Source organism: Euphorbia lathyris, chromosome 5 (genome assembly GCF_963576675.1).
Source record: "Euphorbia lathyris chromosome 5, ddEupLath1.1, whole genome shotgun sequence".
Taxonomy (NCBI): Eukaryota; Viridiplantae; Streptophyta; class Magnoliopsida; order Malpighiales; family Euphorbiaceae; genus Euphorbia; species Euphorbia lathyris.
Genome location: NC_088914.1, coordinates 70,187,419 through 70,259,507, shown reverse-complemented (window position 1 = coordinate 70,259,507; position 72,089 = coordinate 70,187,419). Strand labels below are relative to the sequence as shown.

Sequence of the window (72,089 nt, the reverse complement as noted above, 5' to 3'; positions counted from 1 at the left end):
CCTTTCGATCATTTGATCAATGAAAGGTAGAGGAAAATGATCTTTCCTGGCTGCTTTGTTTAGGTTCCTATAGTCTATACAAACCCTCCAACCGGTGGTGGTTCGTGTAGGTATAAGTTCACCTTCATCATTTCTTACAACAGTTATGCCTCCCTTTTTAGGTACACAATGGATTGGACTAACCCATTCACTATCCGAGATCGGATAAATGATTCCATTGTCTAAAAGTTTAGTAATCTCATTTTTGACTACTTCCTTCATGTTCAGATTTAAGCGTCTTTGCCTATCCGCTTTAGGTGGCTTGTCCTCTTCTAAGTGAATTCTATGCATTACTATACTAGGATTAATTCCTTTTAAGTCTGAAATTTGCCATCCCATACTTCTTATCCTATTTCTAACAACATCTTTCAATTTTTCTTCTTGATCGCTTGTTAATTTGTTAGAAATAATTATAGGTAGAGAATCGCCTTCGCCTAAGAAAGCGTACCTCAAATGACTGGGTAACTCTTTAAGTTCTAATTTAGGGGGTGTTACAATTGAAGGCGGAACTGGTCCATCTTCTCGAATCAAAGGCTCTGGGTCCTTATCGTCTAGTTCCTCGTCTATTATAGGTTCAATTATTTCTTCACTTTGAATTACATCATTGACACATTCCTCGACTAAATCAAGTTTCATACAAGCGAATTCCTCCATAGGGTATTTCATCGCTTTGTTCATGTTAAACTCGACCTTATCTTCTCCTATCCTTAAAACTACCTTCCCTTCCGACACATCTACTAGAGCGCGTCCCGTGTTCATAAACGGTCTGCCAAAAATTAAAGGGCAATTTACATCATATGCAAAGTCTAAGATAACAAAATCGGTAGGAAAAATAAATTTATCGACTTTGACTAAAACATCTTCAATTATACCATACGACCTTTTAGTGGTTTGATCCGCTAATTGCAAAACCATATTGGTACGTTTGATATCTTCTTCTAAACCTAACTTGTTAAAAATAGACAATGGCATTAAGTTTATACTTGCTCCTAAATCACAAAGACAACTTGGAAATTCAATATCTCCCAACTTACACGGAATAGTAAAACATCCGGGATCCTTGTTTAGTTGGCAAATTACTTGATACTATTGAACTACAGTCTTCAGTTAACGAAATGGATGAAATTCCTTCCCAACTGATTTTCTTTGAAATCAAATCTTTTAAAAACTTACCGTAGTTAGGAATTTGTGTGATTGCATCCATAAACGTCAAATTGATATGCAAATTTTTGAGTTTATCCAAAAACGTTAGAAGTTGTTTATCATAGTCCTTATTTCGGACTTTGTGTGGAAAAGGTGGTTTGGGTACAAAAGTTTTAGTACATGTGTCAAATGGTGAAATATTTGTGTTTAAGATATCTTCTTTGGACTTCGGTAAATCATTTCCTGATAATGTTGCATCTTTGGGCATTTCAGGCCCTTGATAATTTTTCCCTGAACGAAGAGTAATAGCCTTCACCTGCTCTTTCGGATTTTCTTCCGTATGGCTGGGAAGACTTCCCTCTTTTCGGGATGGAATTGATTTAGCAAGTTGACCAATTTGGATCTCCAAATTATGGATGCTAGATGAGTGGTTTTTAATAAGCTGATCGAATTTATTTTCGATCCGTTTAAAACCATCGTCGTGATTACTTATTTTTCCACTGATAGCATCTATAAACTTGTCGATTTTAGAAGATAAAGTGCTAATCGTATCTCTTGACTGATTTTGATAATTAGTGGTACGATTTTGATTAGCACTAATATTATTGTTACTGTTATCTTTCCAATTAAAGTTAGGATGATTCCTCCATCCAGAATTATAAGTATTAGAGTAAGGATTATTAGTTTGGTTTTGCCCTTGGACAAAATTTACCTGTTCGATCTCACTCATATTTTCGTAATCCACATCCGTTTGGATTGGATTACCATTGGTATCGCGTGGTGCCATAAATTTGTCAATTTTGTGCGATAAAGCAGAAAATTGGGCTTGTAGCATCACGACTGGATCAAGTTCAACTACACCTTTAAATGACGATGAGGTTGAGGATGATGGTTTTGCCACCGGCATATGTCCACGTTCCGCGGGCCACATACTGCTGTTGATTGCCATTTCCTCCAAAAGTTCTCTCGCTTGGGCTGATGTTTTCTTCATAAATAGCCCTCCCGACATAGCATCTAATGAACCCCTAGTTGTAGGATTCAGTCCATTGTAAAATGTTTGCATTAAAAGTTCAACGGGTAATTGGTGGTGTGGGCATAAACGTTGAAGTTCTTTAAAACGTTCCCAAGTTTCATAAAGGGTCTCATTATCATTTTGAGAAAAAGATGTTAACTCCTTTATGACTCTTGCGGTTTTTGCTAAAGGAAAATATTTAGATAAAAACGCTTGGGCTAATTGTTCCCAAGTGGCAAAAGTTGCGGCTGGTATAGAAGTTAACCATTCTTTGGCTCTATCCTTCAAAGTGAAAGGAAAGAGGTGAAGTTTGATTGCTTCTGCAGTCACATCTGGAATTTTAAATGTGTCACAAATTTCTAGGAAATTTGTTAAATGGGTGTTAGGATTTTCATTAGGTAACCCGTAAAATGTTACATTATTTTGCAACATATTAAGCAAAGCTGGCTTAATTTCAAATTGATTTGCGGTGATTCTAGGTCTAACGATACTATTGGTTACACCGGCCACACCTGGCCTAGCGTATTCCATAAGTGTTGGTGGGTCTGCCATTTTTTCTGGCTCGGTATGTGTTTTTACTGGGGGTCTTATTTTTGTTTTTCTTATTTTTCTTGTTCTTCCTAATGGTTTTCTCAATTTCTAGGTCTATAGGGTCTGGTGCAATGCCTGAATTTCGAGAACTGCGCATGAACCTGAAATCTTGCACGAACCGAAACTACCTACAAAATAGAATTTGATAAATAAATAAATTAGTATAGGAAAACTTTTAAATTATAAAAGTTAGAATAAATATGTTTAAACCTAGATTCGAAATAAAACACGAAAAATTTAAAATTTTGTCAAAAATTTTGGCGTTCCCCGGCAACGGCGCCAAAAACTTGTTGAGCGATTTCTGCAAGTGCACGGTATACGCTTGTAGTAATAAAAGATATCGAACCCACATGGAACGCTTTTTAACTAAAACTTTATTTAATTCGGTTTAATCACGTGTTTAGGTTTAATAAAAGAAATACGTTTAGTTGATGGAATAGGTTTTGGTAAATTAGGATTAGATAGAAAGATTATATCGAGTTTAGAGAACAATTCCGTTTGACATCCGGCATTCTGGGACCTCATCCAACAAACGATTGGGCTCATGTCACTGTGTCGCCTCCATCACCTGTTCCGACAGACATAGTCGAAGCTATGCACACCATGTCTCTCACACCACCGACAGAACAATGGCACATGGACACTGGAGCGACATCTCATATGACCGCTAATGGAGGTACGCTCACTTCTTATTTTAATACGAGCCACAATCAAAATATTATTATCGGTAATGGTCAATGTGTCCCTGTTCATGGTTATGGTAATGCCTATATACCTTCTAACCACCAACCTTTAAAACTCAATAATGTCTTGCATGCTCCTAAATTGATTAAAAACCTTATTTCTGTGCATAAATTTACAATTGATAATCACGTGTCTGTTGAATTTGATCCTTTTGGTTTCTCTGTGAAGGATTTACAGACGGGGAGACCTATCATGAGATGTAATAGCACAAGCGACCTATATCCTATCCAGTCAAATTCATCTACCTTTTCTAATTCTACTTTTACTGCTTTCTCTCCTGATATATGGCATGGTCGATTAGGACACCCAGGGGCTCCTGTTTTGCACGCCCTTCAAAATAAAAATTTGATTTCATGTAATAGGAATAAGACTTTTTCTTTTTGTTCATCTTGTGTTTATGAGAAACAAGTTAAATAACCTTTTCATGCTTCTAGTAATTATGCTTCAATGCCTTTTGATTTAATACACAATGATGTTTGGACGACTCCTATATTAAGCTCTAGTGGTCACCGTTATTATGTGTTGTTTCTTGACAATTACACCAATTTTTTATGGACTTTTCCCTTAGCTAGCAAATCTCAAGTTTATTCCGTTTTTCTATCATTCCGTTCCTTCGTTCGTACCCAATTTGAATGCGAAATTAAAACTTGTCAATGTGACAATGGTAGTGAATTTAATAATGCCTCATTTCGTGAATTTTGTCAAACTCACAGTATGCAATTCCTTTTTCCTGTCCTTACACATCTTCCCAAAATGGAAAATCTGAACGTACAATTCGTACCATCAATAATGTAATTCAAACTATACTCAACCATGCGTCAATTCCTTTTTCTTTTTGGCATCATGCTCTTAGTGTTGCTACATATTCCCTTAACATTTATCCTCACAAAATTCTAAGTTATCAATCTCCCACAAAAATTATTTACCAACGTGATCCGTGTTACTCTCAGTTACGAGTTTTTGGTTGTTTATGTTTCCCTCTCATCCCGTCTCCCTCTCGTCATAAATTACAGGCACGTTCCTCTCCCTATGTCTTCTTACACTACCCGTCCAACCATAGAGGTTACAAGTGCTACGACCCATCCACAAATAAAATTATCATCTCGCATCATGTCGTGTTTGACGAATCTCGATTTTCGTTTTCACAAACACCAGCCGCTTGCACCCTTGCCCCCTCTATCTCTGATCCCGGTTTATTTCCCACATCGGTACCTCCTTCCTCCCCTCCTACATGCACATCACCTGCACAAAATCCCTTACCAACACCGCCTACTCCACCCGCAAATGCCCAACCTACATCGCCCTATTGGTCCCATGTAATGTAATAGAATTAGTTCCAAGGGGGGGGGGGGGTTAGGAACTAATGTAACTTTTTCGCTTAATTGCTGACTTAATTTAATTCTTTAAACAACTTCACTTAGTTTAGGTCAGCAAGGCTGAGCACGATGCAAGACAGCTTTAGTCAGAGGCTGACTAGAACTGTTTTACTTGTGAGTTGGGAATTAACACTTAAGGCCAGCTTCCAACTCAGCACTCTGATTACTCAGCATCGGCTTATACAGATTATATACCGAGTAATTTAAACAAGCATCACATACATATATATATCAAGAGAAGGGTTAGAAATCACTCAGCAGTCTTATCCTGGTTCGGCCTCACCGCCTACGTCCAGTCCCCAAAATCCTTCCGGGCTTTTTAAATCCACTACTGAGATCTTTAAAGGTAGAGCACAAACCTTTTACAAGCAATTGAGTATGCAAGAGTACCGTCCTCTATTCGTCTACTCAACCCTACTGAGCGCTATAACCAGACACTCAGATTTTCTCTACCACCGAGTACTAAAACCGAGTACTCAGCACCACTCTCTCAATCTTTCCAATTGATACAATTTTGTTCTTTGTAGATGAAGAACACTTTAGATGAACACAAATTCAATCTAGACTTTTACACAGAGATAGGATTTGGGTGTAAGAAATTTGCTTTTCTGTTTGTATGTGCTTTGTATGTATGCTTTTCTTTTTGTACTTCGGCAAAGGATCCAAGAGATGAACTTGTCCTTTTATAGTGAAATCTGATGCTTCAATCATTTAAATTCGGATGTATCTGTTGGATTCAAATGGTCTTCTTGCGTCATTCATTGGTCAGCATACAGATTTACAGGCCAATTCTGTCGTCTGAAATTAGCAGGCGTCAGGCTTGTCTTCTTCCGCCAGGTTCGTCTTCTAGCGCCAGTTTCGTCATTTAGCCAAATGCCAGCTGACCCATGCATCTCGAAAAGGTCTCTTTGCGTAATTCCAAAGCTTCTGAATTGGTGCAGATCTCTATCGGATTTTGTCTTCTAGTTAACGGATCATTGGTGCTGTCTTGATGAACACTCAGCTTGACTTTATAGACGTTGCCTTAGATCTTTATCTTTAACGATGATGCGTTGCCTTCTACTCAGCTTCCTTGGTCAGCTTCGTTTGCAAACATTAGTTCTGAAGAAGACTTTTCTTCTATGATGCTGAGTCGTGTTCTACTCAGCTTCTTTGGCTCATGCTGACTTCATCCTGTCTTACTTTTTATTTTCGTTCTCATTTATCAATATACTCAACATTGAACAAACACATTAGTACAATTAAATCAAAGCACATAAATTTAATTGTCTTAATCATGGGATTAACTTAAATAATTTTGTCAAATCAAAATCATGTGGAAAGGTGTTTCAACAAACTCCCCCATTTTGATGTTGGTAAAAGTATTTAATTGTTGAACTCAGCATTGAGATTTCCCATGATTGTTTTCCTTTTATACTTCTGAAGTTACTCCCCCGTTAGGGTTGCATCTATTGACTCAATTTAACTCTAAACCTTCTAAGATTTAATCGAGTGAAATTAAAACATGCTTTTACTGACTTAGTTCAGTTCTAGACCTTCCAAGATCTAATTCAGATGAGCCTAGGTCAGCTTTCAGAAGTTGGTCAATTGATGGAACATAGTTATTACTCATTGTCAATTATAGATATCAGAGTTGTGTGCTGAGTAAATTTTACTTGTATATTTCTTATGTTCACAAGCTTTAATTTGTTGTTCAATGGATAGTTAAGTATGACAGATCAGCATATAAGCATAACAAGTAAGCATCGCATATAGATAAGTCAGTTTGGATAAAAAGATGCTTATATAGATAGTCAGCATAACAAAATAGAACATGCCACATATAAAGTTACAAGTCATAGGCTAAGACTATTTCTAATCTATCTCTTTATATTGACTTGAACTTGGTTGGATTTGCCCTTGCCCTTGGCAGTTCTTTGTTGCTGACTGGGTTTGGACGGGTCAGCAGAAGTTGAACCGGGCTTCTGCTGAGATGGCTCCCCCTGTTGGAGTTTAGTGTCCTAAAGACAATTGTTTTAGGATATTAATATTAATGAATAAATTGTTTATTTGATCATTTGATTAATCAGATATATAGCATTAAAATGAAACTATATATAAAGGCAAGAATCTTTCATAAAGGAAGTAACCCTAAGTTTATTTAAGTAGTTATAAAGTGTTCATACAAGCATGAAGTGAGACTGTACTTTATAATAGACCAATAGACTTAAAGTAAACCCAAGTCAAGTGATATGTTATAGGGGTTGGCATATTGCTGTTGAGACTTGCATGTAACAGTGTTTTCTGTCGAGATAGAAAGCTGATCTCACAAGCTTTAGATATTCGGATATCTAGACAGTTACATGGATCCAGTGAAGGAGTTCATTAGGATTGGGACCCGACTTGAGATAACAGAATGGATTGATTTATCTAATGTGTCAAATGTTCATCTCATTGGTATTAGTAGGTATAACTAATCCTCAGACTCAAACATTCGTTAATTAGTGATTCTGGATTATGGAGTCTGATACTTTGATTCTGTGCGAGCACGATCCAATAGGTGAGAGCCTAGGGTGTGTGAGAGCAGGGTTGGGTATCACACAAAGTAATTGCAGAATAGTTAATGTCAGATTGAGCATTCGTCACTCTCGGTAAGTGGGAGATATATCCAAATGGCCACTTGTGGTTAATTGACTGAAATCCTTACAAGGTGATACAGTTAAGAGTAGAAATGAACATTTCACTTAACTTATCTTTTCAGAGTGAATTCAACCTGTACAAGTAAAACCAGACTCTTCGTTATATGTAACCTTGACACATTCCATGGTTATAAGGAATTGACCGACATGATATAGTTGATGAAGGATCGTATTATACTGTACCTAATACATAAAGGTTAACGTCAGTTATCAACCTGACTTCTTAATTGCTCTGGGGGGAATATCATAGGTTCTGCTAGTAACAGCTCACGACGGTATTCCGTTATATATATGTTGGAATTAATCGTGATGAATAATTTCAAAGGATATATACGGCTAGTGGAAATAAAGAACCTAATGGGTCGCATATGGGACTTGGAATCGGAGGACGAAAACGTAATTAGCGGGACACAGACACATGGGCCGAAATTTACATATTAGTTAGGGATATTAATTTAGTTTAATAATTATAATTAGATTATGATTATGAATTAAACTAAAGAATTATCTGATAATATTAATTGGATGTTTTATGCAATTAAAACTCTAATTAATTATCCCTAACATTAATTAATTATTAATTTGATTAATAATAATTATCTAAACATAATTAGTTATTGTTTAGATAATATTAAAGTGTTTATTTAATTATCTAATTAGGAATCCTATTCAGAATAAGATTCCAATTAATTAAATTCCTAACACAACTGGGATTAGGGTTTCGGAAGTCTATAAATAGACCCCCTAACCTTAGTATTTTGGCCAACATAGAAACAAGAGGAGGAGGAATTGTTCTGTCATCGTCTCGGCTAATTTACTTTATTTCTTACTCCCTCTTTGATCTCGTATCGATTTCTGTTAGAGGCAATCATTGCAATTGCTATTTATTAAAGGTTGATTACTGATTAGTTTTGTTTTTGTGTTGAATCAAACGTTCGTGGTTCACGAGTTGATAATAACAAGTTGTGGGCACTTCGTTTGCAACGGTAGATAGTTCTTCGATAAAGGTATTACTTTTTATCCCTCTTTATATGAAATAACAATTAACAGATCTTGGAAAAGGGAAATAGATAAAATAAATAAAATTTTATAATTCCGCTATGCCTAGGTTTGTCTATTTTCCTACACCCCCGTGTTCTGCTGAGTTCCAGCAGCTTGCCTTTGTTCTTTCTCCCCCGTTTTGCCAGCATCATGAGATGGAGGAGAAGGAGCATAGAAGATTCCCTGTTGAACGGCACGAGTCAGTTTTGATGAGTACAGTTGGAGTTGACTCGTACTCTCTCGTAAACCTTTGAAAACCTCCATACCATTGGCCATACTTGCAGGTGGGATCTTAATGTTGGCACTGAGCATACTTAGCAGATACTATTGAGACTTCCCGATCCAAGTGATTGATTCTGTCATCCGGGTATAGGATTGATGATACATCCTGAGTAGGGCAGTGTCGTATGCTTGACGTTGAGTATTCGTATGCCGGACTTGTGCAAGGGTAGACTGAGTGCACTGTAGAATTTCATTTGTCTTTACTAGGTCAGTGTCCATTTCTTCTTTATTCAGGTTGAGTAGTCGAATGGCTTCGCCAATCTGTTCGATGGAACACTGGGAGGAGGAGGAGATCAGTTCACGAGCTCCGGTCAACTGGGAGAAATATTGATTGACCTCAACAGAGGATGCATATGTTGAGTTCACAGCTGATAAGGCATTGAGTTGACCTTGGGTGGCGTTCATATGGTTCACCATCATCAGCTGGAGTTCAGCCAGCTTCACTATTGACTCTTGCTTGGGCTTTTGAGATGCAAAAGATGTCATGACACTCATTAAGTCTTTGAGACCCTTGATTTCAGTCAAAAGCTGAGTGACAGAGGAGATTCGCGTTGGCTCAACAGGAACAGACCCAGCAGCATCGGCTTGAGTTTGATGAATATCCTGAAGGAGAGCTTGAGTTGAGTCAATAATCTTCCTTCCAGACTCAGAAGCATGCAAGTAAGCATAGGTTTCATTAATGTGTTGCTCAGTGGCTGGAATGTGAGTAGCACCAGATGGAGGAGGTGTTTGGTACTGTCCAGAGACAGAGGTGCCAGCGTGGTCGGCAGCTGGACTTTTAGTCAGGTCAGCGGAAGGTGCTGACTGATTTTCTTTCTGCTTTGACGGAGTAGGAAGAATTTGATCAGCAGAAGTATTGACCTGCTCAGCGTCAGTCTGAAGTTGAGTAGACTTTGGAGGTTGAGGCGACTCAGAGCTGACTTGAGCAGGATTTTCCTTTGCTAGCTCGTTGTTTTGAGCAGCATGGACTTCGAGCACTTGCTCAGTGGAAGGTTGAGCAGAGGTGTCGGCAGAAATTGGACCCTTAGGAGTTTTGGGGTCGGTTTGTTCCTCAGCTCGAGAAACATAGGCTTGTTTTTCCTTGAGTTGTTCCGGAGTAGGCTCAGTGATAGTGGAGAAGAATTGAAACTGAAGCTTGGTGAGGTCGGTGATTGGATCCCTCAGCGGAGACTCATCCAATAGGTCGATGAATTTTGGTTTCAGAGCCTTACGTTTGAGCCGCTTGCCTATGCTGTCCAGGTTTGTTTGAGGAGAGGGATCAGCAGCAATAGATTCAAGGGACTCAGAGGCAGATTTAGGTCTAAGGTCAGCATCCAGGCCTTCCACAACCTTGTCCTTCATTGGTGGCTCAACTAGGTTCTCAGTTTGCTCAACAGTAACTTTCACACTCGGCTCAGCAGATCCTATCTTATCAGCTTGGAACTGACCTCCGATATCACCCAGTTCTTCCTCCTGGTCAGTAGGAGTCTTCTCAAGGTCAATTTCTTGACTCCGCACAAAGTGTGATTCAGGAGTAACCACGAAGTCAAGTGGATTAGTTTTGATCGGTGTCAACCCAGAGGTCTTCTTCCTTTTCAGAGGCATTTCAGGGGTTTCCTCACTTTCTTCTTCAGGCTCAACTTGCCTTTTCGGTTTCTCCGCTGACTTAGGTTCCCCTTGAGCTTGCTCAGCAGCAGCTTTCTTCGCACTAGAGATTATTCTCAGCTTCCTCGGAGCTGTGTTTATATCTTTTGCGGATTGGTCAGCTTTCCGCTTTTTGTCCTGTCTAGTTCGGTCAGCGGGTTCCTTTTCAACCATTACCTTCTTCCCTTTCTTGATCGGCACATCCTGTGCTTCTTCAACCATATTATCCCCTTCTTCATTTTCAGTTGGTTCCTCTTCAACCGCTGCCCCCCTTTCCTTTCTTAGGCTTAATGGGTTGGTTATAGGCTAAGCCGAACAGTAGTGCTGCTGTGATTTCCGTACCCCAAATCTCAATTTCTTCGACTAAGCTCACCTGGTGGTCCTGAAGAATTTTTGTGATGAGGGAGCCCATCTTGAGTTTCCCAGTACTTCGTTGGAATACGCCGATAAGGAAGACGGGCATGTTGAGCGGTTTAAAGTTCAACATGTGCCAGATGAAGCACTGCTCAAAATTGGAAGCTGAGGAGGAGGCGTTGATCTTAGGGAATAAGAAGTTGGTCAGGATGTAATGAGCCATTTTCTGAGGCTGACCCATGCACGTACTGGCTATTTCTCCTTTATGGTCCTTGGGTTTACAGAACTCAATAGGGTAATCGATTCGTGAGTAGTCGTTCGTGGTTCTGAGTTCTGAACCTTTGGTTGTCAGCTTTAATAGTTTAGCAAGATAGGACGGTGTGATCGTGATGTCCTTGCCCTTGACTTTGGTGACTAAGTGGTCAACATCATCTTCGGCAACTCTGAGATTCGTATAGAATTCTCTCACTAACTGTGGATAGGTATTGCCGGGGAGAGAGAAGAGCTCGGTCCATCCGTTTTTGGAAATCCACTCACAAAAAGGTTTCTCAACCGTTACAAATCCTGGGGAGAACCAACGGCAACGGACGACCTCACATTTCTGTAGGTTTTGTATACGGGGAGGAATACCTTCTCCGTAGGTTGCTTGTTCTTCTTCTTTTTCTTTTTCTTTGAAGGAGTTGCTTGGTCAGCTTGAGGGTTTTTGCTAGAGGTGCTGACTTTAGTTTGGTCATGCTGACCTTGCTCTTGAGACTCAGTGGAAGTCTCTTCATAGTCATGCTCAGCAGGAGACGGAGGATTTTCATCGGAGCGATTTTCATTGTAATCGGCACCAGAGATGTTCTGAGAATCGTTAGACATGATTCTTTAAGAGAGTTTAAGAGGATTTGGGATTTAAGAGAGAGAGAGAGAAATTGAATGCCAAAGATTTCAAATGTAAAGAGGGATTAGTGGGAATTCGTCCACTATTTATAGAAGTGCCGAGTTGATCTGATAGGCCGGAATGGCGGTTTGACCTCGAGATGATCAATCGACAGTTATCTCTGGAATTTATTACACATTCGGTATATGTGTTTTCTAATTATTATGCTTACGTCATCCTAGGTGGCTACTTAATGCGCGTGCTAGCATTTATTATCCAACTGGCTTCACTCAGTATCTAGAATACTAAATGTTTTTGACTTTCTGAGTGCTCAGTTTTACGTAGAAGAAATATTTGTATGTTTAGTAACTCAGCTTATGATAACCACTCAGTATGTATGTCTACTCAACATAAGGTGATTTTATGTAATTCATATTAGCTCAGCATGCAATAGTTACTATTCACTCAGCATGTAAAAATCACTCAACATTCATTTAAGTGTAGAAAACTATTGAAGAGGATTAGACATACCGATAGCTTCCCTTAGTATGTTAAATTGCTCATGAGCCAAAGGCTTCGTAAAGATATCCGCAAGCTGTTCATCTATTGGAACGTAGGTCAGCTTGATCTCACCTTTGAGTACATGATCTCTAATGAAGTGATGCCGAATGCTGACATGCTTCATCCTGCTGTGTTGGATTGGATTTTTGGATAAGTCAATAGCACTCTTGTTGTCGCATTTGACTTCGATTGTTTCAATTTGTACTCCATAATCCTCCAGTTGTTGCTTAATCCATAGGACCTGTGCCATACAGCTTCCAGCAGTAATGTACTTAGCTTCAGTTGTTGACAGGGCCACTGACGATTGCTTCTTGCTGAACCAAGACACTAGACAACTTCCAAGGAAGTGACACCCTCCTGAATACTCTTACGCTCTAGCTTATCTTGTCCATAGTCAGCGTCAGTGTATCCAATGAGTGTGAAGTCGTTTGTATTTGGATACCATAAACCTGTATTAACTGAGCTCTGCAAATATCTAAAAATTCTTTTGACAGCTATATAGTGAGATTCCATGGGGTCAGCTTGATATCTTGCGCAATAACATACTGAGTACTGAATGTCAGGCCTACTAGCAGTTAGATAAAGTAGAGAGCCAATCATACCTTGATATAATTTGCTGTCTACTGACTTACCTTTCTCATCAGCACAAAGCACAGTGTCAGTACCCATTGGGGTATATATGGGCTTGCATTCTTCTATATCGAATTTGTTTAATATTTCTTTGGCATACTTGGTCTGACTAATGAAGATGCCATTCTTCCCTTGCTTAATTTGAAGTCCGAGGAAGAAGTTGAGTTCGCCCATCATTGACATTTCGAACTCAGTTTGCATCTGTTTGCTAAATTCTTTGCACATAGATTCATTAGTAGCACCAAAGATAATATCATCTACGTAAATTTGTGCCAGTAGGGTATCTTTACCCTTTTTCTTAATGAATAAGGTTGTGTTAGCTTTACCTCTGACATAGTTCCTGGTCAACAGGAAACTGGTCAACCTTTCGTACCAAGCACGTGGTGCTTATTTTAGGCTGTATAGGGCCTTCTTGAGTTTATAAACGTGGTTTGGAAATTTTGGATCTTCAAACCCAGGAGGCTGACTAACATATACCTCTTCATTTATAAAACCATTAAGAAAAGCACTATTGACATCCATTTGAAATAGATTGAAGTTCATGAAACTAGCATATGCACATAATATACGTATAGCCTCTAACCTAGCAACGGGAGCAAAGGTCTCACCGTAGTCAATGCCTTCTTGCTGACTATAGCCTTGAGCTACAAGTCGGGCTTTGTTCCTAACTACATTGCCTTGCTCATCTAGTTTATTTCGGAAGACCCACTTAGTTCCTATGGTCTTTTGATTCCTAGGTTTTGGTACTAAATCTCATACCTCATTTCTCTTGAACTGACCAAGCTCTTCTTGCATAGCGTTGATCCAGAACTCGTCGTGCTCAGCTTCGGTGAAGTTCTTTGGTTCATGGACTGAGACAAACGCAACATTCCTGAGATATCTCCTAAGTTGATTTCTTGTCATCATGTTGTTCTTAGCAGCATCAAGAATGGACTTCTTCGAGTGTCCTCTTGGAATTTTGATTTCTTTGGGTAGTGTTGAGTTGTCAGGAGAAGGTGTTTCAACAATCTCTGCAGTTTTAGATTGGTCAGCAAAAGTAATTTCAGGTTCGTTTTTACCTTTGGTCAGCTCGTGCTGTAATGACTCAGCGGCTCCATTTTGGTCAGCGGAAGCTGAGCATGGGTCATCTTCGGCAGACTGACTTGACTTTCCTGCAGGGTCAGTTTCATCGAACTCGATATGGACAGACTCTTCTATGACTTGAGTTTGTTTATTGAACACCCTATATGCTTTACTGTTAGTTGAGTACCCTAGAAAGATCGCTTCGTCAGCTTTAGAATCAAATTTGGCAAGATTGTCTTTCGTATTGAGTATAAAACATTTACAGCCAAAGGCACGAAAATATCCAATGTTGGGTTTTCGTCCTTTCCAAAGTTCGTAGGGGTTTTTCTTAAGTATAGGTCTAACTAAAGACCTATTAAGTATATAGCATGCTGTGTTGACAGCTTCACCCCAGAAATACTTTGGAAGCCTATTCTCACTCAGCATTGTTCTAGCTATTTCAACTAATGTTCTGTTCTTCCTCTCAACTACCCCATTTTGTTGAGGAGTTCTAGGAACTGAAAAATTGTGGTCAATGCCGCTTGTTGAAACACCTTTCCACATGATTTTGATTTGACAAAATTATTTATGTGAATGATAAAAATATTCTAACACATTAAATTTAAATGCTTTGATTTTTTTCACACTAATGTGTTTGTTCAATGTTGAGTTAATTGATTTATAAGATATTGAGATAAAAAGCCTAAAGGCCCATAAGAGGAAGTCAAGCCCAAGTCAACAGATCAAGACCTCACGGCTCAGAAAGACAAAATGCAGTCGTATCAAGCAAAGCGCTAACTCGGCGTGAAGAAGGATCGAGAAGCCTTCTATCAATTGCTTCAAGATGAAGCTGCTGAGTTGAATGACAAGAAGTACAAGTCAGCGGGAGAACAGAACCAACTTGTAGACAAAGTATTTCTACTTTGGGTAAAGCTCAGAAGATGCAGTAAGCTGTCTGGAGGACTTTACTATAAATGGCGAAACATTCTGTTCATCTGACGAAAAGCTGCTGAGCATTGCCATAGACAGAAGATACAAGAATCTCATTGGCCAACGACGCTGAGCACGTCTAGAATGATAGCGACAGGAAGCCGTTAGCCTCCAACGGTTATTTCGAAATTCGAAATCACCGGTGCTTGAAGTGTCACTATAAATAGGCCTTTCAAATGCTTCATTCGAGGCAGATCTTCAATCAAGTCAAAACGCTGACCAAATTCATACTTGAAGTTCTGTGAGAAAAGCAAAGCAAACCTTACACCAATTCCAATCATTGTGTAAAAGTCTAGAGTGAATTCATTCATCTAGAGTGTCTTAGCAATTGTTGTTTAGGACAAACATTTATCATTTCTAGAAGAATAGAAAGGAGAAGCTGAGTACTCGGTTATAGTACTCAGCGGTAGGTATAGGAGTGAGTAGAGGTATAGAGGAAGGTACTCTTGTATACTCAACTTCTATTATAAAAGGTTTCGTGCTCTACCTTTAAAGAGCTCAGTAGAGGATTCAAAAAGCTCGGAACGAGTTCCGGGGACTGGACGTAGGCGGAGAGGCCGAACCAGGATATGTCTGCTGAGTAACATATTTCTAACCTTTAAACTCCTTTATATATTGCTTGCTATAAAACTGACTAAGTAACGAACTCACGCTGAGTTGAGTGCACTAAGAAGCTGAGTTCGGGAATAGACTTAAGTGCTATCTCCTGACTCAAGGAAAGAAGCAGACTTAGTCACCAGTTGACTAAGCTTGTGTCTTAAATCTACTTAGCGCCGCTGTGTAAACCTTTTCTCAAAGAAAAGAAGTCAGCCTTAACGGACAAAATTTTAAATAGTTCCTATCCTCCCCCCATTTGGAACTAACCTTGTCACGTTATACGGGACCAACAAGTGGTATCAGAGCTTAAAAGCTCACTGAGCAAGATATAACTATCTTGAGCTGATCCCCACAATGGCTGAGAACAGCACTCGTTTCCTCCCAGGAAATCAGACAACTCAGATTCTTCCTGAGAGACTGTCCATTACTCGGCCTCCTTTGTTCTTCGGGTCTAACTATACCTTTTGGAAGAACAGAATGAAAAATTTCATTCAGGCAACAAATATGAGTGCATGGCTTTCTATAGTCCAAGGCCTATTTGTTCGTGTTGAAACTATTGACGGCCAAACAATTGTTAAAGCTGAGACTAAGTGGACAGAAGATGATCTCAAGAAGCTACAAAATCATGCTTCGGCTATAAACATGTTTCACTGTGTGTTAGATGCTGCAGAGTACAACAAGATTTCAGGTTGTGAGTCAGCGCAGGAGATCTGGAAGAAACTGGAGGTCACCTACCAAGGAACCAACAAAGTTAAGGAGTCCAAAGTGAACCAGCACAGGAGGCTGTACGAGTTGTTTGAAATGAATGATGATGAAGGAATCTCTAAAATGAACTCAAGATTCACAAACATTATCAACGAGCTCAAAAGACTTGGCAAGATCTTTACTGAGGAAGAGCAAGTCAAGAAGATACTGAGGAGTCTTCCCAAAAGCTGGCAAGCCAAGAAAACTACTGTTGAGGAAGCTCAAGACTTGACCACCTACAAGTATGATGAACTCATTGGATCTCTGCTGACCCATGAGATCTCAATGAAGAACTTTGAGGTGAAGGAGAAGTCTGAGGACAAGAAGCAAAAGTCTCTTGTCATGAAAGCTGACTCCACTGACGGGAGCTCAACAGACGATGAAGAGATGGCCATGTTCACTAGAAAAATGAAAAGGCTGTTTAGAAAGAATGATAAGTATTCAAAGAAGCCTTACAAGAAGTTTGACAAGTACAAAGCTGAGTCCAACGACAGCAAGTACAAGAAGGACAGCTCAAATCCAATCACATGCTTTGAATGTCATCAAACTGGCCATATCAAATCAAGCTGTCCTACCTTAAGGAAGGAAAAGAAGAACAATAAGAAGGAAATGGTGGCAACCTGGAGTGATAGTGATGAGTCATCATCATCAGGAGCCGATGCCACTGAGTCAGCAAAGATCTGCTTCATGGAAGATGAGCTTGCTGAGCCTTGTGTTTCTGAGCATGCTGACCCCTCCGTTGCATCTGACGATGAGGCACACTCAACTGAGGTAATATCACTACCCTTGCTCAGAAATGAAATGATAAATGCCCTGAGTGACCTCTATACACTTATCAAAAAGTGTAACAAGAAGGTTAGAGCACTCAGCAAGCGATGTGACGAGATTGAAGAGGTCAAACTGAGTGACCTTCGATATCTTCTCCAAGACAACTCAACTTTGCATAGCAACGTAGAAACTATGCATAAGGTTGTCTCTGAGGTCCAATCAGATTCTAAGAAACTGAGAAAGGATGCCACATCTATTCAGAATCAATTCAAGGTTCTGAATAAAATAAATATTCCTCTAAACACTCAGTACCGAAGTACTAGTCAGCAGAGATGGAATCCTCAGCGGAATGTCCAGTGTGACTTCTGTGGGAAGAAGGGACACACCACAAAGGTGTGCTGGCATACTCAGCACTGGGGTGCTGACTAGTCAGTGAGATATCCCAAACGGAAGGTCAGCTATGACTTCTGTGGGAAAAATGGACACACTGTCCAAGTATGTCGTCATAAGATTAAATATGATGCTTTACATGCTGAGCCTAACAAACAAGGACCCAAAAAGACTTGGGTACCTAAAGATAACTAGTTATATTGTAGGTAAGCCTGAGGTGTGCTGAGAATTAAAAAATGTGGTACATTGACATTGCATGCTCGAGGCATATGACGGGTGATGAAACTCAGTTCATCACACTTGTGCGTAAACGAGGTGGAAGCGTAAGTTTCGGAGACAACAAAAAGGGTAAGATAGTAGGGTCAGGAACCATTGGTGGTAATCCTACTATTGAGTCAGTCTCCCTAGTCAGCAGACTCAAATATAACTTACTCAGCGTAGCTCAGCTATGTGATAATGGGAGAAAAGTTATATTTGATGCTGGATGTAAAATACTCGAGGGAAAAACAAATGAATTGATTTTAACTGCCCCTCGTATTGACAATGTCTTTATGCTGAATTTGGAAAAGAAATTTTCAAAAAATGTATGCTTAGTGTCAAAGGAAGAAAATTCCTGGCTATGGCACAGGAGACTTGGTCATGTAAGCATGGACCTCCTGGCCAAATTAGCAAGAAATCAACTAGTTGAGGGACTGCCAGAACTTAAGTTCGAAAAGGATCAATTGTGCTATGCTTGTCAGGCTGGAAAACAAACTAAAACGTCTTTTCATAGTAAAAACATTGTCTCAACCAAGCGTCCACTAGAGTTGCTACACTTGGATCTCTTTGGTCCAGTCCATCCGTTGAGCTTGGGTGGTAGAGGATTTTCCTTGGTCATTGTAGATGACTTTTCTCGGTACACTTGGATCATCTTGCTGAGTAGCAAGGATGAAACCTTTGAGACGTTTTCAACTTTAGTAAGAAAACTTGAAAATGATAAAGACCTTAAGTTAGCTCACATCCGAAGTGATAATGGTGGAGAATTAAAAAACCAACAGTTTGTTGAATTCTGTGAAACCAATGGCATTGACCATAATTTCTCTGCTCCTAAAACGCCTCAACAGAATGGGGTTGTTGAAAGGAAAAACAGAGTGAGCATAGGCTTCCAAAGTACTTTTGGGGAGAAGTTGTCAACACAGCTTCCTACATACTTAATAGGGCTCTAGTTAGACCCATATTAAAGAAGACCCCCTACGAACTTTGGAAAGGACGAAAGCCCAACATTGGATACTTTCGTGCCTTCGGCTGTAAATGTTTTATTCTAAATACTAAAGACAGCTTAGCTAAGTTTGATTCAAAAGCTGATGAAGCTATCTTTTTAGGCTATTCAACAAACAGCAAAGCATATAGAGTTTTCAATAAACGAACTCAGGTCTTAGAAGAGTCAGTACACGTTGAGTTCGATGAAACTAACCCTGCAGGAAAAGACAAGCAGCTGACTGAGGATGATCCATACTCAGCACCCGCTGACCAAGAAACAGCCGCTGAGTCACTACCTCAAGGGCTGACCAAAGGTAAAAGAAAAACTAAGATTGTTTTCACTGACCAATCTATACCTGCAGAGATTGTTGAAACACAACTAGCTCAAGACATCACTCTACCAAAAGAGATCAGAATACCAAGAGGACACTCAGAGAGTGCCATTCTTGATGCTGCTGAAAACACCCTGATGACAAGAAATCAACTCAGGAGATACCTCAGCAACGTAGCATTCGTCTCAGTTCAGGAACCAAAGAACTTCGCTGAAGCTGAGCACGATGAGTTCTGGATGAGTGCAATTAGGGATGTAAATGGGGTGGGGCGGGGATTTGGTTTCCCATCCCCGTCCCCGCCAAATAAATGGGGAAAAAAACTGTCCCCGTCCCTGCCCCACGGGGATCCCCGCGGGTATGGGGAATCCACGTTTACCCATTTTCTCCTCTTATCATTTTCAAGAGTTGAACATAGGGGAAATAATTTTTCCAGCAATGTAGAAACACAAGGAGAAGCAAGAACCCAGAAATAATTACATAGAGACAGTTACATAGAGGTCGGGGTGGTGGTGGTGCGAGGTCGGGGTGGTGCGAGGTCGGGGTGGTGGTGGTGGTGCGAGGTCGGGGTGGCGCCGTGCGGTGCGCGATATGGAGGTTAGCGGCGGCGATGGAGTCGTTTTTTTTGGAAGCAGAAGAGAAGAAATGGTGTGGGTAGAGAAAGCAGAGGGAGGAATCGTGTTGTTGGTGTTTTGTTTTTAGGTTAACAAAATTATAATATTTAAAGTTTTTAATATGTTTTAATTAATTAGAGAATGGTTGATAAGAAATAGAATTGGTTCAGATGGTTAAGACGTTTAGTTGTGTAACAACTGGTCAGAGGTTTGAGCCTCCTCATTCACATTTTAAGTATACATTTTTCATATCTAAATGGGGATTAAATGGGGAATCCCCGTCAGGGCATTACGGGTACGGGGATCCCCGCGGGGCGGGGATACGATTTCACCGCCCCGTACCCACCTATGGGGACCATATTGGTCAGGAACAAAGCAAGACTTTTAGCTCAGGGTTACAGTCAGCAAGAAGGTATTAACTACGGTGAGACCTTCGCCCCAGTGGTAAGGCTAGAGGCTATAAGAATTTTATGTGCATATGCAAGTTATATGAACTTTAAATTATTTCAAATGGATGTTAAGAGTGCATTTCTTAATGGAGTTATAAACGAGGAAGTCTATGTTAATCAGCCTCCAGGGTTTGAGGATCCAAAGTTCCCAAACCACGTTTATAAACTCAAAAAGGTTCTGTATGGTCTCAAGCAAGCACCCCGTGCTTGGTACGAGAGGCTGACCAGTTTCCTGCTGACTACAAATTATGTCAGAGGCAAAGCTGATACAACCTTATTCATTAAGAGGAAGGGTAAAGATACCCTACTGGCTCAGATATATGTTGATGACATTATTTTTGGTGCCACTAATGAGTCCATGTGCAAGGAATTTAGCAAGCAGATGCAGACTGAGTTTGAAATGTCAATGATGGGAGAACTCAACTTCTTCCTTGGACTTCAAATCAAACAAGGGAAAAATGACATCTTCATCAGTCAAACTAAGTATGCTAAGGAGATATTGAAGAAATATGAACTTGAGAATTGCAAGTCAATATCTACCCCTATGGGCACTGACACTGTCCTGTGCGCTGACGAAAATTGTAAGTCAGTAGACAGCAGATTGTACCGAGGTATGATTGGCTCTCTACTCTACTTAACTGCTAGTAAGCCGGACATTCAGTTCTCAATATGTTATTGTGCTAGATATCAATCTAACCCTAAGGAATCTCATTACATAGCTGTAAAAAGAATCCTTAGATATTTGCAAGGCTCAGTGAATGCAGGTTTATGGTATCCCAATACTCATGATTTCACACTCATTGGATACACTGACGCTGACTACGGACGAGACAAACTTGAACGAAAAAGCACCTCAGGAGGATGCCACTTCCTTGGAAGCTGTCTTGTGTCCTGGTTCAGTAAGAAGCAGGCGTCAGTAGCCCTGTCAACCACTGAAGCTGAGTACATTGCTGCTGGAAGCTGTGTTGCTCAAGTCCTATAGATTAAGCAACAGCTAGAAGATTATGGTGTTCAGACTAAGACAATTGAAGTCAAATGTGACAATAAGAGTGCCATTGACCTATCAAAGAACCCAATCTAGCACAGCAGGATGAAGCACGTCAGTATAAGACATCACTTCATCAGAGATCATGTACTTAAGGGAGAGATCAAGCTGACCTATATCCCAACGGATGAGCAGCTTGCCGATATCTTCACAAAGCCACTGGCTCGTGAGCAATTCAACATACTTAGAGAAGCCATTGGTATGTTTAATCCTCTTTAATAAATTCCAAGTTTAATGTGTTAGAATATTTTTATCATTCACATAAATAATTTTGTCAAATCAAAATCATGTGGAAAGGTGTTTCAACAAACTCCCCCATTTTGATGTTGGCAAAAATATTCAGTAAAGAACTCAGTGTTGAGCTCCCAATGATAGTTGACCTTGTTTTACTCAAGATACTCCCCCGTAAGGGTTGAGCTACTGACTTAGTTTTACTTTAAACATTTCAAGGTCAGCTCATGGAACATATTCTATTTAACTCAGTTAAGTTCTGCGGAAGATTTAGATATCAGAGTACGCTGAGTATATCTTTGTTCAATGAGTTTTAGTTAAGAAGACATATAAAAGAGGTCAACTTATAGATCAACACAACAGACAATCATGAAGCAAAGTAAGCACATAGCATAGTTGATTTAATGAAGATACATTAAGTGTTTAGCACAAAACATAAGTAGGCATCACATAAGATTAGTCAGTTTTGAGAAAAACCCCACTGACCAACATGAAGAAGAACTGGGTGGTCAGTTTGATACTGAGGAGACAGTAGAGGTTGAGCAACATGAGACAGCAAATGTTGAGCAATATGAACCAATCAACACTGAGCTTATTGAAGAAGAAGCTGAGCCAACAGCAAATGATCATACTGATCAAGGGGCACCTTCACCTACTGACTCAATTGAGTCCATTCCTGCTGACCCCTCTCCTCAAAAGACTAAGAGATTAAGGAGACTTAAGAAGAAGGCACATAAATCCCCTGTCATTGATCTTATGGGTGACTCACCTCTGCGGGATCCGATCACTGACCTTTCAGATATGCAGTTTAAGTTCTTCTCAAATCCCACTGAGTCTCCACCAGAGCAACAGGAAAAGCAAGCCTTTGTTTCTCAGCCTAAGGAACATGCCGACTCAATTTCTCCTCTAAGCCAAGGTGATACCGAGCAAGTGCTCGAAGTTCCTACTCCTCAACATGTTGAGCTAGCTAAGGAAATACCTGCTCAGGTCAGTGCTGAAACACCTCAACCTCCTCAAACCAGTCAGCTTCAGCCTGACTCTGAGCAAGTAGATAATTCTACCGATCATCCTCTTCCACAACCACAAGTGCAGAATATCAACCAGTCAGCTCCTGCTGGCAATCTAAACTCAAGTCCAGCCGCTGATAATGCTGACACTTCAAATAATGAACTGAACCAAACACCTCCTCCATCCGGTTCAACTCATATTCCGGCATTTGGGCGACACACTGATGGAACCTACAACTACTTACACGCAACTGAGTCTGGTCGAAGAATCATTAACTCAGCTCAAGCTTTGCTCCAGGACCTTCATCAAACTAATGCCGAAGCTGCTGGGTCAGTTCCTATTGAGCCAACTCAACTTTCGTCTGTCACTCAACTTCTCACAGTAATCAAAGGTCTTAAGGATCTTCTGAGTGTCATGACTTCACTCCAGTCTCAACAGCCTAAGCAGGAATCGATAACAAAGCTGGCCGAACTCCAGCTGACAATGGTCAATCACATGAACTCTCTTCAGGGTCAACTTCACAACCTGTCAACTGTGAACTCCATGTATGCAACTTCTGCTGAAGTTCATCAACTCTTTAGCCAGCTTCACTTTGAGCAAGCCAGAACCAATGAGCAACTCTCTTCCTCCTCCCAATGCTCCATTGAGCAAATCAGTGAGGCTGTCCATCTACTCAACTTGAGTAAGGAAGAGATGGAAACTGACCAACTCAAGACGAATGAAATTCTGAAGTACTCTCGAGTCACTTTCAACCATGTGCGCAACTCGAATGTTCAACATCAGTATTATGATTCGGCTTTGCTAAAGATGTTTCATCAAGCTTATGCCATGTTGACTAACACTATCCACTGGGTTGGGAAGTCTCAAGAATACATCCTGAGTATGCTCAGTGCCTCGGCTATCAGGGTTCCCAATTCTGTTCTGGATGATGGTATTTGATGGGTTCATAATTAACCCTAATAACCATATGTTATTTCACTAAAAATGGGCTTATGGGCTGTTAATTGTTATTAATTTAGGACTAAAGAACACTTATTGCAGATTTTGTGAAGAAAGCTGTCAAACAGCCCGTTGCAGGAAAAAGAAAAGCAAAATCTATAGACCAAAGGGTAATAGCATGTAAAGAGTAGGAAGACAGCCAAGCAAAGACGTGGGACCAGTGCAGATCTAGCTTGTTGAAGAAGATTTGGGCCTTGAAGTGTTCAAGTGGCCATAATCTGTCAGAACGGCCTGCTTTAGTGTACTTTTTAGTATATTTTATGTTTCTTTCCTCCTAATTAAATAGATTACTGTAAAATGAGAGAGATAACTTTTTGGGGAGTGGGAAACTTCATCTTCCACGAGAGTTCTCTTTAATTTAGAGACCTAACTCCATTAATGGGGAGTTATTGCAATTTCTGTGGTTGTTCACTCATCATTATGAGTGAGTAGTCAACTGAACGGGCTTGGCCAGCAAGGACTGGTTATGTAAGTCTTCTATTTTTCTTATTTATGAATGAATGATGCTATATGTTGTTGTGCTTGATAAAGCTTTCACTCTATTGCTAAATGCATGTATCTTAGTGTTAGATGAATGATAGGACATTGCTTCAATCTTCACGGAACCTTTTATCAAGCGTCCAAACCCCGACACAGGAATGTTAGGGGGTTGTATCAAGGGTTTTCTAAACAGAAATGCTGTTTCGATCGTAATGCAAGAAAGAACCAACATTAAGGGCCCTTAAAGTTGTAGTACATCTTAGAATCTTAAGAACACACGAAAGTTGACTTAAGTGAGCTTTAAAACAAAGACCTTGACTTCACTTTATGTCATTCATGAATAAATAGGATGTTTAGAGGCTGAAAGTAACCTGTTCCGCTGTGGCCTAGCCTGTTCCCCCTTTTTATCATAACCAAAACACATTTTCTGAGACTCAATCTTTATCATTAGTATCTCTATTCACCATATCAAATCATTTCTCAACTAAAGAAAATCACACACCATGAACACCCTGTTCTGCAAGGTTTTTTTTAGTAGAATTTGGTCATCAATCCCTGAGGAGACGATACTCCACTTATCATTTTATTACTTGTATCTAGTTCACTTGCTAGAGTCTGTTTTTAGGACAACAGTATTCCCGTCTTTGACGGTCTCAATGAAAGCACTAAGAAGCTTAAGGCATATTCTGCAAGATTAACCCGTGCTGCCATCGAAGACACCTTCATTCCTCCCCCACCTGATGCTGACAAAACGGGGGAGAAAGAACAAGCTCAAAGAACTCAACAAACAGGAGAAGCATCTGGAAGTCAGCAGAAACAAAAGGGAAAAGCCAAAGAGCATTCTGCCCAACTCAACTACAAGAAAAAATAGATTGACCAGAATAGCTAGATTTAGTTGCTTAAAATTTGTGTTCTTTTCCTTATGTATTTTGTTGCGCTGACCATTAATACAAAACTATGCATGCATCTACCTTTTTCTTCTCTGAGAAAAGCAAAGCAAACCTTACACTAATTCCAATCATTGTGTAAAAGTCTAGAGTGAATTCATTCATCTAAAGTGTCTTAGCAATTGTTGTTTAGGACAAACATTTATCATTTCTAGAAGAATAGAAAGGAGAAGCTGAGTACTCGGTTATAGTACTCAGCGGTAGGTATAGGAGTGAGTAGAGGTATAGAGGAAGGTACTCTTGTATACTCAGCTTCTATTGTAAAGGTTTCGTGCTCTACCTTTAAAGAGCTCAGTAGAGGATTCAAAAAGCTCGGAACGAGTTCCGGGGACTGGACGTAGGCGGAGAGGCCGAACCAGGATATGTCTGCTGAGTAACATATTTCTAACCTTTAAACTCCTTTATATATTGCTTGCTATAAAACTGACTAAGTAACGAACTCACGCTGAGTTGAGTGCACTAAGAAGCTGAGTTCGGGAATAGACTTAAGTGCTATCTCCTGACTCAAGGAAAGAAGCAGACTTAGTCACCAATTGACTAAGATTGTGTCTTAAATCTACTTAGCGCCGCTGTGTAAAAATTTTCTCAAAGAAAAGAAGTCAGCCTTAACGGACAAAATTTTAAATAGTTCCTACCCCCCCCCCCTTGGAACTAACCTTGTCACGTTATACGGGACCAACACCGCTGACTTCACATAATTCATCAAACTGTTGGTTTTTGAATTCTCCTCCATTATCACTACGGATGTGAGCTATTTTTAAGACCTTGTCAGTTTTAAGCTTTCTTATCAATGTTGAAAACATCTCAAAGGCTTCATCTTTGCTACTCAACAAGATGACCCAAGTATACCGAGAGAAATCATCTACAATGACCAAGGAAAATCTCTTACCGCCCAAGCTGAGTGGCTGGACAGGTCCAAAAAGATCCAAGTGTAGCAATTCCAATGGTCGTTTGGTTGAGACAATATTTTTACTTTGAAAAGACTTTTTAGTTTGTTTACCTTGCTGACAAGCATTGCATAATTGATCTTTCTCAAATCTAAGTTTGGGCAAACCCTCAACTAATTGCTTTCTTGCTAATTTGGCAAGGAGGTTCATGCTTACATGACCAAGTCTCCTATGCCATAGCCAGGAATTGTCTTCCTTTGATACTAAGCATATATTTTTTTAAAATTTATTTTCTAAACTCAACATGAACACATTGTCAACACGAGGGGCAGTTAAAATCAAATCATTTGTTTTTCCCTCGAGTATCCGACACTCAGTGGCATCAAATACAACCTTTCTACCACTATCACATAGCTGAGCAACGCTCAATAGGTTATATTTGAGGCCCCTGACTAAGGAGACTGACTCAATAGTAGGGTTTCCTCCGATAGTACCTGAACCTACTATCTTACCCTTTTTGTTGTCTCCGAAGCTTACACTTCCACCTCGTTTATGCACGAGTGTGATGAACTGAGTTTCATCACCAGTCATATGCCTCGAGCATGCGCTGTCAATATACCATAGCTTCGACTTCTCTGCGCACCTCAGGCTCACCTGCAATTTAAACTATTCATCTTTAGGTACCCAATTCTTTTTGGGTCCTCATTGGTTAGCATGAACAGGTGAAGCATCATATTTTATTTTGTGATGACATACATTTATAGTGTGGCCATATTTTCCACAAAAGTCACAATAAACTACCATTTGAGGGTAATTTTGTTTTTGGTTAGCACGATTGTGCTGAGCATGCCAGCATACCTTTGTGGTATGGCCTTTCTTTTCGCAGAAGTCGCATTGGAAATTCCACCGAGTATACCAATACACATCTACGGTGTGTCCTCTTTTTCCACAACAGTCACACTGACTGTTCTGCTGAGTGTACCGTCTATGTTGACCGGTACCATGATGCTCAGCATGTGGACAGAACCTTTTCTTAGTCGATGTGCTCAGCTGGTTTTGTATATTTGTGATGTCCTTCCTGAGTTTCTTTGAATCTGATTGGACTTCCGAGACAAATCCATGCATGATTTTCAGTTTTTCATCTTGCCTAGTGTTGTCTTGGAGAAGATGTCAGAGGTCACTTAGTTTGACCTTTTCGATCTCATCACATCGCCTGCTGAGTGCCTTTATTTTCTTGTTACCCTTTTTAGTCAGTGTATATAGATCACTCAGGGCGTTAACCATTTCATTTCTAAGCAAGAGACGAGATGTTACCTCATTGGAGTGTTCCTTTTGGTCAGATTCATCTGAGAGGCCAGCTTGCTCAGATTGGCATTGGTCAGCAGATTCGTCAGCCATAAAACATATGTTTGCTGACTCCATGGCATCAGCTTCTGATGAGGTTGACTCGTCACTATCGCTCCATGTTGCCACCATAGCTTTTCTGCTACCTTTCTTTTCTTTCTTCAGAGTGGGACAGCTTGATTTAATGTGCCCAGTTTGATGACATTCAAAGCATGTGACAGGCTTCGAGCTATCCTTTTTATATCTGCTGTCACTAGACTCAGCTTTGTGTTTATTGCTTCTTTTGAATGGCCTTTTGCTGTTCCTATCACTCTTTCTGAACAGCTTCTTCATCTTTCTGGTGAACATGGCCATCTCCTCATCGTCTGATTAGTCAGCTTCTGTTGAATCGGCTTTCATGACAAGAGATTTTTGCTTCTTGTCCTCAATTTTCTCCTTAGCTTCAAAGTTTTTCATGGAGATCTCGTGGGTTAGCAGAGATCCGATCAGCTCATCATATTTGTATGTGGTCAAGTCCCGAGCCTCTTCCACATCTGTCTTCTTAGCTTGCCAGCTCTTGGTTAGACTTCTCAAGATTTTCTTCACCTGCTCTTCTTCTGTGAAGTTCTTGCCGAGTCTTTTCAGCTCATTTATGATGTTGGTGAATCTTGCGTTCATTTCAGAGATGTCTTCATTGTCATTCATCTCGAACAGCTCGTATAATCTCATATGTTGGTTCACCTTTGATTCCTTTACCTTGCTGGTATCTTCATAGGTCACTTCCAGCTTCTTCCATATTTCCTGTGCTGACTCACAACCTGAAATTTTGTTGTACTCTGCAGCATCTAACGCACAGTGAAGCATATTGATAGCCGAAGCATTATTTTGCAATTTTCTAAGGTCATCCTCTGACCACTCAGTTTCACTCTTAACAACTTTCTCGTTGTTTACCATTTTGTAAAGCACAAACAGGCCTTGGACTATTGTAAGCCATGCACTCATGTTTGTAGCATGAATAAAAAATTTCATCCTGTTCTTCCAAAATGTATAATTTGATCCGAAGAACAAGGGAGGCCGACTAATAGATAATCCCTCAGGGAGTATCTGTGTTGTTTGATTTCCAGGAAGGAAACGAGTGCTGTTCTCAGCCATTTACAGGGATCAGCTCAAGATAGTTTTATCTTTGAGTAGTGAGCTACTGAGCTCTGATACCACTTGTTGGTCCCGTGTAATGTAATAGAATTAGTTCCAGGGAGGGTTAGGAACTAATGTAACTTTTTTCGCTTAATTGCTGACTTAATTTAATTCTTTAAACAACTTCACTCAGTTTAGGTCAGCAAGGCTGAGCGCGATGCAAGACAGCTTTAGTCAGAGGCTGACTAGAACTGTTTTACTTGTGAGTTGGGAATTAACACTTAAGGTCAGCTTCAAACTCAGCACTCTGATTACTCAGCGTCGGCTTATATAGATTATATACCGAGTAATTTAAACACGCAACACACACACACACACACACATATATATATATATATATATATATATATATATATATATATATATATATATATATATGGGGTTGGTTTTAATGGTGAGCACTAAATTATCTCCATGGGTGGTGAGCGACTAATATCCATTGGATCAAGATCTAATGGTCCATAATTTAAGTTGGCATTTAATATTAAAATGGTTTTACCTGCTGACATGTCAGTTGTAACTTAGAATATTGTGCTTTAAAAGCGTTTTCTCTTTTCTCAAGATATAACCAACTTTCAAGAAATATTTTTTTTTCTTCGGATGTTTTTATTTTGCATAAGAAGACGTCTTTTTTGAGTACTTTTGTATCCGTCTAATCAATGTTATATGCATTAAATATATTTCTCTTAATAAATGCTTATTAATTGGGAACATGAAAAGCTTGACATTGGAAATGTACAACATTATTTATGACAATCAAATACAATATTATTTAGGGTAAATTTCAAATAAAACTCATATGGTTTCACTAATTTTCAGATAAAGGACCGTGGTTTACTTTTTGTCAAAACGAGGATTGAGGTCTCGCACTTTTAATAAAACAATGACTTTTTGGATTAATGCTATTAAAACTATCTTTAACGACCTGAAAATGAAAATTTTCAAGAATTAAAGTTGTTCAATGTCATATTTACTTTGAAACTGTATTTTCGATTTTCGAAAATTGTCTTTTTTAGAATTTTCTCTCTCTAAACATTAACTTTCTCTCTCTTTACCAAACATCATCTAAATAATCTCAAAATAAAAAAGTTGAAGAATTAAAGTTGCTTAGAATATTAGTAGTTCTTAAAATATATCATTTTTGAAGTTGTCAATGGTGATTTTAATAGTATCAATCGAAAAAGTCATTGTTTTACTAAAGTTGGAAACCTCAATCCTCGTTTTGACAAAAAGTAAACCACGGTCCTTTATCTGAAAATTAGTGAAACCATAGGGGTTTTATTTGAAATTTACCCTATTATTTATAAAGAGGATATCTCCATTTTTCTATCTTCTTATTTTTCATTCAACTCTTTTTCCTTTTCTTTTTCCAATTTCCTCTCCTAACATCAGCACTCTACATCTTTCTCTTATTTTATTTTTCTTCATCAGCTCATTTTTTTCTTTCTTAGACTCTCTCATCCTTTTCCGTTTTTTTCTCCTCTAGATATGTCCCCTTAAGTCTTACATCTCTTTTCTTTTATTTAGTCCAACCCCTCTTTTAATTTTTTCTATTTTTTTTTGTTTATTATCTTCACAAATGATACCCCCTTCTTTCCACATCCCTATCTCTTACCTTTTTTTTGAGATTTTGGTCTTCTAATTAATGGTGTTGTCCCACCTATTTATTACTTTCATCTCTTGTCTCTGCCTTTTTTTCTTTTCAAGTCTCCTCCTCTCTTTCTCCATACTTTTGTCTTTTATTGATTTTCTTGTTTTAACTTAAAACTAAGTAATAATAAGTGTAATGGAATCACGTAAACTAAAAACTAATAATAATAATAATAATATAAAAAAAATGACGTTTTCTTTGTTCAGTTTTTCTACATTTTTAGACTACTCAGACAAGGAGCCGTTTCTAGCTTTTCTCATCGTGTTCCAAACCGTGATCCCATACGACGAGACGTGGGGCCCACCTGCAACATGCTGAGCAAAGATAACTATAATTCCATCACGAAGGTCGAAAAAGTTCATGCTAATAGTAACATAACACAACGTAACATGACGTGACGTGACGTAACGTGACATGACATGACGTAACGTGACATAACATAATGTAACATAATGTAAGGTGACATAACGTGATGTGAAGTGACGTAACGTAACGTGACGTGACATAACGTGACGTGACATAACGTGACGTAACGTAACGTAACGTAACATAACGTAACGTAACGTAACGTAACGTAACGTAACGTAACGTAACGTAACGTAACGTAACGTAACGTGACGTAACGTACCGTGACGTAACGTAACGTAACATAACCTAACGTAACGTAATGTAACGTAACTCGATATGACGTAATATGACGTAACGTGATGTCACGTAACGTAACATAAGTAATCTAACATAACGTAACGTAACATAAGGTAACATAACTTGACATGACGTAACGTAACGTAACATAATAATATAAGCTCAATTTATGTAAAGTTATTAAGTTACAAAATCAAAATCACATCTTTAGAAATAATTTACGAAACTGAAATATTACTGAACTGAAACATCACTAAACTGAAAATCCTTAAGATTGTAAGGTCAATTTGTAAATCTTTAGTTTTTTTACATTTCTTTAAGCTTTCAACTTAGTGTAACGTAACGTAACATAACATAAAGTAACGTAAACTAGCGCAACTTAACATAACGTAACCTAATTTAGTGTAACTTATTGTAACGTAACATAATGTAACCTAACCAACCTTTACTAAATCGAAACATCACTAAACTGAAACATTACCGAACTCAAACATCACTTAACTAAAATATCACTAAATTGAAATATTACTGAACTAAAACATTATAGAACTCAAATATCAATAAATTGAAACATTACTGAACTAAAATATTATTAAACTGAAACATCACTGAACTGAAACATTATTGAACCGAAACATTACTGAATTGAAACATTACCGAACAAAAACATCAAACAACACTAAACTGAAATATCACTGAACTGAAACATCACTGAACTGAAACATTACTCAATTGAAACATTAATGAACTAAAACAATACTGAACTGAAACATCACTAAACTAAAATATCACTGAACTAAAATATCACTAAACTGAAACATCACTAAACTGAAACATCACTGAATTGAAATATTACTGAAGAGAAACATTACGAAACCGAAACATTACTGAACTTAAACATTACCGAACTGAAACAACATTGAACCGAAACATCGCTGAACTAAAACATTACTCAACTAAAACATTGCTGAACTGAAACAATACTAAACTGAAACATTACTGAACTGAAATATCACTGAACTAGAACATCACCTAACTAAAACATCACTGAACTTAAATATTAGTGAACTTAAACATCATTAAACTGAGTGGTGAAGCTCTTAGCCTAGTGGTTGAGAGCTTACCTATGCCTTGGGAGGTCATGGGTTCGAATCACATCCGGGTCTGGTGGGGATTTTTCTTTCTTCTTTAATGTAAACGCATTGTGCAAATTTTTTTTTAAAAAAAAAACATCATTAAACTGAAACATCACTGAAGTGAAACATTACTTAGCTAAAATATTACTGAACTGAAACATCACTAAACTGAAACATCACTGAACTGAAACATTACTCAACTAATTTTACTGAACTAAAACATCACTGAACTGAAACATCATTAAGCTGAAACATTACTAAACTGAAATATTACTGAACTAAAACAACACTGGACTGAAAATCCTCAAGATTGTAAGCTCAATTTGTAAATCCTTAGGTTTTTTTTTTATTTCTTTAAGCTTTCAACGTAACGTAACTTAGCACAATTTAACATAACGTAACCTAAATTAGTGTAACTTATCGTAATGTAACATAATGTAATTTAACCAAACTTAACATAATACAACTTAACGTAACATAACTAAGTTGTAAAGTAACTTAATGTAAGCTTAATTTATAAATCTTTAGGATTGTAAGCTCAATTTCTAAATCTCTAGAACTGTAAGCTCAATTTATAAATCCTTAGAAATGTAAGCTCAATTTGTAAATCCTTAGGGTTTTTTTTATTTCTTTAAGCTTTCATTTATTTACAAAAAATCATTTAGCTTACAATCCCTAACGTAACGTAACATAATAAATATAAGCTCAATTTATAAATCTTTAGGATTGTAAGCTCAATTTAAAAATTTATCAATGTTAGGGGTGAAATTACTCTTCACTGTCAAGGTTAGGGGCAAAATTGCACTATTTTAGACATTATAGAAAAAATTGCTCCTAGCGGTAAATTTTAGGAGTATTTAGGAAAATAAAATTTATATGTATTATAATCTTTATTTTTTTTACTTATTATAATGTTTGTTCATATTTCTTTTAAACATTATATTACTGAACTGAAAATTACTGAAATGAAATATTACTAAATTAAAACATCATTGAACTGAAATATTACTGAACTGAAACTTTACTAAACTGAAACATCACTAAATTGAAACATCACTGAACTCAAAGATTAATAAACTGAAACATTACTGAATTGAAACATCACTAAACTGAAACATTATTGAACTCAAATATTACTGAATTGAAACATTACTAAACTGGAACATCACTAAACTGAAACATCACTGAACTGAAATATTACTGAACTGAAACATTACTGAACTAAAAGATTACTAGTGAAACATTACTGAACTGAAACATCACTGTACTGAAATATTACTGAACTGAAATATTACTGAACTAATATGACGTATCCTAATGTAATGTAATGTGTCGTAACACAAGTAACGTAACGTAATGTAATATAACGTAACGTAACATAACGTAACGTAATATAAAATAACTTAACGTTTTGTTACATTACATTATGTTATGTTACGCTACGAGAAGTTGTGTTATGTTAAGTTGAATTATTTTATGCTAAGTTATGGTACATTAAGTTAAGTTACGTAAAGTAACGTAATATACTGTAACATAATATAACTTAACGAATAAAATATCCAGTTAGTCCCCTGAACTTGTCTAAAATCTAATCAATTAATCACTCAGTCGTAAAAAACTAAGTTAAATATTCAGTTAGTCCTCTGAACTGAAACATCACTGAACTGAAACATTACTGAACTAAAACATCACTAAACTGAAACATCACTGAACTGAAACATTACTGAACTGAAACATCACTAAACTGAAACATTACTAAACTCAAATATTACTGAACTGAAACATTAATGAACTGAAACATCACTGAACTGGAACATTACTAAACTGAAACATCGCTGAACTGAATAAACACTGAACTAAAACATTACTAAACTAAAATATCACTGAACTGAAACATCACTAAACTGAAACATTACTCAATTGAAACATTACTGAACAGAAATAATACTAAACTGAAACATTATTGAACTGAAACATCACTAAACTGAAACATCACTGAACTGAAATATCACTGAAGCGAAATATTACGAAACCGAAACATTACTGAACTTAAACATTACCGAACTGAAACAACACTGAACTGAAACATCACTGGACTGAAACATCACTGAACTGAAACATTACCCAACTGAAACATTACCCAACTGAAACATTGCTGAACTAAAACATCACTAAACTAAAATATCACTGAACTGAAACATCACTGAACTGAAATATTACTATACTGAAACATCACTAAACTGAAACATCACTAAACTGAAACATCACTGAAGTGAAACATTACTTAACTAAAATATTACTGAACTGAAATAATACTCGACTAAAACATCGTTGAACTGAAACATCACTGAACTGAAATATTACTAAACTGAAATATTACTGAACTGAAACATCATTGAACTGAAAATCCTTAAGATTGTAAGCTCAATTTATAAATCCTTAGTTTTTTTTGTAAGCTTTCAACTTAATGTAATGTAACATAACGTAACGTAAATTACTTAACTAAAATATTACTGAACTAAAACATTACTGAACTGAAACATCACTCAACTGAAAAATCACTAAACTGAAGTATCACTGAATTGAAACATTACTAAACTAAAACATCACTGAATTGAAACATTACTGAACTGAAACATCACTCAACGGAAACATTACTGAACTAAAACATCACTCAGTGGAAACATCACTCAACTGAAACATTTGTAAACTGAAATATTACTGCACTAAAACATCACTGAAGTGAAACATTACTGAACTCAAACATCACTGAACTGAAATACTACTGAACTAAAACACTACTGAATTGAAACATTACTAAACTAAAACATCATTGAACTGAAATATGACTGAACTGAAACATTGCTAAAGTGAAACATTACTGAACTGAAACAACACTAAACTGAAACATCATTGAACTGAAACATTACTGAACTGAAACATCACTAAACTGAAACATCACTAAACTGAAACATTAATAAACATAAATATTATTAAACTGAAACATTACTGAACTGAAGCATCACTGAACTGAAATATTACTAAACTGAAACATCACTGAATTGAAACATTACTAAACCGAAATATTATTGAACTGAAACATCACTGAACTGAAAATCCTTAAGATTGTAAGTTCAATTTGTAAATCCTTAGGGTTTTTTTATATTCCTTTAAGCTTTCAACTTAGTGTAACGTAATATAACGTAACGTAATGTAAATTAGCGCAACTTAACATAACGTAACCTAATTTAGTGTAACTTATTGTAACATAACATAATGTAACCTAACCAAACTTTACTGATGTAACGTAACATAACATGATGTAACGTGACGTAACGTGACGTAATATGATATAATGTAACGTAACGTAACTTTACATGACGTGATATGATGTAACGTAACTTGAGATAACATAACATAAGTAATCTAATGTAACGTAATAATTATAAGTTCAATTTATAAATTCTTAGGATTGTAAGCTCAATCTATAAATTATTAAGATTGTAAGCTCAATTTAAAATCCTTAGCTTTTTTTTAAACAGTCATTGAGCTTACAATCCCCAACCTAACATAACGTAAGTAACTTAATGTAACGTAACTTTACATGATGTAACGTAAGTTGACACGACATAATATCACATAACTTGATGTAATGTATCGTAGCATGATGTAACGTAACATAACGTAATGTGACATAACGTGACGTAATATAACGTGACATAGCGTTACGTTAGTAACGTAATGTAAGTTGACATGACGTAATGTGACGTAAGGTAAATTCGGTAAAATTGTTGAATATTTTTGTCCAATTAGTTCAAAATACAGTATAATTATTTTTATTTTTTTCACATCACATATGTTTGTGATTTGTTACTATTGAGTGTTCAAATGACGCACGTGTGAAGTGTAGATGACAAAATTCATGATCGAGAAGACAATTTGATGAATTATTTCTTAAATTGACTCAACTTATCAATGTTAGGGGTAAAATTGATATTGGCTACCAACGTTGAGGGTAATTACATCATTTTAGACATTAGGAATAAAATTGCTCCTGACCCAAAACGTTAGATGTATTTTTACACCTTAACCCTATAAATTTAACTTCAAAAGAAATTATATATTATTTTTTTAATTAACTAACTAAATATAATATATGTATCAAAATATTATTAAAGATTTTAATTCAAGTATCTCCATTTGATTTTCTAATAAAAATGTGGATTTTCTAATAAAAATTGGAAGTAATGGGAGGTGGCATTAGAGAGAACAATTTGACTTTTCAAATGAAATTCTATTAAATGGTTTTAGTTTTTTTTTTTTTTTTTTTTTGAGGAATTTACACCAAACATCATGTATTTATTTAAATTTACAATTAAATAAGGTGCTTTTTTTTTTTTTTAACAATAATCGTGGTAGACAGTTATTACATTGCAAATCATAGGAATTGCAGCATTATGTACTTTATTTTTAGACAGTTATTACACTGCAAATAATATGAATTGCAGCATATTTTTTTTTATTAGATTCTATAAATAAAGGGTAAATTGCATCTATGGTCACCGAACTTTATCCATTTTAATATTGTGATTATTGAATTTCTATTCTTAACATTATGGTCATTGAACTTTATATTTTTTAATATTGATCGTCCTCAACTTTAACTAACTTCTGAAAATAAAAATATTCAAGAATTAAAGTGGTTCAGAACGATATTTATTATGAAACCACATTTTTTATTTTCCAAAATCACTTTTTTGGACATTTCTCTCTCTAAAAATTCACTCTCTTCTAACCAAACAACACCTAAATGAACACAACACGAAATTTTTTAAGAATTAAAGTTCTTTAGAATATCATTAACTCTTTGAAATTTTTATTTTGAAACCGTCAACGGTCGTTTTGAGGAATTGAGCGGCCACCGGTGTTAAAAAGTGTAAAGTTCAACGGTCATACTATTAAAAATTAAAATTCGATGACCATAATGTTAAAATGGATAAAATTTAGTGGCCATGAATGTAATTTACTCTATAAATAAGTGAATGTTTGAACTTAGAAGAAAATTTGTGAGTGGAGGAAGAAAGAACCAGAGTGAATGTGAAACATTTATTATTTCAAATGTATATTTTAATAGAAAAGAATTATTTATTTAACCAAAAATATTAATAGATAATGGCTAGGATGCATATATTCAGTGACATATTCAAGATAGTTTTAGTATATTTATTTATAACAAATGTGAGATTTATTATAAACGATTTTAGCCTCTGTTTTTTGTAAATGAGTTTTGATTTTAAATGGTTTAATGTAGCAATCAATGGATTTATATTGATTTATTATGGAGAGAGAGTATATTTAAAAAAAAAATAGATGATCATTTATTATAGATAGAGAAATATATCTTTAAGTAACCTGATAACTTCTTGGTAACCTACTATACCAGGTCATTTATTCAAAATATAATAGTCCCCATGAATGGAGACTCACCATTGAGAACTCTTCCATATATATATATATATATATATATATATATATATATATATATATATATATATATCAAGAGAAGGGTTAGAAATCACTCAGCAGTCTTATCCTGGTTCGGCCTCACCGCCTACGTCCAGTCCCCAGAATCCTTCCGGGCTTTACTACTGAGATCTTTAAAGGTAGAGCACAAACCTTTTACAAGCAATTGAGTATGCAAGAGTATCATCCTCTATTCGTCTACTCAACCCTACTGAGCGCTATAACCAGACACTCAGATTTTCTCTACCACCGAGTACTAAAACCGAGTACTCAGCACCACTCTCTCAATCTTTCCAATTGATACAATTTTGTTCTTTGTAGATGAAGAACACTTTAGATGAACACAAATTCAATCTAGGCTTTTACACAGAGATAGGATTTGGGTGTAAGAAATTTGCTTTTCTGTTTGTATGTGCTTTGTATGTATGCTTTTCTTTTTGTACTTCGGCAAAGGATCCAAGAGATGAACTTGTCCTTTTATAGTGAAATCTGATGCTTCAATCATTTAAATTCGGATGTATCTGTTGGATTCAAATGGTCTTCTTGCGTCATTCATTGGTCAGCATACAGATTTGCAGGCCAATTCTGTCGTCTGAAATTAGCAGGCGTCAGGCTTGTCTTCTTCCGCCAGGTTCGTCTTCTAGCGCCAGTTTCGTCATTTAGCCAAATGCCAGTTGACCCATGCATCTCGAAAAGGTCTCTTTGCATAATTCCAAAGCTTCTGAATTGGCGCAGATCTCTGTCGGATTTTGTCTTCTAGTTAACGGATCATTGGCGCTGTCCAGATGAACACTCAGTTTGACTTTATAGACGTTGCCTTAGATCTTTATCTTTGACGATGCTGCGTTGCCTTCTACTCAGCTTCCTTGGCCAGCTTCGTCTGCAAGCATTAGTTCTGAAGAAGACTTTTCTTCTATGATGCTGAGTCGTGTTCTACTCAGCTTCTTTGGCTCATGTTGACTTTATCCTGTCTTACTTTTTTATTTCCGTTCTCATTTATCAATATACTCAACATTGAACAAACACATTAGTACAATTAAATGAAAGCACATAAATTTAATTGTCTTAATCATGGGATTAACTTAAATAATTTTGTCAAATTAAAATCATGTGGAAAGGTGTTTCAACACGCCCTCTCCCATTCACTCGCCATCTTTGTCTGCGTCTATTTCCCTAACATCCATTACTTCCCCAAACACACAAAATCCCTAACCCGCCACTCCTATACATCCACAATCAGAAACAATAGACATTACCAAACCCAACATTCAACCTACTCACCCCATGACAACTGATAGGGGTAAAAAACCCTTATCTTTAGGTACGATTTTTAGGACGGTTTAGTTTAGTTTTCCTTCAATAAGCGAGCAATTCTCGCATTTTTATGCATGTGTGCGTATTAGTTAGGTTTTGTATATGTTTTATTTACTTTTGTAGTTTGAAGTCGTTTTCTGGCCGTTTTTGGATATATATTGCCAAAATAGCACACACGTGAACTATCATTTATCTATTGTGGCTAAATGATCCAACAAAGGTCGCACCAAATGGAGTTTTTACTCAAATCTAGCGATTGGTGGGTCAATTTGGCCTTTGAACTGACGGCATTTGGAGTTTATGTATATGTGCAGGTCAAAACAGGAGCAATTTCGAGCGAAAATCGCATCTCGGGACCCTCGGTAGTCGCTCGGTGCATTTAGACATTTGTCGCTCGTCGAACTGGCCTTTATAGGCCAACTCAGCGAGCTGGCACTGCCAGTGCAATGAGCTGGCAGTGACCAGCTCGGCGAGCTGCGCCTTGAGAATTATATATAGAGTAGAAAGAACATTTGTGCCCAAATCCATACTTGATTGTCCAATCTCCCCCCACAAAACTATTTTAATTATATATGCTTTTTTTTAAAGGAAAAGAAAAACTTTATTAAGATTCCTCAAGAAAAACGTTACAAATAAAAGGAGGGGGAACATGAGTCCACAGTCCACAACTAGACTCATAACTGGTAGCTCTCACTAGAGTATGCGCTACACGATTCACTGATACAACAGTTAATAATATCTGCACAAAGGGATTTCTAATTAGATATATTAAAACCAATCACAAATCTATACTATGAAAAGCATTAACAAATGTTTGAGAATCAGATTCCAGAACAATGCACTTGTAAATCCATCTAAGATATCAAATGAATTTATTAAAACAACAAAACTTTTATCAAAACAATATTTTATTGATAAAAGAACGGATTCTACTAAGTTTTAGAATCAAAACATAATTTTCTAGAGGAGAATAAATACTTTTTAGTTTAAAATAGAACTATAAATTTTTATGAAAGGAATAAAAAGAATTGGGTTAAAAACAAGGGAAAATTATAAAAATGGGTCAAATGGGAGGCCCATTTACATATTTAACCTATTTACTCAACCTACTACATATCTAGACTGATTTTTTGTGAATTTCCCATAATACCCTCAATATTTACGCGCGTCTGTCTCCCTCCCGTCTGACTTTGCAGATTCAATATTATGCGAAGCCTGCGAAGCTAATGTTTGGGTTTACTTGATGAATTTAATTAGCATATAGACCTGGCAATTATCGTGTTCGAGTCGTGTTCGTGTCGTGTCATTTCGGGTTCGTGTCAAAAAGAGTAAACCCAAACCCAACCCAAAAACTTTCGTGTCAAAGTCGTGTTAACCTATTCGGGTTAGTGTCGATTTCGTGTCGTGTTTTCGGGTTACATGTAATTTTGTTATGCGTATATATTAATAATAACTCTTAAAAATATAAGAAGATTTGGTACTGTTTTTAAACATTTTATATCATTTTTAGATTAGTATGCTAACAATAATTATCGAAAAGTTCGATAATATCATGTTAGAGGGTTATGTAATGTGTTTATAACAATTTAGGAAATTCAAATTAATATTTGCAATTAATAATTATAATTTTATTATCTTTATTAATAAAGTGACATAAAAAAACATGAGAGAATATAACAATAATTTTCAATATCCGTGTCATTTCGTGTCGTTTTCGGGTTCACATATCAACACTAACCCAACCCAAAAATTAGCGTGTCAGTTTCGTGTCAACCCAAAAATGACCCATTACCTATTAAGCTCAACACTAACACTAAAAATCCGTGTCGTGTTCGTGTCGTGTAATCGGGTCGTGTGTCATTTTGCCACCTCTATTAGCATATGTGAAGCCTACGAAGCTAATGTTTGGTTTACTTCATGAATTTAATTAGCATATGTGAAGCCTGGATGTGTTTTGAAGCTAATTCGCGAAGTGGTATATAACAAAAAATGCCAAACAACAACGGATTCTAACATTAAAATCATAACATTATCAAAATTTACAACAAGATTGCCACAATAAACTCCTAACAAATCACTTCAAAGTGAACCTGACTAATCTGGACGGAAATTTCTCTCTCTACAGGAAGTCCAGACCTTTTGGGATGGACGTGTCCCATGGTGCACACCAAGATTGGCACAATCTCTCCTAACCAATCATTTTAAAGTGAATGTGCCAATCTTGAGGGAAATTTCTCCTTATACATGAAGGAAAGTCATCTCCCCTGCAGCCCAATACGCCGCCTTCTAGAAAGGGATGTTATGTAATCAACCACCTTCAGGAAAAATTAATCGTGTTAGGCAGGGAAAAAGACGATTTTGGCTTGGCGAAATGAGGATTAGCGAAGCATGCGAATGTAAATGTGCAAGGAAAGAGATGATTTTACTTCGCTAAACGATGTTTTCACGAGGTATGCAAGGTTTGAAACGTGACGATCTACGTCGCATATCGATGCTTTCGCGAAGTCTGCGAGGGAAATTATGAACTTTTCTACTCGCAGACTTCGCGAACTAATCGATTCGTGAAGTAGATCATCACGTTTTAGGCTCTTTCTCTTCGCAGATCTTTGCGAAATCATCGACTATGCGAAGTGATTTCATGGAAAAACGCAGAAAAAACAGCAGATACTTACATTTTTCGCGCCTTTCACCCTTAAAAGCGACAATAACAATATGATAAACTGGGAAAAACGATGGAAATAACGTAGAATAACCATTTCTTTGATGGTAACAAGAAGAAAGAAACCAAGTAACAAGCAGGAACAGGAAGATGAAGAACCATGGCTTCGTTTTCTAGGATTAGGAAGTTGCAGAATCAAGAGATGAAGAGAAGAAAAAGAGAAATTCATTGTGATTTGGAGTAATGGTGCAGATTTCGTGCAATTTAAAGGAAGATAGGAAGATCAAAAGTCTTAGAATCATTAATGGAGCCAACAGTCGTTTCGCGCACCCAAGGAGAAGAGGGGAGAAAACGTTCGCGTAAGGGGAAATGGGAAGGTTATGGGTATTATGGGAAAGTCACACAAAATCAGTCTATATTTGTAGTAGGTTGAGTAAATGGGTTAAATATGTAAATGAGCCTCCCATTTGACCTAGTTTTGTAATTTTTCCTAAAAACAATAAACAGATTCCATATAAGATAAAAAAAAGTATAGAATTAAAATAGTTTATTTTGTAAAATTCCTTTTGAAATAAATTATATACTTATGAAAAATAAATAAAACTATAAAAAAATTTCTCAAATGGGTTTCACAAATGCAGTCAATAATTAACTAAATAAAAAAAGAGTGAAGGATGTTATGCTCCTAAATGTGTTACCTTTTGAGTATGCCTCCAGTATCTGATGTGGATTCTGCATCGAGAGTCCTCTTAAGAGCTTTTGATCTCTAGATGTTTGACGTCTATTGCCTCGAGTTGGAATGAAATGCATTTTGGGTCATTTAGTAACTTTCCCTTGCATTTTTTCCTTATTTATTTATTTATGCTACCCATATGCAATGCAAGTAAACAATTGATTCTGACCTTGCTAAGTCCACCCAACTATTGAGTTAGCCATGTTCGGAATAACAATAACTTATCAAAGTCTCAACTCTAAAGGGTACTCAAACCGTTTGACACCTCAAATATTATCAAAGTTAAAAAAATAAAAAACTTTATATAAAGAGAATCTATGCTTGTTTAGCATTTCTATTCATACAAATACTCAATGAACATCTATGATTGTTTAGCATGTTATGCTACGCACAGATTTTAGACTAACAACAATAATACATGTTCAATACAAAATATTAATGAACATTACAATCCCTGCAAATTCATAAAGAGACAGACTCTGATTTATCATACCTATTCAAGTGAAAACAATAATCCATAAAGTATTGAACATCTATGCATTGATTCTAACATTACTAAGTCCACTCAAAGAAAGTACTTAGACCAACATCAACATCATTTCTGTTCATACAAATACTCAATGAACATCTATATGCTTATTTAGCATGTTATGCTACACACAGGTTTTAGCATAGCAACAACCAGGGCCAGCCCTGGGCATAGGCCGGGGGTGCGGCCGCCCAGGGCCCAAGACTAAAAAGGGTCCAAATTTTTTAATTTTATTGAATATATATTATGTTTTGTTATAAATGTAGTTATAATACCTATTCAGGTCTAAAAATGAACCAAATAATATGATATTCTAGGTAAAATGGGTTCAAATTTCTATTTTAGACTTTTAAATACAATTTAAAGGCCCTTTATCTCTAATTTCGCCTGGGGCCCATAAAATGTCAGGACCGATCCTGACAACAACAATAGATGTTCAATACAAAATATTAATGAATATTACAATCCCTGCAAATTCATAAGCACACAAACTCTGATTTGACATACCTATTCAAGTGAAAAGAATAATCCCTAAAGTATTAAACATCTATTAATAACAATAAGTTAGAGCAATCTTCCCATGTTATACTATTTAATCAATCTTCCTATATAGACAAGCATTGTTAATATCCCTACAAATTCATAGGGAAATAGACTCAGATCAGTTCATACCTATTTAAGTGAAAACATAATCCTTGATGTTAATAATACTTCCAAATAAAAAGAGCCAAGATATACCTATCTCAGCAGCACCCATAATAGCTTCACGAAGTATATTGCCAGTGGCAAGGAATTTGAAGTGTATCTATAAGAAAGACCCACCTGTAACATGAATTTCAAATGCGAAACCAATGTAGCTCTAACGAAGTAAAAAAAATAAAAATACCAAAAGAAATATGAAAAAACCAAACGAACGCGACACATGAAATCCAAAGAGAGGGATGTGAGAGCTAAACCCTGAAGCATCGAGCTCAAGGAAGAAACCTAATTTACTCTGTGGAATACATTATGTTTTGGTATATATATATCTGAGCTAAAACGTTAAAACGTTTAAGCGCGTTATAACTTTGGAATAAGTTTTTCTCCCCACGAAACTTATTTCATTTGCCGTTATTTTTTGTTTTTAGACAACAATGACAGTTACGTAGTGTCATCTGATTATTAAGTATCTTTTCGATTAAAATTGTGTTTTTTTTGGATGACAAATGTGTGTCATCGTAACGCCACATGTAATTCGAGGTTGTTTGCACTTAAGATTTCAGATGACAGAAATTTAAAATAGTGTCATAAAAAACATTCAGATGACACAAAAACAAATGTCTGTCATATATAATGTGTAATGTGAAAGGGAAAATAACATAGTTTGGGATCTCTTATATGAAAATTTGGAAAACTATATTCTTTTTTAGAATTAGGAGGGTCATATAACTTCTCAACCGAGTGGTACATGGGTGGAAAATCTTCACTTGCACCCGAGGAAAAATTATATTTGATAGTGGAGGTCGATACAAATAAACTATCATCAATTTATATAGGTTCTTGAAACTTGTAGTTTCCTACTAAAAGATGCCTCTCGAGCGAGCCTGAATTAATGTGGGATCAAGATAGGTGCCGAAACAAATACTTTTCTAGAAGTATATTGAGTTGCACTTCAAATGTCATTCTCTTTCCTTTTCACTTTCTAATTTCTCTTATACATGTAACTGAGCAATGGAAGATGCCCCTCAAGCAATTATGCAAGATCTAAGGCAAGCATCGGTATAATGTTATTCTCTTGGTATCTTATTGTACCTTTTCTCGAGTACCTCTTTCATAACTTGCACCGTTTTAAGAGACTCAGTCTTACTTCACACCCGACAATATGAAATTATATGGTCTATATATGGCTTAATACTATCTCAATCCATTGAATTTGTCACTTTTTGTCACTTAGCGTCCTGTGCTTAATGGCCAACCTTTCAACCCCTAAACTTAACGGTTGTGACAAATTTAACTACTTTTTACCTATATGAGAGTGACATAACACATACATATGCAACCTAATATTAGCAATTTAATTGGAGCATTCAAAAAGTTCGTATAGAACTTTGCTAAACTAAAAGGAAAAGAAGAGAAGAAGTGGATTGGAATAAATCTCACATGGCAAACTTCCTAATTAGCCGCCAATCAAAATCCATCATTCTATCTCATCCAAAATCACAGACCACACCACACACACACACTCATAAACCTTAATCTTCTAATTTGTATATTGACCCTTTGTTTGTAGTCACAATTACAGAAAATGCCATTCCCCTACCTAGCTAGTCTATAACTAACACAACATGCTACTGTCTGTCCAAGTCTCTTTGTTAATTTTGTGAGGTTCCAAAATGGACACTATTATCATCATTAATTGCCTCTGAAAAAGCCTCCTAACGAAACAAAACAGTACTCAACACTATACACATGCATATTTGGGTATTTCTCTACATAATAATTGTTTGTTGTACACAAATGGTTCTGATACAGAATATAGTTTCCTCTCTGCCCTTGGTCAGGACACCATGTCCTTCAAGAATAAGGAACTTCTGTCCTCTGCAATGAAGAGAACTAGTGAATGGTTTGCTTAATTCTTCTGATTCTCTCCTTTTTGTCTTTTAATTTCATTACTTTGTATGTCTCTGAAATCGGTATATTCTATATGATGAACTTTTGCAGGATTTTCTCCCAGGAAATCCCCAGCAATATCACAATTCATGCTGGAGGAACTTCCTTTTCATTGCATAAGGTTTTGTTCTTTATTTCTCAGTTCATTAGTGTTTTTCCAAATCAAATCAACAATTGCTCAAGAATTTTAGTAGTTTGATTTGATTTACAATTAGTACTACAAAATTCTTGAGCATTTGTTTGGAATATCAAATCAATAGTTTAATATCTTGATTCGTTATTTCTTTTTCATTAGCATTGTTTTGGAATAAAAAAATTGCAGGGAATGAATTCAATTACAATTCCATCAAATTACCTTATTGTTAAAAGAAAACATGGAATTCTGTTGGATTTCATGAGAAATTGAATTGAATTCCTCCAAAATATAGCAAAATGAATGTTCCCAAAAAAGGAGTAGGTCTAGACATTACACTTAGTTTGCATATGAAAAATGGGACAAATTTACACCATTGGCGTGTCAACTTTGGCCTTACTTTCTTTATGACACTTGAACTTCAAAATTGGACATAAAATTTCTTGAACTTTGGCCTTTACTACTGTAAACGTCCGTCCATTTTTAGAGGTGATGGAAAATGATATTCTAATCAACTTTAATTCTTGAACTTTTTGGTTTTGAATTGAAGTCATTTCAGTGTTTGTTGGTTAGGAGAGGTGGATGTTTAGAGAATGTAAGAAAATGTTAGATTTGGGAAATCGAAAATGTGGTTCTTTGAGAAATGTGGTTTTAAACATCTTTAATTATTGGAGGTTTATTTTGAGATCATCAACACCCAACTGTTATTTTGAGGCCTTTTACTTTCATAAGGGACTTCTAAGTTAGTGAAAAGCAAAGTTCAGGACTTTCATATCCGGTTTTGAAGTTTAAGGGTCATAAAGTAAAGTCCAAAATTGAGGGGCCATGTGTGTAATTTACCCATGAACAATGAGTAGCAAGAAGAATGATTAACTAGTAGATATAATTTTGATAATTGCTTGAATGTAGAATTGTTTGTTGCTTCCTACTTTCTTGGCAGTTCCCATTAATCTCAAAGTGCGGATACATAAGAAAGCTAGTATCAGAATCTAGTGATAAAGATGTTACTATTATTGAAATTCCTGAAATCCCTGGTGGACCAGAAGGATTTGAACTTGCAGCAAAGTTCTGCTATGGAATTAACTTTGAAATAGGCACAGACAACATTGCTCTCCTTCGATGCGTGGCCGAGTATCTAGAGATGACAGAGGACTATGGAGTTGGAAATTTAGTGTCAAGATCTGAAGCATACTTGAATGAAGTAGCACTTACGAGTCTTGCCGGGGCAATTTCTGTCTTACATCTATCCGTAAACCTCCTCCCACTGGCCGAGCAAGTGAAATTGGTGAGTCGATGCATCGATGCAATCGCATTCATGGCCTGTAAAGAAAGCCAATTTTCTATGTCAGGTAGGTCTAATGGAAGCAATGAAGGTCTACATTCTTCAGTTGTATCACAACCGAAGCATATTGTTGATTGGTGGGCAGAAGATCTAACTGTTCTTAGGATTGATTTATTTCAAAGAGTTCTAGTTGCAATGATGTCTAGAGGTTTTAAACAATATGCCCTTGGTCCTATTCTAATGCTTTATGCGCAGAATTCGCTACGAGGTTTGGTGAGCATTCAACTCGAAAACTTACTTCTGTTCATTTGAATATGTTATAGTTTACAAGTATAATTTTGTTTCCTGATGCAGGAAATACTTGGAAAAGGAAGGAAGAAAATTGAGCTGCAGCTAGAGCATGAAAAGAGGGTTGTTTTAGAGACAATTGTAAGTCTTCTGCCAAGAGAAAAGAATGTACTTTCAGTTAGCTTTCTATCAATGCTTCTTCGTGCTGCGATATATCTCGAAACTACAGTTGCTTGTCGGCTTGATTTGGAGAAAAGGATGGCCTTGCAATTAGGACAGGCTGTGTTGGATGATCTTTTGATTCCTTCTTATACATTTACTGGAGACACATTGTTTGATGTGGATACAGTACAGAGGATCATGGTGAATTATCACGAATACGAAGTCGAAGAAATTCAATTCGGATACCAGCAGGCTGATCATGATGAGTTTGTTGCCCCACCTCCAAGTGATATGGAACGTGTAGCGAAGCTGATGGAAAACTACATTGCTGAAATTGCCTCTGATCGTAACTTAACTGTAGCCAAATTCATCAGTCTTTCTGAACTTATCCCCGAACAATCCAGGGTAACTGAAGATGGGATCTATAGAGCCATAGACATCTTCCTCAAGGTGAGCTTTCTTATATTTCTGAAATCCCTACTTTCTTTAATTTATGAAGATAAAAATGCCAACTTTTTCCAGGTATTTAGTTTAATTTGTAGCTTTACTCTAAACTTCAGCTTGATCATTGTATCTTTCAATTGTTCTCTGGCAGACTTATTTGACTACAAGTTTAATGTTCAAATAGGTGGCCTTTCTAACAAATTCTGAGACTGTTTTAAGAAGTATAAAGGAAAATGGCACATTTATGGTAGTTTTCAAACTTTTTTAGAGGAATAGGGTAGAAATGGACATTTCAGAGTTTCAGGGGAATTTAATTCACCCCGCCCGTCATATTGGCGGACCTAAGAAGCGTGGAGTCAAGTATATGATGAATAATGAGAGAAGAAAATGAAAGAGCGGATGAAAATGAGAGAGGAAGATCGAGATTCGGGGTGGGTTGTTGTTTTAATTTTAGAATTGGATTTGAGTTTTACTGGTAAAGTGACTGAGTGATTTTGACTTGACATGAGTTGACAGGGAGAAGGATTACGTCCCGCCTGCATAAAAATCGGATGTAAACGCATCCGCCATCATAGTTAGTGGATGCTGAATACATCCGTCAACAAGGGGAGGGAATGTGCACACAACTGTCTGCTTTCCTTCCAAGCGTGCCTTTCCAAGGCACGACAACCCTGCATGCAGGGTCTACCCGCCTATGGCAAGCGGGCACGCAATGCATCCGCCTGCCATAAAGGCGTATGGGGCCAGATACTCTTTGTCCTCCTCTTATATTGGCGGACATAATACGTCCCCTATATGACCAGCAGGGTGCATTAAGTTCACTCCAAACTCAGTAATAAGTCTATTTCTACCCTATTTCTATAAATTGGTTCAGAAACTACCCTAAATGTGTCATTTTCCCGAAGTATAAGGATTAATGATTATGAACAAATTGAAGTTTAGGGACAAAATTTATGAACCTTAAGTGGATTTTCCTGTTATGTTTCTAATAGGCTCATCCCAATTTAACTGACATGGAGAGAAAGAAAGTGTGCAGCTTAATGGATTGCCAGAAGCTTTCAAGGGAGGCTTGTGCTCATGCTGCACAAAATGACAGGCTTCCTGTTCAGACAGTAGTTCAAGTTCTATACTATGAACAACAGCGTCTTCGAGACGCAATGGACGGGAATCTCGTAAGTGGTGGAGATCCCCCTGCAATTCCTACTAAAAACAATCTATATTCAACTGATATTCATCCAGTTTCTGATGAGATGTCTAGTCTAAAAAGAGAGAATCAAGACCTCAAAATGGAGCTTGCCAAAATGAAAATGAGAATGAAGGAAATGGAGAAGTCTTCTAGCACTACTAACAGATCAGCAACAGCTAGTCCAGTTATGAATATTCAACCATCTGCTGATAAACCTCCTTTGCCTAGAAAATCATTTATAAATTCTGTGTCAAGAAAGCTTGGAAAGCTTTATCCTTTTGTGAAAGCTGATGGGGATTCGATTCCGAAAGCTCGGGGAAAACCGGGCAAGAGTCGGCGGCATTCCATATCCTGAAACATGGGTTCAATTCCACTCTGCATTGTATTAGATTGTTTGGCTTTGTTTATTGAGCAAGGTTTGAGAAAAACTGGTAGCTATCTCCTTTTTTTTTTTTTACCAGTAATGTTTTCCTTTCTTTTGTGTGATATTCTTGTACATAAGACATCAATAAAAAACATAGCAGCCAATGTTGTACTATTATCCATCCAATCTGTTTGTATAAATGTATGTGTATGAGACCTTCTCTTAGATAAATTAGGTCTCGAGTTCGATTCCTATTTGTGTTCTGAAAAAGAATTTAAGAGATGAACCAACCAAGACGTGGACAAGGGATTTTTCGGAACTATATGAGTTTTCCGAGAGCTTCTCTTGTTCTTCCTTTGGGAGCTCAAGATGCTTTCTTTGTTGAACTTAAGACAGTAATTTATGCTACTAAAATGGTGGCAGAGAAACGGTCCCCTCTTTGGATTGAGAGAGACTCTATGTATATGATTAAGCTTCTTAAATCACATTTTACTAGTGTTCATAGGGAGCTGCGTCATGATTGGCTTTATTGTCTTTCATATTATGGATACTAATAGGATTCGATTCTCCCATGTTTAACACGAAGGAAATGGAGCAACTGACTGCTTTGCTTCTCCTCAGCGGTGGCAATATTTCCACCCGTTTGCTCTAGTTTCGTTCATCTTCATACTAGTAGAACTTACCACTTTAGATTGCTTTAGTTAAGCTTCGTTTATTTTCATTTTAGTTTGAACTCTTTTGTATTTCATTTCCATACTTTTAATAAAGTTGATTCGTTGCATTTGTTGAGTCGTTGTCCTCTGGTCCCATTAGGGGCTGACTCTCTTTGTTTTGCAAGACGAGGTGATTTTGCCCATGAGTTAATATCTAAATCACTCTGCTAAACTCATCTAATCAAGGCTCTTCCACAAGGCATAGGAGAAGCACCGAGTGCTTACAAGGACATGGTACTTGTGGGCGTCTTTGTAAACACCCGGTACTTGCAATAAAACCCTTAGATATTGGGATTCATATCTCGAAATGTCTCCATGGTCCAAGTCAGCCCGAATACTTGATAGAATTCATTTTTGCCATGATATTAATGCTGCAAAATCAATCAATGTCTATAACCTTATTGAGGTCACAAAATGCAGAGTAGTATCAATGTATGTGTGGTTGGTCAGTGTCTAAATTATTGAATTCCTTTTGGATAAAAAGCTAGGAATGGGTTGAGGGACAGTCTATGCTCTAAGCTATATTATATACAAGACATAATAAAAAAGCCAAGATAGAATATGCTTTCAGAAATAATAATATATGAATGAACATTATTGTTGATATAAAATGGTATGGTGTATATATATCTGCTACCCTGGAAGCTCCCTAGTACATGAATAGTTGTTTTCTAAATTATTGACATTGGAATCTTGTGGCAGACAATCTCAATTTCCTAATTGGTGGGGTAAGTCTTTCATGTTATATTCAAGAGCAAGAAATAAAACATGCATTGTATTCTTACACTCCTTTTGCTTTAATCTCCTATAAAGGACAACTATACATCTATCTGACAACTATATATACATACATTGCTTTCAACCTACCATATATTTTGATTCCATTCCATTAAGGGTAAGATTAAGATTTATTAAGACACTTTTAGGTGGTTGGTGTCCTTATTCAGAGGTTTTTTATACACTAATCGAATTCGAGACCTTAGATGTTCTTTTCATTCAATCTACATTGCATGGACACTCCTATTTCTATGTTTTATGTCCGTGTATGTATCTGTTTTCATTTCTGTTTCCGTTTGAAAGCTATATTATGAAAACTATATTTCAGAAATAGCATTTCTCGATATCTTCTTTTGTATCCATGCAACATAGCTCTCAACTGATAATGCATTGAGATAATGCTTTAAGAGGTTTCTATTGAATATGTATGAACTGATTAGCATGCCATGGTTTGACTTGGATATGTATGAACTGGATATCATGCTCTTATACGAGGCATGTAAATGAAGACTGTTATGTTATGACTTGAATATGTATGAACTGATTAAGGTTGCTCTGATTTGACTTGCAGATATCAGACAAACAAGTTAGGCATGAATAGGTAAAAACTGATTAACAAGTTAGACAAACAATTTGAATTGATTAGGTATGAAATGTAGAAATTGTATGAACTGATTAGCATGTATGCACAAGTTAGACACACAATTTGATGAATAGGTATGAACTGGTTAACATGCCCTGGTTTGACTTGCATTAAATGTCTACCTGAAGTCATGAAGTATATACATTTGTATTTCAAAATAAGAATGAGTTGTTCATTACAGAATATTACGTATATGCACAAGTTAGACAAACAAGTTAGGCATGAATATGTATGAACTGATTATCATGATCTGCTTTCACTTGCATTAAATGTCTACTTTGTATTTCAAAATAGGAATAAGTTGTTCATTACAGAATACGACATATATGCACAAGTTAGACAAGCAAGTTAGGCATGAATAGGTATGAACTGACACTATGCCATTTTCCCTTTCATATGACACAAGATACATGACAGACATTTGTTTTCGTGTCGTCTGAATATTTTTTGTCACGGTATTTTAACTATATGTCATCTGAAAGCGAAATAAAAAATGCGCTCGATTTTCAGATGATATTACGATTACAGAATCCTGTCATCCAAAAAAACGCGCGTTTTCGTTAAATTTGATGCGCTCAACAGATGACACCTCTAATAAATGAATGTCATTGTATGTCGAAAACAAAAAAGCGGCAAATGAAATTTCACTTATGCGGTCATACCAAATTTTAGGCGCTCTATTGTTTGACTGAAATTTCAGCTGATATATAAACCCTCTCTCTAATCCCAAACCCCAGTTTAGGTTACGCAAGAGCTTCATCCCTCTCTATCTCCATGGCTGATTTGAACATGCAATCACCGGGTGAGTTCGAAACACAGTACTGGTAAGTATCTATTGATTTTCATTGTTCCTTACTCTCTCTTTTCCTCATCCGATTTACTTTTGTGTATGTCGATTTCAGCAGCTGGAATAAGGATCTATTGATTTAAAGGGTTAGATCTCTCGCTTAGATACTGATTTAATTGTATTCATTGTTAGATTCACCGCTGTAAAGCTTAGGTCTTTATCTTTTTTAACCTAGGGCAATACAGTGCCGGTTGCTGAAGATGTTCTGATTTCTTTTTATTTGAACATAATATTTGCAGGGATAGTAAGAATGCTACATGCGAAGGCTGACTAAAGAGATTGTCAATCAGTTCTTGCGTTTAGCATATGTGAAGATTTCTTTAACTTATTGAGTATATATTGTTGTTATGTTGGTTTGAACTGATTGGTTGAATGTATGATGTTGTTGTGGGTAGTGCTGCTGAGATAGGTTTGCAATATATATTCCACTTGGATTGTTATCTGAATGAGAATGTGTATGTATATGAACATAAAACTCATTCATTTAGGAAACTAGCCTGATTTTGAGTATATATATATATATATATTGATATGTGGGTTATGCTGAAAATGATGAACTTGCCTGATTCCTTTCTATTTTAACATGAGTTATGCTGATGAGATAGGTTGATAATATATCTTCCACTTGGCTTGTTATTTGATTGAAACCATTCAGAATGGTGATGGGTTTTCGATGCTATCAGCATAAGTTATGAACTTATGGCTAGAGCATCGCAGACTTCATCACCATGGTCACTTTTCAGCGAGTACAATCCAAGTGGCAAGTATATTGTAAAGGGTTATTTATGTGCATTGCTATTAATGTTCATTGGGCATGTAGCATGTTATGTGTCACTTGAATATACATATGTTTCATATCAATACAGGCATACTATTAATAGACATACACGAATAAGTTGTCTACTTGATATTCTGTTTAGGAAGGTAGCTGATCATGCATACTCTTAAAGCTGAAAATGATGAACTTGTCTGATTCCTTTCTATTTTAACATGAGTTATGCTGATGAGACATATGTTTCATGTCAATTTAGCATGCTATGTGTTATGTGTCTATGTATGAAGCATGTTGGCTTGTTTTATGTTCTGTTTAGGAAGTAGAACTGATTCAGGAATATACATATGTTTCATATCAATTTAGCATGTTATGTGTTACTTGAATATACATATGTTAGGAAGTAGAACTGATTCAATTTAATAGACATAAACGAATAAGTTGACTACTTGTTATAGCATGTTATGTGTCACTTGAATATACATATATATGTCTACTTGAATAAGTTGTCTACTTTGTATTGCCTATCAAAAAAGGATAGTGTGCAAGGGGGGTATTATGATGTGACGTGCGAATAGCATACAAGGGGGGGCGTAATGTGCGAATAGAAAGGAGATTTGGATGCTAAAGAAACACTAGAGCTGGATGGATGGAGTAGAATATTGGAGGGGCATGGAGCCAACATTGAAGATCAGATTGATTACCAAGTACATTTGTAATCAGTAATCATTCTGTTCTTCAAGAATGGCTCTATGCCATCCAGTAGTCCATACCATCCAGCTCAGTGTTTCTTTGGCATCCAAATCTCCTTTCTTTAAGAATGTGCAGATGGTAACCAAGGATATCTGGATGATGGGGAACCATTAGAGTTAAATGGCGTCAAATACTAGCGGGGCATGGAGCCAACATTGAAGACCAGATTGATTACCAAGTACATTTGTAATCAGTAATCATTATGTTCTGCAAGATTGGCTCTATGCCCATCCAGTAGTCCACACCATCTAACTCAATGGTTGCCCCACATCCAAATTTCTTTGCTATTCACATATCACGCCCCCCTTGTACGCTATTCGCATGTCACATCATAATGCCCCCCTTGCTTGCTATTTGCACATCATATATCCCCTGCATGCTCTTCAGTCCATCTCCTGGCAGTTGCTACATAACCTGCCCTGTTGCTGATGTATCGTTCAGCAATTCGCTCTCGGCCAGGAAATGACCCCTCAATGAAGGGCTCTACCAACAGTCCATAAATATTCCACAGCAGCTATAAAATGCATAGATAAATTAAATTAGACCCCAAACATGAGTAGATAAACTAGACCCCAAACATGAATAGATAAATTAGACCCCAAACATGAATAGATAAATTAGACCCCAAATGCATAGATTTATAACATCATCTTACCGTGGCAATACTATGGGCAGGGCGATCAAGTAGCTGGGGCATAGAAACATGCCCCAAGGGACCGATATTAGGATGATAAATTTTGGTCCTGAATATGACCTGCGAACAATAGTAACGTCATGAGTGTATTTACATATATATGAACTGATTTATGTGTGTTAACAAGTTTATGCATGTTCTTACAACTGGAGGTGTGGAGGGGAAATCGACAGGAAAGTCCATGTGGACTATCAATACACCTCCTTCATAAGGGGTGTTTGGAGGGCCCTTCATCACGGCAGTCCATTGCCGCCGGTCAGGACCATATATATTGACAAGCCACCTGGGTGCCTCATATCGGAGTAGGGAAATCTGAAACTCAACATTACGATAGAGGTTCCTTATAAGTCTATCCATGCTCGATATAACTAGAGTAAGTATAGTGTTAGGTTGCCCTGGGTGACTCTTGAGAATTGTTAAACGCTTCGTATTTATAATGTGGGTGGGTAAGTGAAGGGTCTCAGAATGGAGAAAGGGTAAAATGAGATTAATTAGGTCTATCTGTATATGGTACGTAATTAATGAGCATCATCAATTGGTTTTGCAGATATCAAGACTTTGGGGATTCTAGGAAATGATGACTTAGATATGCTGCAGTTCAAGTTGGATTTGGCTTTCCAATCAACACCACCACTCCTCTTGAAAGATTGACTACATATTGAGAGATTCGGAGATGTACATTGCTTATTTTTTTTTACTTTACTACATTCAGAAATTTGTGTAGTTCAAATGTAAACAGATTATGAGCATTAGTCTCCAATAAAATTAAAATCATTGATATACAGAAATTCTTGTTCATTTGATTATTGTTCATTTCCAGATTCATTTGAAGAAGAAGGCAAGGAGTGACATTTACGGTTAAAAAAATATCATCTAAACAACAATAAAAAGACATTAAAATAAAAGAATCTGTCATCTAAAATAAATCTATTGACATGATTGATTAAGACCTATGTCATCTGATACAAGTTACTACGACAGAAATTATTATAAAAACTGTCACCGCGAATACCAATATGCCAATTTCCCATATAGCTACTTGACATTTTTAATTATTAGTATGTCATGTGATGACATTAAAGGTGACGTTAATAAATAAAAAGATGCAGCGTAACAATATTCATATGACAGTACGAAACTAGGCTGATGTCATGTATAGTATCTTCAAATGACAGAACCTAACCGTCGTCTGAAGGTGCAATAGTGTGATTATCATGATCTCGCGGGACGACGGTTTCTAACCATCGTCTGAAGGGGGTTTTGGCATAGTGTGATTATCATGACCTGGTTTCACTTGCATTAGATGTTTACTTTGTATTTCAAAATAGGAATAAATTGCTCATTACAAAATACGACATATATTCACAAGTTAGACAGACAATTTAGGCATGAATAGGTATGAACTGATTATCATGATTTGGTTTCACTTGCATTAGATGTCTACTTTGTATTTCAAAATAGGAATAAGTTGTTCATTACAGAATACGGCATATATGCACATGTTAGACAAACAAGTTAGGCATTAATAGGTATGAACTGATTATCATGATCCAGTTTCACTTGCATTAGATGTGTACTTTGTATGTCAAAATAGGAATAAGTTGTTCATTATAGAATACGACATATATGCACAAGTTAAACAAACAAGTTAGACATGAATAGGTATGAACTGATTATCATGATCTGGTTATGATTAGGTATTGCATCCATTGTTTTCTTTATCTCCATGTCTTCATATTCCTTCATGTTCTTCATTTTCACTTGTTCAACCTCCAACTCTAATGTTTGTGGAACTGCTTGGTGCTTTCCCTTTTGCACACCATGCCCCATTGCATGCTCTTCACTCCATTTCCTAGTAGTTGAATTAAATTCTTCCATGTTGCTGATGTATTGCTCGGTAACATATTCTTGCCCTAGAAATGGCTCCTCACTAAGAGGCTCTATCAGCAGCTCAAATATATGCCACAACAGCTAAAAAATGCATTATTAAATTAGATCAGTGTCATGGATAGTTGTGTAGCAAAGAAATAGATAAAAAAAATAGTGGCAAATCTAACCGTGGTAGAGGGATAGGAAGGGCAAGTAAGGAGCTGGGGAAGAAAGATCATCCCCAAAGGACTAATATTAGGATGATAAATCCTAGTCTTGAAGCGAAACTGGGAATAGGAATAATTTGATCAGTGTATATGCATATTATTATATGTAATATTACAATGTATTAATAAGCTTTGTGTTATTACAATTGGAGGTCTGGAGGGGAACTAGAGAGGGAAGCGGATGTGGATTTCATATACACCTCCTTCATAAGGGGTGTATTGAGGGCCTTTTATCATGAAATATGAAAGACCGTCTTAGCTAGTCTCCATTCAGAGGACCTGCATAGCAGAAAACATGAATTAGAAGAAAAACAAGAATAATAATAATGCACAACTCTTGGGTGAAACAAAAAGTGGGATACCTCGATAGTTGAGGAGACACATGAGTGACTCCTGTCGGAGTTTGTCCAACTCCAACTGCATGTGTATGTGGAGGCATTCAATATCGGACTGCATTGTATGCTTAAGATATACTGATTTATGGACTTTTTTAAGCTTAGGATAATACCCCAAATTGAAAAGGGTGTTCTATCTATAGCGGTTTGAGGGTATTCAAGTGAAAGGTCATGGAGAAACGGAAAGGGTGGAGTCTGTTGTTGCGTTATTTGCATTGAATTTTGGTCTAATTAATGATTTTTTTTTTTTTGCATTGCAGATAACAAGACAATTGGGTAATAATTTTTGGAGAATGAAGATGAACCATTTGTATTTCACATCGAGTTGCTATTGTTTTTATTCTTGACTAGATTCAACAATTTGAATTAAACTCTTGTATATCCAGATTATGAGTATTGTGTGTAATTAATTTCAAATATCTTTGATATATATATATACAATTTGATGTTCATTGAGTACTATATTATTTCATTATTAAGGTACATATATGAATTGGCTTCTAAGTCAATCTGGATAAAATCCAGAAATTTCAAATGAAATACCAGGCAAAGAAGAAAGCAAGTCATATTGGATTAAAAAAATACCATATAAAAAACAATAGAAATACAAATAATAAAACGAAGGTATCATATGAAAAAAAAAAAAAATCATTGACATAATTGATTATATCATCTATAACACATTTGCCAACTCCTTTAACAGGAATTGATGATCCATGAGAAAATAGGACTATGCTCAATCCATCTCTCATATTCAATAGAAGTTTTCATCTTTATGAGCTTCATCCTTCAAGATGAAATTCGTTTTTTCGCTTTGCCTTCAAAGCCAAAAGCATAAATTTCTTCCAAGACACAAAGTTCTTTCCATTCAAGCCATTTGAAGAAAGATTACGAATATTCTGATACTGATTGTCATCAGAATTGTGACGATTCTTATCATTTTCCAGATTTAGATTTTGATTTCCACCTCTCTAACTTCCAAGGTTGTAAAAGACGCTAGGCGCTAGTCGGGCGGACATGGCCCTTACTGATTAATCGGATTTGTATTTTTTGTATTTATTTATTTTTTTATGAAATAAAGTATTGTATAAATACAATTAATATCTGAATTATACTAGGTAAAAATAATAATATAAAATATTTAAGATAGAAAAGCATACATATTTTGATATTATTTACATTAATGTCCTTAAAAAATAACAAATAGATCAATAAAATAACATTTATAGCAAAATGTGTCAAAATAAAATAAAATTAATATTCTTAAAATTAAATTTAATAATTTAAGGTTTTTTTATTTTTTTGTTATTTAATATTTTTTTAAATTAAAAAAATTGACATAAAATTTAAAGACCAAATTTTTCAAAAAGACTGCTTGGGAGTCGCCTAGACCCATCTAGGATCGCCTAGGACTGCTTGAGACCGTCTAGGAGACCAAAAATCGATCAACCGATTTATGTCGTCCGATTAGTGGAAATCGGGACGGTGTTCTAAAAATCTCCGCCTAGGCGCTGCCTTGGCCGATTTTTAGAACACTGCTGACTTCCACGATCTTCACTATTCTTACTATTGTTGCTCATTCTTCCTGTGGATTAAGAAGAATCATATGCTTCCTCTAATTTAGTTTGCAAAACTTGCTATTAACTGCTTGGCTTTCGCGGAAGGAATGATTAAGCAAAAGAAACATTTAGCAAAGTAAAAATTAAGCTAGAGAAAAAGTAATTTGTATCTTTCTCATTGTCAATTAACAAACTATACATTGTCTTTTTTACAAAATCGATATAACTAACTTCTTCCTTTCCCGCCAACACTCTAACTAACCATTGAACCATCCCCTAACAGATTGCTAACTAACTAACAGACTAATTAACGCCTAAGCTCCTTAAACTTCATTCTTGATGCAACTTGCTTTCTTTACATTCAACAAAAGACCAGAACAAACATAGCGATCCTGAAAGATGACGATGAGGCCATAAATGAATTAAATTGCACATCCGAAATTAAAAGAAAATGTCAGAGAGCTATATTAGTGGTAGATTATCAATACATGTAGACATGTTTTAAATCCGCGAGCTCCACAAAACGAAACTGATGTCAAAACGGATAGTATGGTATTAGACCGACTGTTATATTATATGGCTATAGATAATCCTGTCTGCTTAAACAAGGATCTGAAAAGGCAGTCATTCTTGAGTCATTTTAATGCTTTTTGCAAGCCAGAGAAACACAAAACACCCAAATAGGAGCTAAAACTAGAGAGGAAAATCCATACAAATGAGAAAAGAGAATTAATTAGCCGATATGAAGCAGTCTAAAAATGTTATCATCATATCATATCCACTTATGAAGAAGATATTATGGTTTTAATTAGTCATATTGAGACTCAACACTTGGAAAAGCCAAGGAGGCTGCTGTCTTAATTTTTGATTTTGATAAGCCAAAGTATTAGGAACCTGAAAAAGCCCCAATTCATGGCCATTATTTGATTCTTCTTCTTCTCTTTTTGTATTCAAGCTGAAACAAGTATTAGTATTATTCCTGTTGTGACTTGATCCAGTTGAAGAGGAAGAAAAGGTTGCTCCTGAATCTGATGTTAATGGTGTCTCAAGTTTCTTCCTTCTTCTGTTGTAGTTTGAAGGACCCAAAGTTAACTCAATCTCACTTTCATCTGTTTCTGCTGCATATTCTTCATCAGCTGGCCTTTCCAAATCCAGTTTCTTTATAGACTTGTGTGCATAACTTATATTGTTCTGATCTTTACTTTGTAATTGTGGATTAGGCCTTTCTTTTCCAATGTTCCTCATCAATAGCTTTTGAATTCTATATAGACGATGAAGTTCATGTACCTGCAAACATATCAATAATTAATTAATTAATCAGCACTAATGCATCAAAGCCCCCTTTAAAAAACCTGAACTTTAAAGATGTCTCATAAGCTCTTATAGGGATGTAAAGGGGACGGGACAGAGTAGTGAATACATCCCATCCCCAGTTTCAAGATTTAACAAAGATTCCCCGTCTCCGTCCCCAAAACTGAAACGGGGAGCTGTCCTTTCCCTGCGGAGATTCCCATCCACCCCATTTCTATTTATATATGAGCCACTTGAGTCTTGATGACTAGTTAATTAACCCTAACTAAGTACTCAACACTTAACAAATAATAATAAAAAGGGGATAAATAGAGTTAATTAACTCTAACTAAGTCCGTAACACTTAACAAATAATAATAAATGGGGATTTTTCTGTTATAGGGATACCTACGGGGATACCTATATTCCCACCTCCACCTCCACCCCGGATTGCTGAGGACACAAAAAATTTGTATCCCCATCTTGGAATTCTTATTGGGATCTGCCCCCGACAGGAACGGAGAATCGCAGTCTCTTTACAACCAAGTCTCTCAAATTTACTTAAATTGATCTATTTACTTCTGAAATTATTTAAGTAAGATATTGACTTCTTCAACTTTTTAAAGTGATATAGACAAAATCATCTCTTACTTTACCATATAATTATTACTTTACTACATAATTCTAAAGATTAATTGTGTTATTCTAAGTAAGTTTAGCAGACTAACTAGACATTCTAAAAATTCAGAAGTTAGAATCAATTTTTCACCATGAATCTCATTTACAAGCAATGAGTTGACTCTTGAATCAAACCAAAAAAGAAACCATAGATAGAGAGAGAGAGAGAGAGAGGAGAAGAAAGAGTACCTGGTGTTTAAATGTTTCTTCATGTTTTAAAATGGCCATTCTCATGTATTCCTTGTCACAGGGATTAACAAAATTCTCCATTAAGGTTTGTGCCTTGTCTTTGAGCTAGCTACTTCCCACTTATAAATTTCCTGCTACAGAATCTAGAATCACATCTCCAGATTACCTTCTTCTCCTTTTATCAATCTGCCAAGATAGATAGAGAGAGAGAGAAAGATGAGTGTTAAAGCCAAACACCCAACTATAACATGAATGCACTATATTATAAACACATCAAAACCTATTAATATTTTGTCTTATAGCATAATAGCTACTCCTTTTTGACCAATCATCAACACTTCCATTTACAAAATATCTACTTGCAATAACCATAATATTTATTATTTCATGTCACTTAGTATTTACTTCTTTTATCATCTTTTGTATTATTCCCCCACAAAAAATAAAAATAGCCAGGCAGCTATAAATACTGCCTGGAGTTGGAAAATCAAATTATAACATTATTTAGTAATTCTTTTCTCAAATCCACTGCTACTTCATACAATTGAATGAAAGAAGAAAGTAAAAAGAAAAAGATGAATGATCTTCTGACCTGAAATGATCTGAGAAAGATGAAAGATTAAGAAGGAAGAAAGGCAATGGTTTGTAGTTATTTGCAGGAAAAAAAGCTAAAAGGCAGATACTGCATTCACATTGTCCATCATGATGAGTATATACTGCAGAAAAAAGAATAAAAAAGTAATAAATAAAAGAATTTAAAAGATTCTTTATAGTATACACAGAAATCAAAATGTAGGAGCATTTGGGGGTTAGAGGCATGCCAAACAAATCTCAGTGGTTCAGCCAATTGAATTTTAGTTTTGTGAATAAGATGCCCCCAGACAGACAGGTCCAGCACTGAGCCTATAATAAAGTATTCATTTTTATTTTTTTTATTTTAATTTTAATTTTTGAGGATCACAAGAAGGGGTGATCCAGTCCAGTCCAGACAATCATAAAAGAAAAAACAGCTTAGGCTGTTTTTGTTTAAATGAGGAATCACATGCAACTAAGAATTTTATATATGCTTTTTCAAAAAAAAAAAAAAAAAATTTATATATGTTAATAATAGTTGTCTTTTTTGTAGGCTTAATACATCATTTGCCCCCTGAACTTGTCCAAAATGATTGATTGGCCCCCTGAACTTTCAAAGTGTTTCGATAGCTCCTTGAACTTACATAAAATGTTCAGTTAGCTCATTGACCTTGCATAAAATGTAATCAATTAATCACTTGGCTGTCAAGGTAAGTTAAATACGGAATATATGTTGCACGCATCTTAAAAAAGTAAAAAGACCAAAGATGCGATTATAATATTAGAGAAGAAAATGTTTTATAGTTGAATAAGTAAGAAATTATGTTTAAACATGTTTTAATCTATTTTGTGAAGTATGTAATAATATTCTAAAGCACGTATAACATATTTTCTTCATTTGATTTACTTTTTTACAACCGAATGATTAATTGATTATATTTTATGTAAGTTCAGTGGGCTAACTGAACATTTTATGCAAGTTCAAAGGGCTATCAAGACACTTTAAAAGTTCAGGGGACCAATCAACTATTTTAGACAAGTTCGGAAGGGAAATGATGTATTAAGCTTTTTTTTATTATTATTATTATATGTTTATTCATAACTCTGATGAGGGAGATTTAGGTGTCATGCTCATCCATCTCCTCTCCTCTCCGGGCCCGCCGACAATTAGATCTCCACCGTACATAAGAAGAACTACAATACAAATACATGAATGAATAATATAAAAGTTTAGACTTTTCTGATGACATTTATTACTTACAATTACATATTCTTTAGATTGTCTCTTCCAATTAATATATGTTCCAATTAAAATATATTTTCAGAATTGAATACCAGATCTAATATGGTAAAACCCCATTTATTTTTTGATATATAGTTTTTTTTATGGATATATAGTGTTTTGTTATTTGTTATTATAATAAATATTGAAATTTCACTTGTATAAATTAAATTAAATCTGAATATAGTAATTTTAATTTAATAAAGATATTATAATATAAAATTTAATTTAATTCACCAAAAATAAATTAACATAACAAAAAAAACAATACACGAATTAAAAAATTGACCAATGTTAAATTTAATTCGACATGAGACTCCACCTTTCATGTTAAATTCCGAGCATCTTGCAACCGGATAACCATTTGTGTTCCTATCTGATCTTAGATATTGTACCTCAAGCCTTCTAAGCACCTCAAGATCTTTTAGCTTTAGGTTTCCGACAAGTTTAGCTCTTGTCGAAACCAAGGGGTTCCGAAGTATACTCATGGACACTCATATTGTCTTGAGAGCATCCCCGTTACGGGCTATAGTTGTACTGTTCATAATTAGGTGATATGTACATTAATCAATTTAAATGCATCATTCTTATCAAAATTACCGGCATGTGCATACTTAAGATTATTAACAAAAACATATGGATTTCTCCCCACCAACCCAATATTTCTATTATCATTAGATGAAATGAGTTGGAAATTATCTTTACATAAAAAAGAAAATTAGAAAAAAATGATTGAACCATATAAGTTCTTATTCCTGTAATTATAATTCTTATTCTTGTTACCATATAAACTTATTATAATCAATAATCAATCTAATTTCTAAGAAAATTGAATACCGATTATATGTAATAATAATTTTGTGGTACATGATGCATTTTAAGTGGGTGTATATACATATTAGATAGATAGAGTTGGTGGACTTCCATTACTGGGTTAAAAGAATACCCCCCATTAAATGCATCATGATGATATATTATTATTTATCTGATACGAGCCCATGTGAATGGAAGGTGTCGAGAAATCAAAAATCTTTTGACAAGTATAATATCCGAATCAAACGGTTCAAAAAATAAAATAAAAAATCCAAGAAATTTTATATGGTACACATTAAATGTACTTTTGCATATGTATATAAAAACTAGAGAAACCAATAATGGATGATGTATTATGGATACATATACTTTAGGTAGATCTCTCTCTTTTTGTTTTGCAGAGCTGGAAGTATTTGTCACTGTTATGTTTGGACATTAATAATAAAATTGGATCTGATAATTACTAATAAAAGGGGACAAATTATACTGAAACCCAAAAAATTAATATAAAATAAAAATAAATTCATCTATGTATGTATGTATTGTGGTTATCAAGATAAATATTGGCTTAATACATCATTCCCCTGAACTTGTTCAAAATGGTTGATTGGCCACCTAAATTTTCAAAGTGTCTCGATAACCCCTTAAATTTATATAAAATATCCAGTTAGTCCCCTGAACTTGCATAAAATGTAATCAATTAATCACTCGATTGTAAAAAAGTAAATTAAATGCGAAAGATATGTTGCACGCATCTTAAAAAAGCAAAACAACCAAGATCGGGGTATGTGATTATAATATTAGAGAATAAATTGTTTTATAGTTGAATAAGTAAGAAATTCTTTTTTAACATGTTTTAATCTATTTTGTGAAGTATGTAATAATATTCTAAGACACGTGTAACATATTTTCCGCATTTGACTTACTTTTTTACAACCGAATGATTAATTGATTACATTTTACGCAAGTTCAGGGGACTAATTGAACATTTTATGCAAGTTCATGAGGCTATTGAGACACTTTGAAAGTTCATGGGGCCAATCAACTATTTTGGACAAGTTCAGGGGGCAAATGATATATTAAGCCATAAATATATGATCACATTCACATGGATGTAGGCCTTATATGAACAAAACTTTCTCAATCTGTTTTTATATAATATGTTTAATTGAAGGAATAAAAAAGAATTAAAATAGGAAGAATAATATTGAAGAAAGTGAAGGAGGGGGTAGCTAGAGAGTGACATGGAAGCACGCGTTGCCGGTGAGAGGAGGAGCAGCCGTATGGGGAGGTGGGTCCATTGGGGTTGCTGAAAAGCATGACTGACTCACTCCATGGAGACCTCTCTATGTGTATCTACACTAATAACACTATACTATACACTACTTGGAGAATGAATGCTTATTATGATGAGTTTTATAAATCTATATGTTGATAAGGAAACAATTCCTTACAAGTTATACATAGAAAGCACAATAAGAGTGTAAGAAGAGGCACTACGGGGGTTACGATTGAATCTGTGTGATAGTGTATCGATGACGGTGAGAACTCCTTCGATGAATGAAGTAAGATAGAAGAATGATGAAAACGAGACCGTTGACTGTCAATCCTATTCTAACACTTATGTTAGGGGAGTTTAGAACGAGAGAATTAAGTAATTGAGTAATAATTGGAATAGATATATATGTGTATGTACCTTGATTATAGAGTCGCATTCTATTTATAGGATGTCAAAGGAAAATTCGATGGACGGTTAAGATGTTTCCCTAACTTCCTTAGAGGACGAGTGTCAGCTTTCGAGTGGTGAATGTATTTTAGGTAGTTAGTAATATACTTAAATTAAGATTCATTAATCCTAGGCATGAATCAGAGGTCCTAATCCAAAGAGGATTCAAAGTGTTTCTCAATGGTCCACATATCCTCAAGGTTATTTATCCAGTACAGTATGGTTTGAATGTCCTCCTTGTTTCATACGCCATTGTTGTCTTGAGATGGAACACATGCATCTTGATAGTATTCGTACAATATCAGGTATAATGATCCTTTTATAAAGATCTTGATATAAAAGATTAACAACATTGGATCGTTATGAGAGATCCTATTTTTTGCATTCATGATCGTTACAAAAGATCAATAGTGTTGGGTTGTTAGGCAATATCATTTCTTTTTTGCATTCGCGGTCGTTATAATAGATCAATATTGTCGGGTTGTTACGATAGATACAAATTGTTGACGTTCATGGTTGTTATAGTGTCTTATCGTTACAAGAGATCCAAAGCTTTTGACATTCGATGTCGTAGTAGGAGATAAAAAAAATGTCATATCAGTACGAGAGTTCCAAATTTTGACATTTTAGATCGTTACTAGAGATCGACAATTTCGTGCCATCCAAACTTTGTATCGCATTTTTGGAGAGGACATAATGTTTCATCAAATCTGGAACCAGAACCAGCATCCTAACCAGATTCATGTCAGTTTCAGAAGTGTAAGCAATGTTTGTATTGTATTCAAATGTGGTAATAATATTTCAACAACAACCTGTATCACTTTCGGAGACGGGAGTGGTGCTTCTTTATCAACCTGATATCGTGTTAGGTCCCAATCAAGAGAAGGATTTTTTTAAGAAGGCAAGTTCTATTTGGGGCAAGAACACGGCACAAGAAGAAAAGATTTTTTATTTAATAATTCGATAATCCATCTGATAATACACAAAGGTTTAAATACAAAATAAAAGAAACAACTTTTCAGGATAATTAGCCTAAAATCACGCTACTACTAGAACTCCACTAAAGACTAATGACTAATTCTTTTATTAATTTACTTCTTTAAATTTAGCAACTAAAAGATGCATCAAATCACAACTCCACCACTTCAATTCACCTTTCAAATCCTTACTCCAAATCTGCACATGTTTCCTATGTGATCTTCTTGGTTCAACGTTACCCCTTCCATTGTTTGTAACCTTGTGCTCAAGGTTGAAATTAGAAAAGCGCGTTATTGAATCGCTGGAATTTTCCCAAGTAGCGTCCTCTTCAAGCAAGTGTTGCCACTTGATCAGACATTCTTCAATAACCTTAAACCCCTTCTTGCTCCAACATGTGTCTAAGACTCCAACAGGTTCCATGGCTACCTCCACATCCTCATTAACTGTAGGAAGTGTTGTAACTGATGCAATGGCACCAATGGCTTTCTTCGGCAATGAGACATGAAAAATAGGATGCACTTTTGATCCTTCGGGCAGCTTAAGCTAATGGCAACTTGTCCCATCCGACCAATTATTTCAAGGGGTCCATAACACCGACTAGAGAGTTTTTGGTTCCGGGGTATGCTGTCAATATATTATTTCATGCAGTTTTGGAGGTATAATGATTTTCTTTGAGCTGTTGTAATACAATATCACGATCAGCTAGCTGCACATCTACTTCATGGACTGGTGTTGACCCTTCATTATAATGCAGAATCCGAGGTGGAAGTCGACCATATTGAGCTTGAAATGGTGTCATCTTGATGGAGGCGTGGTAAATGGTATTATACTAGAATTCAACCCAAAGAAGATAGGGAAACCACTGTCTTAGTTGTTGAAGAACAATACTACGCAAATATTGTTAAAGGCATCGATTGATTACTTCACTTTATCCGTTAGATTCGGGGTGGTAAGTTATGCTCATGTTCAACTGAGTCCCTGAAAGTTTAAAGAATTCTTGCCAAAATTTACTCATGAAGCTTGTCAACTCCCTCAATGAATTTTTCTACTACGATTTTAGCAGTATATGGGCGATTGAGGCCGATAAAGTGGGCTACTTTGTTGAGTCTATCAACAACTACTAAAATCGAGTTCCGGCCATGTAATACCGGTAAGCCATTAATGAAATCCATGGAAATGCCATCCCAAATTTGACAGGGAATGGAAAACGAGTGAAAGAGTCCGGAGCCAAGGTATCCGCTTTTGTTTTCTGACATACTTCACATTTAGCAACATAAGCTTGTACTGCTTGGCACATTTAGCAACATAAGCTTTTACTGCGTAATAGTCCTGAATGCCCTCTGATGGGTGAATCATGAAATTGTTTGAGCAATTGTTCAACAATCGAAAAGTGAGGGCGTATAACCACACGACCCTTATAACAGACCATACCCTGTACCAAACTGTAAGGAACTTCGGGTTTAGCTACAATTAGCTTCTCTATTTTTGTCATATATGAATCCTTTATGGATTTTGATCTGATAGAATTCCATATATTTGTGTAAGGAATGAACATAGTATCAAGTCTGGGACTCCCTTCTTTTCTTAAAAGTGCATCTGCTACATTATTATCACGACCAGGTTTATATATAATTTCATAATCATAGCCAATGAGTTTAGTTACCCATTTTTGTTGCTCCGGGGTGGTAATTCTCTGCTCCAGTAAACATTTTAAACTACGCTGGTCAGATTGGAAAAATAATTTATGCCCCAACAAGTATGGTCTCCATATTTGTATGACATGAATAATTGCAAGCATTTCCTTTGCGTATATAGCCCATGTTTGCTTTGCGATCCTCAAACCTCTGCTCACAAATGCTATTGGTTGCCTGCTTTGTGATAGGACTGCTCCAATTCCACAACCCGAAGCATTAGATTCAATGGTAAAAGGTTCATTGAAGTTAGGCATTGCTAGAGTAGGTGTTGTAGCCATAGCAACCTTGATCTCCTGAAATGTTGATTCAGCTTGTTCATTCCATCTGAATTGGCCTTTCTCGAGGAGATTTGTGAGTGGACGAGCAATGATTTCGTAGTTGTGCACAAATTTACGGTAGTAACCTATGAGTCTTAATCGTGCAATTCTGAAACATTAGTAGGTTGTGTCCAGTCTAACATGGCCTGAACTTTCTTTTTATCGACCCGGATGCTGCAAGATGTTATAATGTGACCAAAATACTCAATTTCTTGCACACCAAAAGCACATTTACTGCCTTAACATAAAATTGGTGATGCCTAATAATTTCAAAAGCTTAGCGAACATGTTCAAGATGCATGCAATTACACGGTTCCTAACCTCATAAGCGTGTTTCGAATTGCAGTTACGCGGTTAACTTCGGATAAGGTCAAAACTCATGCCTTATCTCAAAAAAATTGGGATCGGTTGAAAATGTGTGTTTTCTGTTTTAATTTAATTTTAATGTCACAATCAAACATATTTTCTATATACATCTGGTTGCTCAAATTGATTAAAATTAAACTCAAAACAATGAGTTACTATTTAAATCAATTATTTTGAGTATGTTTTTTAACCATGATTCGGGATGGATGTTAGTTCCTTGGTGGAATTTTCTATAGTCTGAGTATCTCTCCTGATAGTCCTAATTTCTTAAACCTTTCAATTTAGTCCCCTTTTTTTGTCTTTTTCATTGAAATTCAAAAGTAATAATGGTACCTGTTAGTATTATTAATTAAAATTCCGATTATAACAATAGTACGAAATAAAATGAACCAATTTGAGATAAACTACATTTCCTTATTGTTTGAATTTTGATAGTTATAAAACTTATTGGTTTATTCAATTTAGTCCCTAAGAGACAATTCCACCTTATTTTTATAACTAATAATTCTGATTAGCTTCTATAAATACGTATTAATAATTAAATAACCATCTAATTGTTAAGTTGTAGTTTGGAACCTTAAAACAGAGATTGACCAAAAACCTTGAAAAATTGTGATTCGTGTGCTTAATCGCACTTGCGCAATTTAAAATCGTGCAAATGCATTTAAGCATGAATTGCGTAAGCGCGGTACGAGCTCAAATCGTGCAAGCCCGGTTTAGCCTGTTAGAATGGCAATTTTGTGTTTTTTTTTTTGCTCATTTTGTCTCGTTTATTGGGTTTATTGGGTTTTCAGTGTACATTATTCCGTTTAGTAATGCATTTTAACTAACTGAAATGGTAGACTTTGGAGCATTGCGAAGCGGAGAAGGCCCGTAAATGTCCGGTTGTACTTGTAATTGTTTTTAATTTTATTTTTCTTATTATGGAGCCCAATATATTTTGGGGATTTATTTGTTATTTTATTCTTTATCCGGGGATTTATTTGTTATTTTATTCTTTATGCTTTTCATTGCATGCTCATACTTAAAATGGAATAACAACATATTGATAACTAATGGTATAAATTGACATAATAATTGATATCGTTTTCAAAATCAAAACACTCTGTATCGTTTTACACAACCTCATAGCATGTATAATAGAACTTCTAATAATGTTTAGAGATGCTAAGTAAAAACTCATCTGGTTTCGACATATTGGAGGTGTTTGATGTTTCCCTCCAGGTGATGTTACCTTCCCAATATTTATCTGATTTTCTGAACGCATCCTGGTCTTTCTGCAAAGAATCTATTATTTCTCCACGTCATAGTCTAGGTGGCGACATTTGGTCCCGTCGAGCATATGTCTTTATGAACCTTTTAGTTCAACGGTACCGTAACCACCATCCATGCCCACATGCTGCGCTCAAAATTTGGTGAATCCGAGAGCAATAAACTTTAATTAGAATATGAATCATTTAGAAGGTGTATGAATAATTTGAAAACATAGATTCACCTAACAACAAAATAAAAATGTCATTTTCAACTCAATTCAAATTCAATAAAAAAAACATTGATTTTTTATTTGAATGCTAGTTTGAATTCAAAAAAAAAGTTCTTCAAAAACATAATGAAAATTGAAAATTCAAACAAAAACTTGAAGAAAATAATGAAATTGAAGTTTTTTTTTTTTTTTTTTTGAATCAAAATTGAAGTTAATTTATAGTGTATTGTTCTCTCCATATATAATGGCTAAACTGACACACAGTATATGGAAAGATAATAGTAACAGGGACAGCCAAAGGAATAGTCAAATTTATACTGAAAAAGATATATATGACAAGGAAGAGCATTTTATTTATATTTTAGAAGTTCAAAAGAAAACTCAATGAGTGTGTGGAATCTTATTGCTGACATGTCGGTGAAAGCAAGTGGATATTATCTTTTGGAGCATGTCACCCATATGCATCATAATTTGGGTCCTTCTCTTTCTCTTTCTCTTTCTATTTCATTTATTATTCCAATGCTACAAACTCTTCTCCCATGCTACGTAAACTAATCTTAAACTTTTTTGTTTCATTGAAAATATTCCCTAATATATCATTCATCTTAACTTTATGATTTCAAGATGAATGATATTCTTAGTACGGATAATGAATCTGGATCTATTGATATGGATATAGATCTGTTAATTTGCAGCGGAAAAAACGATTGTAGTTCTATATCACCGATCGAGATGAATACTACATAAAGGAGCAATCACTGTAGGTTCATGAACTAAGAATACACACCGAGACTGAGGGAGGGGGTCTTGAATGAGAGAGAGGATATGAATTGCCTTTTATGTTAATTCTCAGTAGTTTCAGTATTAGGTTTAGCCTCATTTAGTTATCAATTTATGACTAGGCTAAACTCTAATCTCTAACCTGTAAGATTATGGGTGGGCTTCATCGATTGATGTTGGGTCAAGTCCCATTTTGTCCATTAATTCCACATCTTCACTTTTACGTAACGGAAACATACTTCATTACTCTGTCTCGTTCATACTTGCAAATAGTTCATGCGGTCGACATACAATCCAGAACTCAATGCTCGTTAGAGATATACAACATGTGTAAATAAGAACAATGGTATGCTTTATCCTAGACTTTATATCACATCCACTGTAACCATTATCATTTCAATAGTTATCTATTTTCACAAGTCTATACCAAAGGAGCAATCATCGTAGGTTCACAAACTAAGAATGCACATCCAGACCAAGAGGGTAGCTTGAGTGAGAGAGAGGAGAGGAATTTCCTTTTGTGTTAATTCTCAATAGTTTCAATATTAGGTTTAGCCTCTCTTAGGTTATGGGCGGGCTTAATGGATTGGTGTTAGGCTAAGGCCCATTTGGTCCATTAATTCTTACACAAGAGAAAAAAGAGAATAAAAACCACTCGGAAGTAATTACATCTTGATGTCTGGGACGAGGAACTAGTTTCCAGGTGCCATTGTCAAGAAGTGCTTCATTCTCTTCAAGCATTGCCTTACGCCATTCTAGTAGCTTGTTGGCCTTGCTAAAACATGTGGGATCAATTGTGCCATTGGGATGTGTGGCAATAAGAGCCTCAAATCGGCCTCTAGAATGTAATATGGAATGATGAAGCTACATGTTATGCTGACGAACTGGACCAATCAATGATGTGGAATTAGACTATGGACTAACTGTAGGGAGGTGAGTGGATGATGAAGTTTGCACAACTTCGTGACTTATAGATTGTGTCGTGATAGGTGTCATATGGGCGGTTGAAGTATTCAGTCCTGGTGTAGATGAGTTAGTTGTACCTAATGTGGCGAGATCCGGAGAATCGACAGGTGTGGTAGGCATGTTATCTGGCCCAGAGATTGGCACAAGTGTGGATGACATAGCAGGTGATGAAGTCTGTAGCAGAACCAAAGGAGCACTGTCTGTTTTTTCAGAATCTGAAGGAGCATTCTAAGTGGTAGAACCCAAGGTGGAGTTCACATGTGTAGTGGGATATGAAGAAGAATTAGAAGAAGATGGTGTAGGATTGGGAATAAAGAGATTACATAGATACGAGCCGAGTAAAGATAGAAGTTGACAGGATGTGCTTTCCACTGAGATGATAGTAGATGATGTTGATGAAGCAGCTAACGAGGCAGGAAACACATCTTCGCTATACTGGACAAATTTGCAAATGTATACTAGACGAGTAGCAAAATCAAGACATATATCCCTAGAATGATTTGTAGAAGGACCCAGATAGGCACACAACTTAGATCTACAGTCAAACTTGCGTTGGTTATATGGGCGAAGTAGAGGATAGATTCCAGTTCCAAAGATACGCAGTGATGAATAATCAGATTGTTTGTTATAAAATATGAGATATGGTGATTTGTTTTTTAGAACTTTAGTAGGTAGATGATTGATTAATCATATGTTGTGAAGCATATCATAGTTCTAAAATTTTAATGGTAGAGATGCATTAGCTAATAGGGTAGGGCAAGTAGTAACTGTTGAAACACCTTTTCCACAAGATTTT

At 36.1% G+C, this 72,089-nt stretch overlaps 2 protein-coding genes and 1 non-coding gene across 4 annotated transcripts; 2 read left to right on the top strand and 1 right to left on the bottom strand.

Moving 5' to 3' along the window:
- The first annotated feature begins 2,261 nt into the window (after positions 1 to 2,261).
- On the top strand, positions 2,262 to 2,368 carry LOC136231468 (small nucleolar RNA R71). Its single transcript, XR_010689849.1, has one exon. It is a non-coding gene; the product is annotated as a small nucleolar RNA R71 (small nucleolar RNA).
- A 42,377-nt stretch (positions 2,369 to 44,745) lies between these two features.
- Positions 44,746 to 49,090, top strand: LOC136229561 (BTB/POZ domain-containing protein SR1IP1). Its single transcript, XM_066018432.1, has 5 exons — positions 44,746 to 45,003; positions 45,102 to 45,171; positions 46,124 to 46,738; positions 46,820 to 47,365; positions 48,352 to 49,090. Exons 1-5 carry the CDS (start codon positions 44,948 to 44,950, stop codon positions 48,898 to 48,900), a joined length of 1,836 nt encoding a protein of 611 aa, XP_065874504.1. The 5' UTR covers positions 44,746 to 44,947; the 3' UTR covers positions 48,901 to 49,090.
- Positions 49,091 to 58,371: 9,281 nt separating this feature from the next.
- On the bottom strand, positions 58,372 to 61,147 carry LOC136230290 (uncharacterized). 2 transcript variants are annotated; one of them, XM_066019323.1, is made up of 4 exons: positions 60,908 to 61,147; positions 60,316 to 60,501; positions 59,053 to 59,445; positions 58,372 to 58,550 (listed from the first exon to the last, which is right to left on the bottom strand). In XM_066019323.1, the coding sequence occupies exons 2-4, from the start codon at positions 60,394 to 60,396 to the stop codon at positions 58,482 to 58,484; spliced, it is 543 nt and encodes a 180-aa protein (XP_065875395.1). In that variant the 5' UTR covers positions 60,397 to 60,501; positions 60,908 to 61,147; the 3' UTR covers positions 58,372 to 58,481. The 2 variants fall into 2 exon arrangements, with proteins under 2 accessions (XP_065875395.1, XP_065875393.1); XM_066019321.1 differs by having other exon boundaries at positions 58,386 to 59,445; positions 60,908 to 61,141.
- Positions 61,148 to 72,089: the final 10,942 nt, after the last annotated feature.

Coding starts and splice junctions, on each gene's coding strand:
- LOC136229561 (XM_066018432.1), top strand. CDS start 44,948: ATGTCCTTCAAGAATAAGGAACTTCTGTCCTCTGCAATGAAGAGAACT. Junction 45,004..45,101: donor ATGAAGAGAACTAGTGAATG/GTTTGCTTAATT, acceptor GAACTTTTGCAG/GATTTTCTCCCAGGAAATCC. Junction 45,172..46,123: donor CTTCCTTTTCATTGCATAAG/GTTTTGTTCTTT, acceptor CTTTCTTGGCAG/TTCCCATTAATCTCAAAGTG.
- LOC136230290 (XM_066019321.1), bottom strand. CDS start 60,396: ATGGAGAATTTTGTTAATCCCTGTGACAAGGAATACATGAGAATGGCC. Junction 59,446..60,315: donor AAGAAACATTTAAACACCAG/GTACTCTTTCTT, acceptor ATATGTTTGCAG/GTACATGAACTTCATCGTCT.